This window comes from Hydra viridissima, unplaced genomic scaffold, assembly GCF_058129835.1.
Source record: "Hydra viridissima isolate aposymbiotic clone 2 unplaced genomic scaffold, HvirCarnegie_v1 scaffold_3, whole genome shotgun sequence".
In the NCBI taxonomy this organism is placed as follows: domain Eukaryota; kingdom Metazoa; phylum Cnidaria; class Hydrozoa; order Anthoathecata; family Hydridae; genus Hydra; species Hydra viridissima.
This window is the reverse complement of record NW_028324302.1, coordinates 2,737,275-2,798,222: the sequence shown is the minus strand read 5'-3', so window position 1 is coordinate 2,798,222 and position 60,948 is coordinate 2,737,275. Positions and strand designations below refer to the sequence as shown.

At 28.9% G+C, this 60,948-nt stretch overlaps 4 protein-coding genes and 1 pseudogene across 6 annotated transcripts; 4 read left to right on the top strand and 1 right to left on the bottom strand.

Annotated features, from left to right (window-relative positions):
• The first annotated feature begins 4,834 nt into the window (after nt 1-4,834).
• LOC149890596 (E2F-associated phosphoprotein-like) lies at nt 4,835-11,878 on the top strand. The gene is made up of 6 exons (XM_090082930.1): nt 4,835-5,235; nt 7,592-7,659; nt 7,835-7,963; nt 8,165-8,264; nt 8,648-9,230; nt 10,184-11,878. Exons 1-5 carry the CDS (start codon nt 5,168-5,170, stop codon nt 9,018-9,020), a joined length of 738 nt encoding a protein of 245 aa, XP_089939056.1. The 5' UTR covers nt 4,835-5,167; the 3' UTR covers nt 9,021-9,230; nt 10,184-11,878.
• Nucleotides 11,879-14,087: 2,209 nt separating this feature from the next.
• LOC145180460 (hippocalcin-like protein 1) lies at nt 14,088-17,314 on the top strand. Its single transcript, XM_080055356.2, has 2 exons — nt 14,088-14,518; nt 16,927-17,314. Exons 1-2 carry the CDS (start codon nt 14,245-14,247, stop codon nt 17,235-17,237), a joined length of 585 nt encoding a protein of 194 aa, XP_079911482.2. The 5' UTR covers nt 14,088-14,244; the 3' UTR covers nt 17,238-17,314.
• A 5,862-nt stretch (nt 17,315-23,176) lies between these two features.
• LOC149890595 (uncharacterized) lies at nt 23,177-24,514 on the bottom strand (annotated as a pseudogene).
• Nucleotides 24,515-31,065: 6,551 nt separating this feature from the next.
• Nucleotides 31,066-41,032, top strand: LOC145201958 (mitochondrial potassium channel ATP-binding subunit-like). Of its 3 annotated transcripts, none has more exons than XM_090082118.1 (15): nt 31,066-31,089; nt 31,701-31,798; nt 32,410-32,988; nt 34,954-35,256; nt 35,373-35,576; nt 36,184-36,449; nt 36,806-36,939; nt 37,055-37,126; nt 37,675-37,731; nt 38,798-38,856; nt 38,937-38,999; nt 39,135-39,193; nt 39,269-39,319; nt 39,400-39,437; nt 40,893-41,032. In XM_090082118.1, exons 2-15 carry the CDS (start codon nt 31,701-31,703, stop codon nt 40,968-40,970), a joined length of 2,061 nt encoding a protein of 686 aa, XP_089938244.1. In that variant the 5' UTR covers nt 31,066-31,089; the 3' UTR covers nt 40,971-41,032. The 3 variants fall into 3 exon arrangements, with proteins under 3 accessions (XP_089938244.1, XP_089938243.1, XP_089938246.1); XM_090082117.1 differs by lacking the exon at nt 31,066-31,089 and adding an exon at nt 31,395-31,529; XM_090082120.1 differs by lacking the exons at nt 31,066-31,089; nt 31,701-31,798 and adding an exon at nt 32,141-32,202.
• Nucleotides 41,033-46,237: 5,205 nt separating this feature from the next.
• Nucleotides 46,238-54,856, top strand: LOC145202048 (uncharacterized). The gene is made up of 4 exons (XM_090081926.1): nt 46,238-47,075; nt 48,750-48,792; nt 51,721-51,907; nt 53,981-54,856. Exons 1-4 carry the CDS (start codon nt 46,462-46,464, stop codon nt 54,355-54,357), a joined length of 1,221 nt encoding a protein of 406 aa, XP_089938052.1. The 5' UTR covers nt 46,238-46,461; the 3' UTR covers nt 54,358-54,856.
• The last annotated feature ends 6,092 nt before the right edge of the window (nt 54,857-60,948 follow it).

Sequence of the window (60,948 nt, the reverse complement as noted above, 5' to 3'; positions counted from 1 at the left end):
GCGTTATATGAACTATATATATATATATATATATATATGAACTATATATATGTATATTAATCATTTAAATATGAACAAGGTTTCTATTAAAACTTTGTTATAGATGTTTTTTTTTTATTAAGTTATTAAAAATATTTAATTATCTCTACATATAATAATATGCCTTTTTATCTCTAAAGATAGTAGATTACTGAGAATTTCAAGCACGAAAAGAAACACCATTTTGCATTTAGAATTAGATTACAAAAAATCGTGTTCCGAACGAGTTACTGTTCATCTTTTGTTTATTCTTAGGATCGGAATGTAATTTTCGTTATGTTAACTCTGTTAACTGTAAAGGTTCAACCACATTACATTAATTTTTTTTATTTTTACGATTGCCTTAATCTTTCGATTTAAATAATAAAAGAAATGAACATTATAAGCGTTATTAAAATGGCGAGCTTTTAAAGCTATAGGACTCATTGCTTTTTTCTCTTTAAAATAGTACTTATAAATAGTATAATAAGTTAAAAACACAAGAAATTAAAATAGGCAATATAAAAAAAGACGGGGTGTAAGTTTGTAAACAACACGCAACAAATTCCAACATATTGATGAAAATATTTGATGGAAATCAATAGAATGTTTTGAAGGCTTTGAACTCTCAACGGTATAGAAATTTCCTGTCTAATAAAGATTTACAACCGATGGCGATAAACTCAACGCCACGCTTTAAATTCCTCACTAATATTTATTTTTTGTTATTTTTGTTTTTCCAATTGCTATGGTTCTTAAATAAACTTCGTGTTAACTCTATTTCATACTGATCAACTCGTCGATAAACATGATCACTTTCGATCTACCCAGAAGTCAACTCGATAGTTTCATATAACAAAAGCTAAAGTTTCACATAACGTTTAAAGTTTAAAATAAAAATTTGAAGTTTAAAATGAAACGGAAGATTAAAATAAAGTTGAACATAAAGCTTGAAGTTTCATAAAAAATTGAAGCTTCAATAAGTTTAAAAAAACATTTCTTTTTATGATGTGACAGATAATTGTATAGAAAATTAATAAAGAATTATTTGAGTTGAAAAAATATTGATACCATACTGTTTGATAGGATAAAAGGTTTCCAATATTTTGATAGAGTTCGATGAATTATTTTAAGTATAGAAAGATAATAGAAATCAATAACATTATAATTGGTCCTCTGCTATCAAACTTGGAAAATACAAATGGTGTTTAGATTGGATGTTGCTGGTTCTACTCGTCCTCAATTTTGAAGCCTTTGTTTTATACGACGTTTTGCAGCACCACCGTCACTGAGCATAAAAATCTTTTTTTTAGTGTGCTGATGTACATGCATTCAAACAACATTTACGATTGTGGTCTGAATTTCCCCATTATCCACTACAGGTTTTTCACGCACTGTGATGAATTAAATTTTAAGCCGATATGCTCATCATCAGTCATCAGATTGGAATTTAGTTTCGATAAGGACGTCAAGTTTTTTATTACCATCAATAAAGTAGGTCTTATCAGGGCTTGTGTAAAAGTGTGGAACTTAGCTAGTAACTAAGTACTTTTACCGATTATATTTTCTCCAAATATTTTGTTGAAATGATGTTATTGATTACCAGTCACGGCAATATGATGAAGTCATTTAGCAATATATGATTATAAGCACCTAAAGTGATAATATATCTACATACATACATACATACATACATACATATATATATATATATATATATATATATATATATATATATATATATATATATATATATATATATATATATATATATATATATATATATATATATACAATATCAATATTTTTCTTTTTATAAAAATATTTCAAAAATAAAATTAATTGAAAATATTCACCAAAAAAAAAAAGTGCTTTTAGAATAAGAGGAAATGATGTAGATCATGTAGATCATGGGATCATGTAGATCCTATAGATCATATAGGGAATTAGCACAAATAAAGTAGATTGGTAGATTGTGTATGTGGGACGAAGGGATGGCATTTCAGTTATTTGGTTCATAGTCAGTGTGTGCAAGTACATTGCAGCAATATGTTGTACAACATAACATTTTATGACTAACGTCTTTAAGTGACGTCTTATAGTATGTTACTTCCTGGTTAAGACTGTGGAATTTCTCTAATAGAAATCTTATAAATGGTGTCCTAAGACTTTCTTATGGACAATGCGCGGCTGTTGCACAACCATTGCTACTTTTGCTTATTGGACATTAGAACAGACAGCGAATTACCAATAGTATCATGCCTAAGGGGAGTGAGCTTTGAAAAGCATAATGCTAAGTAGGAACCAATTGTGGGGCTTAATCATTTATTGATGCCTCTATTGCATATAAAATTAGGTCTTGTTTGTTATGACTCTAAAGCTTTTGCTTATTTAAAAATCAATTTCCACAAGTTACATAGACCCAAATTTCCTGTTCACTAGCTTTACTTGTATAAAATATTTAGATATTTTATTTCTTCCCTTCAAGATTTCTGGTTAAAAAATCTTGTTATCTTGTGAATTTGCATTTATTCTTGTTTGCGAAGTACTTGGTTGTATATACAGGATTTCAAAAATTAAGCATTCAACTAAATTCTTAGTAAGTTGTTTATGTAGTCAAATACACAAGAAAGAACAAATGCAGATTCTGTGATATTTAAGAATAAAGATGATGCCTTATCAATAGACGTAGAAAATATATAATCAAACTATACAAAAAGCTACGGAAACAGATTCTGAACTGGAAGAAAGTGATAAGATAGTGATACTAACAAAAAAAAAATCGTTTTCTTTATAAAATGCAACTTGGTTGATGACGAAAATTCTCTTTCAACCAGGTCGTTGAGTTAGCGACAAATGCTTGCAGTGACCTTTGTTTTGAAATATATTTATAGACACGAAATATATTGATATTGTTTGATTGACTGATATTGGAATTATCTTGATATTAATATATTAATACAATCATTTTTCTGGGTTGTTATGACAAATATTTTTTTATTATGCACCATTAATTGATGGTTTTAGCTCCACTTCCTGAGATAGCTCCTTATCGTTTTTGCACCTAGCTGTGTTAAGAGTTTTATTAAAAATTCGCTCATTAGATGATAATCTTGATAACCTAAGATCCAACGAAATAGTTATTTGCTTAATAATTCTCCGGGGGTTGTTCGACGAATTTGGTATGTAGGTTATTTGCTTAGTTGGTTTTTAGGGTTGGTATATGGAAACCATAGTCTCTAAACAAATTTTTAATTGTTTTTTAATTTCTTTCAAATCTGTAATTAAATTCTCGCGAACTATTATTTTTATTTTTCGTTGTAAATAATAAATTTTAGAAATAGGTATATTCTCTTTCGCAAATTTTATAATAAACAAAAGTTTGAAATTACAATAACAATTATTTCTATTATAAGTATTTACGAAAATTACAAAAATTTGAAAAATTTCAAAAAGTTAAACTATGTTGCAAATTTAAAAGTTAAAAAAAAAAAAATTACTTTTTACTATTTTATCGAAAAATACCCTCGCATCAAACGAACATCAAACACACCCGTTGTTACACCTAACCCTTTTTTCGTATTTGCACAGTGGGATAAAATTCACATATTTAGGAAAAATTTAGGAATCTTACCCCACTGCGCAAATACGAAAAAAGGAAAACTTTTTAAGCATTCAATAGATCATTTTCAAATTTTATCAAATAGACTTATTTTCATATTGTTAATCTAGATATTTTTCGTTTGCTAAGCCAACCTGAACTGCCTAGCAATTGTGCATTTTCTATAGTTACGACATGTGAGTACGCTTCATACCTCAGTCACTAATTTATCTTACAGCGTATCTATTAATGATTTTTTTTTTCGGCTAATAATTATCCGAACTATAACGCAACAGTTCTTTAGTAAAATTGTAAAGTTTTGTGATGCTTAATGCCTCACCAAAATTAATAAGCGAGAACAAACACATAATTTAGTTAACATATTGATAGTAAAATACTGATAATAAAACGCTGATAATAAAATATCGATAACAAAATATTGATAAGAAAATATTGATAAGAAAATATTGATGAGAAAATATTGATAAGAAAAAAAAATAATTTAAAGTTTATAATTGTGTTCATGAACTTCAACAAACCAGATAGTTCTTGGAGATTTTTATAAACTCTTTCTGGTAAATTTGCTTTGTTATTGAATATAATTGATCTCCTTAAGGTATCGACAATTGTATGAACACAATATTCCGCATTACCAGTCATAGTTGATCGTTGTACAACTGTAAAATTTACATGATAATTTTGTGAGCTTTAGAAAGCATTTTTATGGGCAGTTTCATCATGTGAACAATTTAAAGTACAGACATCATATTGTTTTCAAAAAGATTGTACGTCATATTGAAACATTACGTCAATTGTATCATCTAGATGACTGATTCACAGCTAATTATCGCCATTACAATTGACTTCCCCATCCAAAAATAATAAAAATTTTTTTTTACTTTATCAAATCTCTCTTAATACAACCAGATTAACATCCAAGATCCTTAATATGATGCAAGAGATTTAAATGTTAAATCTGCAAAATATCAAGTATCAAGAGTTGTGAGCTTTGTTAATTATTTTGATTAATAATGTTTAATTAAGAATCCACGTTGTTAAAATCAGCTAAAGTTGATAAAATGTTGCTAAAGACATGAAATGAGCTCAAGATGATAATTTAAAAAGTCAATAAACACGCCAAATGAATGTTTTTAGCAGGCGTCAAGCGTGCAAACTTTACGGCCAGTTTATCAGCTAGCTAATTTTGTTTTGTCATTTGACATAGTATGTAATGCAACGGTGCATATAATTTTAAATCAAGACTGTTAATTTTAAATCTAAGTATCGTACTATAACTTTACATGACAATTTCATAACGAAATACATAGTGGCCAGAATTCTATTTTAAAATTGGTTGTATTAAAAGAGTTTAACACATCGAAAAGATAAAATACAATCTTCTGAGGTAAATCTACTTTTTGTAAGATAATTTATTGCTTGATCGATAAATTGAAAAGCCTCACTTTTACCCCGAAAATAAATTCAGTAACCTCTATAAGTCCGGAAAATAAATGTAAACCAATGATCACTATATAAAGATTAATAATTATGAATGAAGACTACGAAGATTATGTAGATCCGGATAGCGATATCGAAGTGGAAGATTGTCTGCCAAGGTAGCTTTGTGTATATATATATATATATATATATATATATATATATATATATATATATATATATATATATATATATATATATATATATATATATATATATATATATATATATATATATATATATATATATATATATATATATATATATATATATATATATATTTATTTATTTATTTATTTATTTATGTAAATAAACATAATACAATTCGAAATAGCAGGGATCAAAAGAACAAAGATTTTTAGTGGACTCTCATTACACCTTAAGAATCAATATCCTGATCATCAAACTTAAAACAGAAAAAATAGGAAGATCAAAACCAAATGTAGAAGTGAATTTTAAACAACTAAGAAATACAAATTCAATCATCAACATGCAGTCATAAACATAAAGAACTGATATTTTACAATCATCATTCTGAATTCAATTTTCTTCAAAATTTAACTCTGACTGAAAAGTTTCACAAGTCAATCTTTGACTTATTGGTTCTTAACTTCCAACCATGGTCTATGATGTTAATTTTTTAAGGCAACATGCTATCACTGCTCCAAATTACGAAAGTAAAAGTGAAAAATACTATAGAAGCTTACTGGATCTCACATAATATATAAAAAAAAAATTGTTATCAAGGAAAAGTTACTTCAATTGAAAGCTAATATTGGTCTGTCTCATTGCCTTGTTAGAATTTCATCATGGCTATCTAGAAACAATGGTTCTCTTTATTTTAAAAGGCTGGAACCATGTCAAGTTCTTTACATTTTATTTGTATTTTAATACAAGCTATAGTAGAAAAAGTATTAAAAAAAAAAGAAACAACAGCAACATAATTGGCAATTTGGTCATAATTTCATTTTGTCTTACAATTAATTATGATTTATTTCTAAGTTAGTTGAATGTCTTAATCATTCCGTTTTATCCCTGTTATGAAAAAAAAAAAAAAAAAAAAAACTTTTTCGGATGCCATAAGAAACAAAACGGATTGTAAAGTGTCAAAAACTTTGTTCTCATGTGTTCTATTCTTCTCTTTTCTACAATCAGCTTTACAGACAACAAGAAAATCAAATGAATAGAAAAGAAAGTTTAGATTGAAAAGTAACATTGCTACAAGTTGAAATCTATTTTTTAAATACTGTAATGAATTTTAAATCTGAAGCCAGCAATTGCTTCCAGCTTACTCAAATTCCCTTCTGCGGAAGTTAAATTTTCTAAGATTAAAGTGATTGTGAAAGATGGTTAGTATCTTATGTGTTTTTGAAGAGACAATAAAAGTGTTGTCAGATACTGGATCATGCATTAGTACCTGCATACAAGTTGTCACAATAATAACTAGAGCTTTAGAAACAATCTCCCTTAGTTTTCAGGAATAGAAAATTGGCTAAAAAAAAAAAAGAATGCAACAGAACAGTATTTTCATCAATAAAAAATACATAACTTTGTTCAGTTCCCACTATACTTGATCCAAAAAGCAAATGGTATTTTTTTCAGCCTGATGCTGCTTTGAAAAATACTAAACATATTGTCATGTCCATAGTAGACAATTTTGACTACATGGCAACTGATATTCAAATTCCACTCAGTGATAATAAAAAAAATAAAATCTATTTGTAACCTTGAAAAATAATTTTGAAATCACAATCTCAAACTAAATCAAATGCACATTCAAAAGTAATAAAAGAAGTGTTAATACATACATACATACATACATACATACATACATACATACATACATACATACATACATACATACATACATACATACATACATACATACATACATACATACATACATACATACATACATACATACATACATACATACATACATGTCTCCTTAAATAACATTGTGCATATTGAAAAATTATTTATGACTGTGGACCTTGTTATACCATAAATCATTGTTGGGAATTGAAAGGCAGTAAAGTGAAAAACTAAAAAAATGCTACTTGTATTTACATGTATTTCAATAGATGATGTTTAACAGATTTATTTTAATAAAACCTCGAAAGTTCCTTGAAACAAGTTGATAATAAGTTAGCAATTCATTTGTAAAATCTAATCTTTTTTTTTTATACTTACATATCAAGTGCTGCTAAGTGTTCATTAAAATTCTAATTTGATTTTGAACACTGCAGCCAGGAAAGCCATTTCAAAATGCATGATTATATTTTTTTGAATTAACAGTTCTAAGGTGTTTGGAAAGTGGTGAATATTTGCGTTTCTGTTAGGTTTTTTTTTATCAATTTTAAATTAAAACATTCTGTGTTGGATAAAAGTTAAATGGAAATTAAATTCTTCAATTTCAAAAAAGAGAGGTTTATTAGTAATGTTTTAAAATGTTTTTTATTTTTTATTTCTTAGTTCTGATGATGAAGAAGATTTACTTTTCTTTGTAAAAGATGGCAAAGATGTATTGCGAAGTAGAATTGGTTAAAAATATTTTCTTTATATTCAAAACTTTTTTTTTAATAGTTGCATCATTTTTTAAAATGCGTCTCTTTTATATATTGTTATATAGTTTGTTTTATTTAACAATTTTACTTTAAAATTGTAAAATAAAACACACAATATTTACAATAAAGTTCTATTTTTTTTATTATGCAGACTTAGATGATGGAGAAGTTACACTTAATACAAATGTATCAAAGGAAAATCTTTTATATGACCCAAATATTGACAAAGACAATGAAAACTGGATGAAAAGAAAAAGAACTCATGGTGTTCAAGGTTGTGGTATGTTCTCATACTTCTCATATGTATATATATGATAACTAGAATTTTATGTTTAAAAAAACAACCTACAAGGAATATGAGTTGCCATAACAACCATTACAAACAACATCTTTTTACAATTTACCTGATATCAATTTATGTTGTGAAGTTATGTTATGGATTTTTGTTGCTCAAGAAGTATTTTTTTGCTTTATTTGGCAGATAAAGATAAAGCAAATTCAAATACAAATCAAGGATGTTCAAGTGATGCCATTCTCAGTTGTCCAGCTTGCCTGACAACTGTGTGTGTTGATTGTCAAAGGTACATCATATCTAAATGTTATTTGATTAAAAAAGAGAAATATTTAATGCAAAATCTGTACAACCTCCATCTATCAGTGCGAGCTAGAATAAAAACACAGTTTAATGTAAATTTTTATAAATTTGTGTATTTTTTTAAAGCTGGGTAGAATATTTATTTGCATTACATAAGGTATAAGTGTGATGGTTTTTTTAAAACAAATAGGTCAGTAACAAATTTATTATGGAAGTATTTGATTGTCAAAAAAAAAAGAAAAAAGAAAGAAAAAAAAAGAAGAATTCATTTGACATGTTTTTTGATCTTTATGTTTTTCATGTCAAGTATATTTGAAGACCATTTTGAACTACTTTACACACTCTTTTTTAACCTTCTTTTAAATTTAGGCACGAAATTTACAAGCATCAATTCCGCGCAATGTTTGTCATGAACTGTCGTATCAATCTTGACCAATTTCTTCGCTACGAAAAAAAAAACGTCTCTAAAAAACGTCGAACGAAGTACGGGCCAGGGAAACTTATTCCGTGTGAAAAAAAATCTCTCGAAAATTCATCTGAACCTGTTGATACGACATACCCTTTAACCAGAAACAGTGTTAATATTGATCAAGCATCATCAGACAGTTCGGAGATGTCTAATGAATTTAAGCGAGAAGAGATTTATAATCCAGTGAAATGTGATGTTTGTTCAACAGAGATTGCAGTTTTTGACTCTGACGAAGTGTATCATTTTTTTAACGTGATTGAAAGTATCGCGTGACATCTTATTTCATTTTCACCTAAAAAAGTAACAAATTATTGGTCATTTTTAAAAAGTTAACGTTAAAGATGTCATTTAAGCACTTACTCTCACCTGAAAAGAGTAATCAGGTGAGATAAGATTGATTGGTTGAGATTGTAATATATTGGAGGGAGATTAGGTTGATTGGGTGATTGGTTGACTGAGATTACATTGGTTGGAGGATATTAGGTGAGAACAAGTGCACTTAGTATTTTAATTTTAACAACTTTTTAGTGGTATCCATAGCAACTCTAGTGCTGATTAAAGCATCTAGTATTGGTAACGTTTCTGGTTTTTTGTAAAAGAAAATATTATATATGTTAAATATTAATATTTTACAATTTTTATTTAAAAACAAAATTATTATTTTTCCTGTGAAATCAAGATTTGTGGACTTGTTGCCTTGCTACAGTTAGTGATTCATATCACTAACTCAAAATCCCCGCATTTGATAACTAAGCGCAAGCGTTAAATGTTCCAAAAGAATCTTAAGATGCAACTAGCATTAGTAATGCGCTATTAATTGCGTCATTAAATCGCGTTGTTTTTATTCATTGGAAGAGCGAATTAAAAACGTTTGAATTAAAAAAGTTACAACACGTTTGTTACCAAGGCTGAGACGGGAGAACGCTTTTCCTGCACGATGGTTGCTTGGATCCAAAAACTTAAGTCGGATAAAACGTTCGTCCAACCATACTTTTATTACTAGATACTTTGTTGCTATCTTGTCCAGCGAATTTAACGTTAATTTATCGTTTTTAACGTTTTAAAGCAAAAAAGCCTCTCTTTTTATTGAGAGGCTTTTTTGCGTCTGCTTTGATTGTTATGCTTTTCTGGATGCGTAACTTTTGCTTAACTCTTTGCCTCTAAAGCGCTTTCTGTTGGTACTTCTGGCACGATCTTTCGGCTTTGAAAGCTTGTTCCTCCCCATGAACTGTTCTTTTTTAATATTTAGTTGGTATATCAATTCTGCATTCAACATATTTTTTCTAGCTTTGTGTTTTTCTTTTTTTTTTTTTTTTTTGGTTTAGTTCTAAGTTCTACCTTTTACAGCCTGAAAGTTTTTTTTTTCAATGCTTTTATATTTACAACCTGAGCCAAATTTAAATCTGATAGCTTGACTGTCTGTTTTCTTGTTTTAGCCGTTTACTAATTCGATGAACCGTTTATGATGTTCATTCGGTAATCAACGTTTTCAGAAAGAGCTTCTTTATTGTCAGGCAAACACCTGAAAGCAGCTAACATGCGCGCATCTTTTAGAGTCTCAGAAAGGTTTTGAAGAAGAAAGATTTAGAAGCAGAGAATCTGATATTAAAACACCTGGCACGAGCAGCAGTTTGCGGATTTGTCTTATAGAGATATTCAGAACAGACTTGTTCGTATTAAAGTTGTCTGTCAGTGACGCTGATTCATAAGTTTGATTTGCTGATACTTTCTTTTTAATTAAGTTTTCAATGTCATCTTTGTAAGCTTTTACTTTTTTCCCAACTGCTCAAGTCCTTTTTTCTTCAATTCTTCTTGCAGTTCGGCTTCGTTCATATTAGGTCGTGGTGGAACAAAAATAAGGCTAGCATTTTTCTTTTCAGCCTCGAGCATTTTTTTTATTTTCGTTCTTCAGTAGCTCTAGCGTTGTTAACTTGGCTTCAGCCGAGTTAACAGCGCTGGAGCCCTTTTTTTTAGGCATTTTGTTAACCACTTCAAGTTATCCAACTCGCCGATTCCAGCTTTTAATTTTAGGATTTCTCCATCAATCCCAGTGTCTCTAGGAGGAAACGAAGAACTACATCATTTTTATGGCAACAGCTTCAGCTTTCAGATCATTATCGAGTTGAATTAACATTTATTGTTTGTATATCAATAAATTCTTCTCAAAATTCATCGAAGAGACAAAATAATTTTTTACGCGAATAGAATTTTTCGTTTTTTCTTAACGTATCTGCAAACATTTACGAAAAAGTCGAAGTGCCAAGAAAGCGTTTTATGTTAAACTAAATCTAATTTATTGTTTCTATTGATAAAGTTTAACCGAATTGAAAAAAAATTAAAACCATCCAAGAAAAAAAAAAAGAGCCTTACTTCTTCCTTAAAAATCATCGGCGTAACCACCTTTTTCAGTTTTTGCTCGACTTGCAGAACTACACGGAAGATCAGAAACTGCCTGATCATCGGACGATTGCAGGAGTGGAGAATCTGATTCTGAAAACATCTGTCAAGCATATCAATTTACGGACTCGTCAGTGAGATCATTATTTAAGCGCTAAATCTTAGTCCATAACTGCTTAATACCAGCCCTCATCCGCTTAGTGTCGATGATCAACTGTCAGATTTTGAATCTTGTTTTCAACATTTGGAGTAAGCTTCCTTTGTTGTTGTGCAAAATGTTAGGATGTTCTTATTCACAACTTAATTTTTCTTATTTCTTATTCACATCTTATTTTTCTTTTTTCTTATTCACATCTTATTTTTCTTTTTTCTTATTCACACCTTATTATTTCTTGTTTACTAATTTTAACTCTGATCTTTTTTTAAAAAGGAGATGTTTTTCGAAAATTCGACGTCCTTCGGGTTTCTGTCGAACAGAATTTTACTTTCCATGCGCGTTGTTAAAACCGCAGGTGCAGCATTAACTTTTTTTTTTAAAGTTAAATATACCATTTTTGATGACTTTTTTTTCCAACTTCCGTTTAAGCATCTCGTTTATTGTTAACCATTTCGTTTTACCATCATGCTTTTATGATGTTTGAGAGTATTAAACATAAAAATGAGAAATTAACAAAATATAAAAAGATCAAGATGAGAAATTCAATATTTACGCAATACAAACGCTATTTTTTATTACGTACCTTTTCGTTTTTCTTTTTTTAATAATAATAATGATAATAATAATAATAATAGTAATAATAATAACAATGATAATAATAATAATAATAATAGTAATAATAATAACAATGATAATAATAATAATAGCAATAATAATAATAATAACAATGATAATAATAATAATAGCAATAATAATAATAATAATAATAATAATAATAATAATAATAATAATAATAATAATAATAATAATAATAATAATAATAATAATAATAATGATAATAATAATAATAATAATAATAATAATAATAATAATAATAATAATAGTAATAATAATAATGATAGTAATAATAATAATAATAATAATAATAATAATAATAATAATAATAATAATAATAATAGTAATAATAATAATGATAGTAATAATAATAATAATAATAATATTAATAATAATAATAACAATAATAATAATAATAATAATAATAATAATAATAATAATAATAATAATAATAGTAATAATAACAATAATAAAAATAATAATAATAATAATAATAATAATAATAAGATGAAGAAGGAGAAGAATAAGAACAAGAAGAAGAAGAAAAAGAAATCATCATAATGATGATGATGATTATGATGATTATGATGATGATGATGATGATGATGATGATGATGATGATGATGATGATGATGATGATGATGATGATGATGATGATGATGATGATGATGATGATGATGATGATGATGATGATGATGATGAGTTCATAGCACCTAGTGCATACTACAGCGTCATCTTTGAGGCTGCAGGAATTCATTCAAAACATATTTTAAACGGTTTTTTTGTATTTTTCTTTATACAAAGGTAGAAATTTTTTTGTAACATATATCGAACTGCTACAGAAACATTGTCATATAAATTTTTAAAATGTGAAAAAAATACATCTTTTGCGTTTTGATAGTAAGAAAAAGGGGCAAATAGTAGAACTGAGTGTAGAAACGCGAACAGCCATTACACGAAGGTTATTCAACGCAAAAAAATTGTAAAAAATCCAGCTTCACAGTAACAAGACCCGCCTAACAATATATTTATTAGTGTCAAATACAATATCTTTTTTGGTTTTTAAACGGATTGAAGCAATTTCCATGCATCCTTAGCATTTGTTTCATGTTAGCTGAGTTCCGGATAAATGAGCTGTAGTATTTGCACTCTCAAAGTTGACGGTAATATTTGAAATATTTGTTGTATTATTTATTTTACAATTACAATTTATAATGTCATAACCACTGAGGAACATTTTTATACTAGCCTTGTAAAGGTTATCAAGCCTTTTAATTAGAATTGCGCCAACTAGTGATTAGGAATCCGATGTAACTCTCGCAATACTCTTCTTATATTGTTGATAGAGTTTTAACTGATTTTTGAATCATTTGATGATATACTTTGAATCATTTGAAGCATATCTGCTAAAGAAATAATGCTGTTTCCTAGTATTTCTGTTGGTCATAATTTTACGTTTTACAAGCTGTTGTTAAAAAAGAAGTATATCTTAGCACAAGAAAGATTTTTTTAGGTTTAAGATACCTAAATGTACTTAATCAAGGCCCTAACAAATTGTGGCCATTAATAATGTAAGTATGCCGACAACTGGGCCATGTATTGGGTTCTAATTTATCTCTTTATAATCTTGAAACTAAACTCTTAACAATTGTTCATATTTTATGTTAGAAAATATTTATCAATATTATTTATCAATATTATTATTCATATTTATCAATTTTGTAAAAAATATTTCCCTAGCCGAACTTCCGCCATCAGTGTGCTCTGTAAACGTCTCAACGTAGCAACTTTTTTCACCGATCAACTCGATTCATTTTTTTATTTGAAAATAAAACTAACCAGTATGTCATAAATTAAAAATGATGTGAAAAGCATCTTTCAAAAATTAATAACGAAAACATCGGCGATGGCCGTTGACCTTAAAGACGACTTAAAAGATTCAACATTAAATTTGAAGGTGCGCTTTATAAACGGAGAAGCGTATGCAAAAAAGACGTTTTTTTTTTTTTTTTTTTTTCTGCACATTTCCCAGTTTTGATGACATCTAGAAAAGAATCGCTTCGACCCACATCTCAAGAATTTGCAATAGATGCGGATGAATCGATTTATCAAAAATTAATAGTTTATTTTACTGTTTTCTACTGACTCATCGTTAATTATTAATTCTAATGTTTTGATATTTCAGCGTTATAGAGAATACTTTTAAAGGAAAATAGAAGAAGAAGAAGAAAAAAGACAAACGGGTCAATGTAAAAAAGTTTACAGTGAAAAAGAGTTCCTCAATTTCCAAGATTTTTTCAACTTTGTTTTCTTACGGACGCGTAAAGAATGGGCCAAGTGGAATCCGCGCTTTCGACATTGTTTAAACAAGAAGCGACCATTGAAAAACTCACTGAAGAAACTAAATTTACCAAAGATGAAATACGAGAAATGAACGAAAAGTTCAAAAAAGATTATCCCAAAGGATATTTGACAGAGGATGAATTTATCAAAGTATATTGCGAACAAGCAAAAGTCAGCTCAAATCGAACTTCTGTTAGCGCAAAGCTGGTTGCAAAGCAGATGTTTCAGTCTCTTGATAATAGTAAAGATGGAAAAGTTGGTAGGACTCATCTGTTGTTTCTTTTATTATTATTTTAACCAATATATGAAATATTTAAATCTTCAATTATTACAGGATCTGTACCGAATAAATTAAAAATAGCTAAGGTAATACCAATATTAAAAACCGGAGATTCATTTACACTAAATAACTACAGACCAATCTCAGTTCTACCTGTATTTTCAAAACTTTTGGAGAGAGTAATATACAATAAACTGTATAAATATCTAACAAATAACAAAATCCTAAATGAAAAACAGTTTGGCTTCCAAAAGCAACATTCAACCGAACACGCAATTCTAGATCTTATTAATAATATAAATAACTCCTTTGAAAACAAAAAATACGTCCTTGGAGTCTTTGTTGATTTATCTAAGGCGTTTGACACAGTAGATCACGCTATTTTAATTAGGAAAATGGAAAAATATGGGATAAAAGGTGTTGCACTAAACTGGTTCAAAAATTTTTTACTAGACAGAAAACAATGCGTTATTGCTCATAAAAAAAAAGCTTCAAAATTACTCAAAATAAAATACGGTGTCCCCCAAGGTTCCATTCTTGCACCTCTTTTGTTTTTAATATACATAAACGATCTTCCTAAAGCCTCGAGTAAATTGGATGTCATAATGTTCGCAGACGACACTAATTTATTTTATGCATCCTCATCTATTACAGAACTTTATGAAACTACAAATACTGAACTTGAAAAAATAAACAGTTGGTTAAAATCTAACAAATTATCGCTTAACACAGAAAAAACCAAATACATTCTTTTTCATCCTAACTTTATAAAAATACCTTCCGATTTACCTTCGTTAAATATAGATAATAAAGAAATAGAGAGAACCCGAGCAACTAAATTTCTAGGGATACTTATTGATGAGAACATCTCTTGGAAATCACATATAGATATTTTAAATACTAAAATATCAAAAAACATTGGTATCCTTTACAAAGCAAGTTCTATACTGTCTCCTGATAATTTAAAGTTCTTATACTTCTCGTTCATACAAAGCTACTACATATACGCTAATGTTGCATGGGCGAGTACACATAGATCCAAACTAACCACACTATATCGAAAACAAAAACATGCTGCAAGAATAGTTTTTAATAAGGATAGACTCTCGCATGCTGAGCCACTATTAAAAAATTTGAAAGCATTAAATGTATATCAAATCAATATATTCCAAAATTTGTTATTTATGCTCAAATATAAACTTGGACTTGTTCCTTCTCACTTTTCAAAGAATTTCTTTCAAAATAGCAACAATAGATACCATACCAGAGGAACGGGAAACTTCAAAGTACCTTTCCAAAAAACTACTCTCTCGCGCTTTTCTATTTCGTCCTTGTCTATATAACAAATTAGTATCCAAAAATACCCAACTGGAAAAATCGAATAACTTAAATACTCTGAAAACATTATTAAAAGATCTTATTTTAAACACTAACAACTTTATGAACTTTTATTAAGCCTAAAACATTCAAAACTATATATAAAACTAACTTTGTTCCGAAACCAATATCAACTCTAATAACTCTAAAAACTGTAAATAACTCAAAAACAAACAACAACAACAACAGTAATAAATTATATTATTTATCAACACTAATAAATAAATAAATTTTTATTTATCAACACTATATATTAAAAAACGACTTTATATTACCTATTTAGCAAATCGTGTACCTACTTATATTTATGTGTATTGTAATAAAATTAAAAAAATTAAAAAAAAAAAAAAAAAAAAAAAAAATTTTTTTTTTTTCTTTTTTTTTTTTTTTTTGTTTTGTCTGCATTCTTTGTTTTTTGCATTTTTACTTTCATTCTGTCGAAACTGATGACATAATTTTTTAAATATAAATTTATTTTAAATTGAAGTATCCAAAAATATTAATAACGCAAAGCGGTTTCTTGATGACAAGACCATCGGTCTTCTGCAAGTTTCCCGCGTTCTTTGAAGTAATCTAACACTTTACAGTTTTATTTCATATAATATTTGTTATAACGTAATCTTGTGATTTTTAACTATACTTAAACTGTAAAGATTGTATTATATATTACGAGTTTATAAAGATTAAAGAACAAAAAAATAAAAAATAAAAAAATAAAAAAAAAAATTTTTTTTTTGTAATGCTTTTTGGTCATCAATCAAAATTACTGATATTTTGTTTATTTGGGTACATTTGGGTACATATTACAAAACAAACAAACAAAAAAAAACTTTATCACAAAAACAGTGAGTCGTTAAAAACATCTATTGTTCATATTTGAACAGCAATAAATTATAAGAAAAAAAATGATGTTTCAATCGTTTGTAACTATAAACTTTAGGCTGCATAAATTACACGCTAAATATTTTTAATCAAAACTCAGCAAACGCTTTTCTTTGGTTTAATTTTAGATTTTAAAGAACTCGTTTGCCTTCTGTCGATTTCAACCCACGGCACAATTGAAGAAAAGCTGCGATGGGTTTTCACTGTCTATGACATAAACAACGACGGTAAACTTTCACTGGATGAAATCGGGAGCATCGTGCGAAGCATGCAATCCTTAACTCCAAACGAAAAGCGCCTAAATGATAAGCAAATCAGAGAAATGTTTTCTCGATATGATAAAAACGGCGATGGTACTATTACAGTTGACGAGTTTGTTCATGCCTCCAAATCAACGCCAGCATTCTTGAAATTGATTACAGACCATATACAGACATAAATTGTATAAAATTTCCCATTATGACGTCATTCATTTTTCGAAGAAGTTCGTTCAAAATAAAGTTTTATTTAAAGTGAGTTTTTGTTATTTCATTAGATCTACTTTCATACATAACATAGATGTAGTTTTGAAGTAAATTCTTTGTAAACTAAAAATTTAATTAACTCGTTTTCTAAAGCACATGAATGCTTAGAAGTAGCATTCCGAACTATTTAGGTGAGCTACCTATCAACTTGTTGAATATCAAGCATCTACTGTAATGTAAGACTGAAAAATCAGTTTATTAACAATAATAAAAAAAAAGCAGTAACAGCTTTGCAATCACGATTCTATCGTGTTCAACGTATGTTTAGTTACGACGCAATTTTCGTGTTAAATTTACATGAAAAAAACAAATAACAGCCACACAGACGAAAACGAAAACCGCTCATTTTAGCTGAAAGTTGCTTCCAGTGATTAGATTTATAGCGATTTATTTTTAAACAATCATTTTTTTGAGAGCTTTGCAGTCAAATTCTTCATATTTTATTTAACAAACCTCAGGTTTTTTTTGTGTTTTAATTTTAGATAAGTTTAATATAAGTAAAGACGCTCTTGAAATTTTGCTGCTGTCTATAAACCATAGCGTTTCACAACTTGCATGTTGTTTATTCTGCTTTTTGTGACCCAAAAATTACGCGAGTGATTAAGTAGCGACAAAATAGCATCGTTAAATGGTTAGCGATTCATTATCTCATTACTTCACTTACAGTTTTGACGCAAGTAAACAAAAACAAAAAAGGTTTCCTCTAAAAGAGAAAAATTTTGGGTGAAATTTTATTTTTGTTATGAAAGGATGTGCAAGAATGAGGAGGGGCGACAAACTAATGTTTATATTTTTGCAACAACAAGAACAACTCAGTACAGTCAATTCAATAGCAAATCCAAATTAGTATTGCTATGTTACTGATGATACAGGAAAATAAAAAATAAATGGTGGCATGGAAAATGTTACATATATAATTCAAGAGCTGCATAGACTCACTCGGAGCATTCATATTTTTTTTATATCTAAATAGTCATTCTTTTTAAAAAAACCTTCCAGTTAAGTCTGTTATTTTCTAAAATGTCCTTTTCAAGCGTGAACTAAATCTTGTTTTAAAGGCTATGGTTTGAAGCAAAGTATTATTTCCAAAAGTGAAACGAATTTATCTGTCGCTATTCGCAAAGTCTGAGGTTGAAAACTTTTGCGGTATTTTTTTTATAGGAAATATTCTCATAAAACTTATTTTTATATAAGCGGAAATAAAAACTTACAATGAATACAAAGTTTTAATTTCAAAATTTTAAAGTTCAGCAGTCTTATATTTTTTTTGTATGTATTTCCTCGTTTAAATACACACTTACAAAAAAAACTGCTTTTTTTTTTTTAATTTCCTTAGAGAGTTACATTGCTTCATATGAAGTGAAACCGTCATTTTTTTTTAGAAAATCTTTTAACTAATAATTGCAAGAAATATTTGAATAGAAAACAGCTGACAAATAAAAATCTCTGAGGCCACTGAATCATTAGAGCTTGATCTTCCAATTTTCATGGAGGACCCATATTTAACCTTAAATACGTGGTTTAACCTTAAATATGTGCTTAACAGAGTTTTTACCTTCGTGAAAATCCATAAAACTAAAGTTATTTAAAATGTCTCTGAACGCCCATTTACTGAAATCCTTACGGAAGACTCAACTTTCAAACTCATTCAATTGGGATTACAAAAATTGTAAAACCGGTGAATTTTTTCTGCTCCGATAAAATTGGCGTAAACCCGATGATCCCCAAATAGCTCTGCTATCATGATTTTTTTCGAATCGTGAATACTTACCGACAAAAATATTAGCGGGTTCTTTCAAAACCAAAAGAGATTATCCAGTTAATCTATTGTTTTAGATTATGAACAGTTGTGTAAACTTTCTACTTATTGTCAAATGAAGAACAAACTTTCGAAAAAGAAATGTAATTAAACCCAATATCCTTATTTTAGATATACACTGTAGTTATTTCCAATTTATTTGTGCAGTCAACACAGTCCTACATTCAAAAAATATCTTTTACAAATTTTAAGACGTTCTTTATCAATTTACAAGGCCAGCTAATGTTTTGCCAGCCATTAAAAAGTTATAAGTAATTTTTTCACTGCATTTTTCCTATGTTATAGGCATATCACAAAGGCAAAAATTATATATCAAAATTTCGAATAAAAGAATTATTTTAAAAACTTATCCTAGAAAGATATAGACTTAATAAGTTCAATAGAACGTAGTACAATTTTTCTAGAATCAAATCCTAAGTTTTTATAGTCAAATTCAGTATGTTGTACTGCAATATAAAGAAATACAAATAAAAATCATTGTAATTGGTAAATAAAAATCATTATAACTGGCAAAGCAGTTTCTTTCATTATTAGTGACACCAACCTTAATTGTCTCTTTTTTTGTAAATAACATTTAATGATTAACTTGGTGTTTGATATTTGTGGAGAAATTGATGTGAAATTACAGTTAGGTCTGAAAAATTATAAACTTGTGAGCATATTCATATTTTAAATTTCTTACCAACTGTTGATTATCAGTTGTTGAGGCAGACGGTGAAAATTGAAGAAATGTGGAACTTTTTATTTTAAATTTGTCAATGAGAAATGTTAGAGATTGGGATTGATTTCTATTTTTATTTTCAAAACAATAAAGCTTATCCTGTTAGTAGAAGGGATAAGGTAGCTCATATTTTCGAACTTATAAATTCCACTACACTAGGGTCGCGTAAGTTTTTATCGGGTTTATACGTGTAAATTGGCGGAAATTACGAAATAATATATTTGTATTAGCAATACGCACACTTCAGCGGGTTTCAGTTGAAATTGTCGTAAATTCCGATCGGAATGAGTTTGATAGTAAAATCCCGGGAACTCATTGCTAGTTAAAGAAAAACGTCTTTCTGAAATGGAAATGACGTGTGTCATATTAAGATAAAAACTATTAACTTAAGCATCGAAAACTATTATTAAGTTTTGAGTCAACAGGGGGCTAAGTCAATCAATATCAATATATTTCTTGTATAAAAGAATATTACAAAACAAAGACCATTACAAATAGTGATTCACAAATAAAACGCAATCACCTAATTACGATTTTAAAGAAATAATAACATTAGAAGTAAGTTAATTTCACAAAATGTATAATATAATAACACCCACGAAAGTGATATAGTAATCACATTTTTTAAAGGAAATAAAACAAAGTTAAAGGGAAGTGACTTGATATAAAGAGATTTAATTATTTTTTAACATAGTTGAACTCTCTTAATTTAGGATTCTTAAATAGTTTTTATAGAGAGGAGAGTTGCATTATTAGACTGCAAGATTAAGTTTTTTTACAAATATGATTAATATTTATATTGTGAATAACTATTGCGGATATATTATTTCAGAAACAATTTAGATTTCTCTGACTACAAAAACAAAGTAAATTCAAATAACACCCTATAAATAAAATTTCGGACAAATTTTAATTGCATTTATTATGTAATTTATTTCATGCACGCAAAAAACCTTCCCAGTAGGAATTGGACGTCCATGGACGTTCACTGGACGTCTAAGGACGTCCAGTGCCTAGGGGAAAACCTCAATGAATGGGACAGTTTTTGCAAAATGCTTTTTAAACGAAGATAAAATTGTTCAATATAAATATTTAAATATGTTTGATAACCACCGACTCTTGCTCAATGTTATGTTAAAACAAAAAAATTGGATTTGCATTTGGCTATTGGAAAAAAGAGAGTTTTATTGGAGCATGACATTTGTCCCATTCATTAAGTATGTCTCATTGAATGGGACAAACATAAAAGAATTAAAAATAAACGTATTTAATTCAATCATTTTTCAAATTAGTTTATTAGCTGTAAATGTAGTTAAATATATAGATATATACATAAAAACCACACAAAAAATATTTTTAACTTTAAACATTTTAACTCTAATTAAATTTCAATCAAAGCAGAACTTTCTCATTTTAGAATATTATATTTAGTTATTTTTATTTAAGTAAAATATTGCAGTATAAAAGTGTGTAAATAATACCCATTACCCATGGGGGTGAAAGTAAGGGACTGCAGCATCCCTCTAGTGAGCTGTAAATAATACTTTGTTAAATTCATTCAATAGGTAGTATTTTGTCCCATTCAATATGCGCATCACTTTATCCAAAAATGATTAGTCACACCAAAAACACCATTAGTTAAGCTTGAATGTTTTACTCACTGTAGTACTAGAGACTGCTATCTATTTAAGCATGGAACTTTATTTTCCATAACTTCAAAAATTGCTGCAAAATCAGAAAAAAAAAAACATTTTTAAAAATTACTTTTTACATTCGAAAACACAATAACATCCATTGTCATTACGGTCATAGAGCAATAGGATGGATGAGTCGGTCAGTTGAGTTCTTGTTTCTATCACTCTTTGTTACAGGAATTTGAACATCCTTACATCGATGCTTGTATAAGAATCTGAGTTTGTCCCATTCAATAATCGTCCCATTCATTAAGGCTCTCCCCTACTGGGTTTATACTTATTGGAAAGAGGATTTTATTATCTATTTAAATTTAATTTAACTAAGTTAAAAATATTATTTAAATGTTGAAAATAAAAATGGTCAAAGTAAAGGACCTCGAAAAAATTATGGAGATTTTTTTCCAAAAAAATCGAGAAAAAGGTAAAGCGTTTGTTGCTAAGCAGTTTATGGAATGGGGTTTACCCAGATCAACTGCTTACGATAAAATCGTAAGCAGTTGATCTGGGTAAACCCCATTCCATAAACTGCTTAGCTACTAAACTACTTTGACCATTTTTATTTTCCCAAGTATCCCATTCCATAAACCCCATTCCATAAACTGCTTAGCTACTAAACTACTTTGACCATTTTTATTTTCCCAAGTATCAAAAACAATTACTAACATTCGAACTTTCAAAAAAACAAATCGTCCAGATCGTAGTCATCAGCAGAAGAAAGCTATGCGTACTAAATGTCGTAAATTGTACGAAAAATATAAAAACTTGGATTTTGTTATGGATGATGAAAGCTATTTTACCTTAAACAATAGCACATTAGCTGGTAATGATAGGTTTTATGCCGCTGATCCTTCTCAATGTTCTGACCAAGTAAGATACAATTTGTGTAAAAAGTACGAGTACAAGCTCTTAGTTTCTTGTTGCCCCCGTGGAATAAGCCCTCTTTATATTCATCACAGTAAGCAGGCAATCAACCAGTACACTTATAAAGACATACTAGAAAAAACTTTACTACCTCTAGTATCAGAATATTATAAAAAAGATAATAAGTTTATCTTATGGCCTGATCTAGCTCGATCACATTATGCAAAGTCGGTCATCGACTTTTTAAAATTGAAAAAAATCAAAGTTGTTCCCAAAGATATAACTAACGTTCCAGAAGCAAGACCAATTGAAAACTTTTGGGGTGATTTAAAACGGCTAGTGTATGAGAATAATTGGAGAGCTGAGAATTTGGAAGGGCTTGAAGCAAGAATTAGATATTGTTATTCAAAGATGAATAAAGAAATTTTCCTTACTCAAATAAAACATCTTTCAAAAAAACTTTATAATATTGCTAAATATGGTATTTGAAATAATTATTTTAATATATTTATAAACAACGTATATTAACATATTAACAGTTGAAATATTAAATAATAAAACTTATTAGTTCTTAAAATATTAGTTTTTAAATTTTGTCCGAAATTTTATTTATGAGGTGTTAATTATTACAACCTTAGATGAAAGTCTCGATCAGCCGAATTACAATAATTATAAACGTTTTGGTTTGTATTATCTGCACTTGTGCATGTTTTATGCACCCAGCTGGCATTTATTTTTAGAAAAGCTATGCTTTTTTTTTTAACTTTCGCTAAAGTTGTTGACTGCAATGCCAGTTAAAATGGAAGATGATAGCTTTTTGCAAGTACCTTTGTGTGTTTCTAAACAAGGTTTTTTAATAAGATAGAGGCGTACACTTTCTACTTCCAGGGAAATAATTGAATTTTTGTTAACTTCACAATTTCTACTGATTTGGATTGATTTTGAGTACTACAGGGTTGGGTCTCTTTATTTATGCAGAAACTGAATTGACGTGGAGTGCCTCAGGATTGCATCCGTTTGTAACCTGCGATGCAATAAAGTTTTCATCCTTCCATCAATTTGGTTGAAATGGATGTAGACCAGATGTTGAAAAACCACTAATGGTATTAACTGGCATTGGTACTTTTTTCCAAGTCTTTTGGAAATTTCAACAATGTCATAGATTAAGAGAGCTTTTCCTGTATATGGTACCAACCAGCTGCCAATTTCACGGTTATAATGATGTTTAAAAGGTCAATAAACTGTTACATTCAGTGGTTTTATAGTTTATGCTATGTATGGGGTGGGGTTGTTAAAACAATGACATAATTCTGTGAAATCAATTGACATGCGTGCCTCGTGATAATCTAAAATTACCAGCACAGGGCTTGCCTTAAATGGTCTAACATTTTTTATAAAATGATTGAATCACTATATAAAAGTTGGTTCCACCCCAGTCAAAATTAGGCGTCCTTTGATGTCCAATGTTTTCTGAAACCATTCATCCAAAAAATATGTAGAATAGTGTTAACAATAAACCACTTGCATTAACTTACTGTTTTAAATATTGTTACCAAGATACCTCGTTAAGTACTTGTAACAGAACCAAGAACCTTTACTTTTTTCCCAAAGCTTTGTACAACCTTTAACATAAATTCGGAACTTTCTTCTCAAGTTACAGAGCGTATTTTAATGTTAATACTCTTAGTTAATAAGACTTAACCCATTTTGAGAAAACTGAGTAACTTTCATTTTACTGCTTTCCGAAGTACAAAATACCATTTAAACATCAATGAAACTTAATTTAATGAAGGAAATTTAACAGTTACGTTGTTAAAGTAAACAAAACGGTACTTTCAAAATATCAAACTTGCGAACAGATCACGTGAGAAATTGGATTTCTATACGCTGTTGTTGGAATGAATGAAACCTAGAAGAACAAAACCAGTTGTTTAAACAATGAATACTATCCATCTGTCATTTGTGCTAGCTGCCAACTTATGTTCTTCCTGAAGCCAACTTATGCTCTTCCTGCACCTGATCAGCCTCACAGCTGTAGCTTTACAAGTGCTGTTGCCAATCCCATAATACCAGCATTAATATATCTTTTATATACATTACATTTTTTTTGGATACTTCTGGTGTAATTAAAAGAAAAATTACTGCACTAAGTTTGAATGATGGATTTCGCCTTTCTGAATTAAAGGATTCCGTCGTTAATTCCTAAAATGTTTTGAAGGGTGAATTCGTAGACAGCAAAAACAAGACAACAAGGCGAGAAATCATTGAGACATCATCAAGACTGTTCAGAAAGCACTTTTGCGTTAGGTTTGGTAAAGTCGCGTAGGCTTGATGAAGTCAAGAAGCTTTCTTGTAAGGAGATACCAGGGAAAATTTCGTAACAGAAATAATTTAAACAAATCAAAGTGGGGTTCTCTTGAAAAAAATAATTTTAGAAGTGGCGGGACGTTGAATTCTTCTTGTTCAGCGAGATTTTCGTGTTGTTGAATTGCGCTTTCAGCAAAACATAGCTGTTAATAAATTACAGGAGCTAATTTTGTTATTTTGTTATTTTATATTTAACTCAGTCCCCCAACTTAATGAGGGTCAATATTTATCATTTAATAAAACTGTTTTGATTTTAAATTTCATATACTAAAAAGTTTGAAGAGAGAAAAGCACAATTTAATGCTCCAGGGCCTTATAAAGCTTACCACTTTGCCCCACTGTTTACCCCTAGCACTTTATCAAGATTTAAGAAACCGTTTTTTTTCAAACTACAGAACTAATATTCTTATATAACAAAGGTTTCATAATTTATAAACATCATCATAATTTATAAACATCATCATAATTTATAAACATCATCATAATTTATAAACATCATCATAATTTATAAACATCATCATAATTTATAAACATCATCATAATTTATAAACATCATCATAATTTATAAACATCATCATAATTTATAAACATCATCATAATTTATAAACATCATCATAATTTATAAACATCATCATAATTTATAAACATCATCATAATTTATAAACATCATCATAAAGCAAAATATGTAATGGGAACTGGAGAACTGGAGAACTCAGGTGTAGCACAAAACATCCTCAATAAGATCAATTATTAACCAAAACCACACCATGAAATATGCATGGCTCTTATTACTAATTAATCTGGATTCCACCAACCTTAATGAATAGCTATGATAAATACAACATCATCCATAAGACCAAATAATTGCAAACAGCGGATTCAAAGTACAAGAAATTGTTGCCATTGGATGCATTGGCTTTCCTTTCTACTAAATATAAAAGTTTGCAAATGACGATGGCAGATAAAAAACATTCAAGATACCAAGTGTTCAAATGAACGTTTAGCACGCAGTCTGGGAAAAAAAAATTCATATCTTAAAAAATGAGGTCACCCATACCATTCTTCCGCTTGAGGATGATACTGCAATAATATGTAATGGTTAAATTCATAGAACCTCCCTACAAATGAAAATTACATAGCAAATATACTTTTTTTTTTATAAAAAAATATTTTCTATGTAATTTTATCCTTTTTTTTTTATTTCTTCTTTAAAACATGTACGCACATTCATCTGTGACGTACGTATAATTTATTACATCTTAAAACTATCAAATTTTCTCCTTAATATTTGAGTTCTTTGAATGGTTTTTAGATTAAATTCTCCCTATGTTCATGACCAGACACCAGATTAACATTTGCTTCTCCAGAATAGAATTATATACAGTGAGATCTCCAGAATAGGATTATAGTAGAAATAGAATAGGGGAGAACCTTAATGAATGGGACGATTATTGAATGGGACAAACTCAGATTCTTATACAAGCATCGATGTAAGGATATTCAAATTCCTGTAACAAAGAGTGATAGAAACAAGAACTCAACTGACCGACTCATCCATCCTATTGCTCTATGACCGAATGACAATGGATGTTATTGTGTTTTCGAATGTAAAAAGTAATTTTTAAAAATGTTTTTTTTTTCTGATTTTGCAGCAATTTTTGAAGTTATGGAAAATAAAATTCCATGCTTAAATAGATAACAGTCTCTAGTACTACAGTGAGTAAAACATTCAAGCTTAATTAATGGTGTTTTTGGTGTGACTAATCATTTTTGGATAAAGTGATGCGCATATTGAATGGGACAAAATACTACCTATTGAATGAATTTAACAAAGTATTATTTACAGCTCACTAGAGGGATGCTGCAGTCCCTTACTTTCACCCCCATGGGTAATGGGTATTATTTACACACTTTTATACTGCAATATTTTACTTAAATAAAAATAACTAAATATAATATTCTAAAATGAGAAAGTTCTGCTTTGATTGAAATTTAATTAGAGTTAAAATGTTTAAAGTTAAAAATATTTTTTGTGTGGTTTTTATGTATGTATCTATATATTTAACTACATTTACAGTTAATAAACTAATTTGAAAAATGATTGAATTAAATACGTTTATTTTTAATTCTTTTATGTTTGTCCCATTCAATGAGACATACTAATGAATGGGACAAATGTCATGCTCCAATAAAACTCTCTTTTTTCCAATAGCCAAATGCAAATCCAATTTTTTTGTTTTAATATAACATTGAGCAAGAGTCGGTGGTTATCAAACATATTTAAATATTTATATTGAACAATTTTATCTCCGTTTAAAAAGCATTTTGCAAAAACTGTCCCATTCATTTAGGTTTTTTCCCTACCCCATAATACACTTTTTTTTGTTTGTTTATAAGAAACTTGTTTTACAAGAAACTAATACTAGAAACCCCAAAATCTTAAGAGACTTTTTTGTAAAACTTACTATTCGATAAGAAACTTATTTTACATAGAGTTCGAGAAACTTTTGTGTTCTGTTCAGGGGCCTGAGGATTAGATGACGTTGAATGATGTCGATAAAACTCAAATAATTTTAGTTGACAGTAAAACATTTCATCTTACTTGTTGACATGTTTTCAAATTGCATTTTATGTACTTTTTCTCTCTTTTGATACTTAAAAAACTCTTAAGAAGCTTTTGTAAAAAAGCACCCTTAAAATAAGAAAATAGTACTAGACATTTACTTGGTTCCTTAAAAAAAAAAAATGTCTTTTTTCTTTTAATTCATTTTACAGTGTGTTTTTACGAATTTAATTTTAGTGACGTTTCTTAAGATAACTTACGAGTTGGAACTTGCATTATTGTTTAGACGTAAATGCAATGTGACAAAAACTTTGGTTGTAATATTTCCTTGGGCGGACCTGCTCGATGATATAGCACATGCTAGTAGAGAATCTCAGTTGTAATTGAAAATTGGAGTTTTTCAGTAAAACTCTTGAGTAAGTACTAAAAAAGAAAGCATCATAAATATCATTTATTTTTCTTGTAGTAAATGAACATGGGGCAAAATAAAATCTACTTTAATGAAAAAAAGAAAGATGATTTTAAATGCCATTGAATGGACTTAACATTTCTCAAATTTCGCAAGAAGAAACACTTTTTTTCAAAACAAAGTTTACTAAAGCGATAAAAAGTTTGCAAAAATATTCCTAAATAAAAATGTGTACTTTTGGAGAAATATTTTATGGACTGATGAGTCCCAGTTTGTTCACTTCCAGTCGTGTGGGAAAGTGTATGTAAGGCGTCTTATGAAGCGAGAAAAAAACAACTGTATACTCAAGACGGTGAAGCACGATGGGAGCAATGTTAAAATTTGAGGAACTATGTCCTGACATGGAATCGGTCCGCTGGTCAAAATTGAGAAAAATTTGGATTAATAAAAATACAATAATATATTACAAAACGTAATGGAGCCATATACTGATGATAACCTGCCAGTTACTCGGGTTTTAATGTAAGACAACGATCCAAAGGAAATTCATAGGTTTAATACTAATACTAATACTTTTAGGCTTTAATACTGCGAGATCGTAAAATCACAGCTTGAGGAAAATAATGTTAATGTTTTAGAATGGCCACTTCAAGTCCTGATCTAAATCCGAGCGAGATCCAAGTCCTGATCTAAATCCGAGACTTCAAGTCCTGATCTAAATCCGAGAAAAAGAAACCTTTAATTTTAATGAGTTTCGAGAAGATATTCAAAAAGTCTGGAATGCCACTACATGAGCAATGCCAAAGGTTTGTTAACAGTATGTCATCAAGATGTGCTGATGTGATAAAGAATAAGGGCTACGCAACATACGTTAGTGTTAGCTTCGATATTTTGATGTAGACTTTTATTCAGCACTACTTTTTTGAATGATATGCTATTTCTATGATCATAATTTTTCGTTTTATTTTGTAAACTTTTCAATAGTTATAATTATACTTCAGTTAAAAAATACTTCAGGAAACATGGAAATAAGTAAGGTGTGCAATATTTGTTATCACCAGTGTATTTGTCAATTACACCTTTCAATTCGATAGATTTGGAATTCCTGAAAAGCACCCCCAAACTATCAACCCTTCGCCACTCCTATGTTTCTCGGTTCCAATAGTGCACTCTTGTTTTAATCGTATTTCTGGTACTAGCAAGTGCGTTTTTTTTCACGAGCCCAACAATTTTTCGATCAGTATGAATTACTTTTCTTCAGTTATCCACTAAATGCTTAGCAGATCCTTTAACTTTATGTTTACTAATTGAGTTATGATCATTTTTCGCATTTTATACTTTTTCCATAATTCATTTTGTGTTGTTTTAGCATTATAGCCATTAATGGTTTTTTGATTTGAAAACACTATAACATTTATGTGCAGTTTTGTCTTCTTTCGGCTGTAGTTTTACTGCAGTGTTTTGTAAAACATATTTATTGTGTTATAGTGTAAATCTCACAACGAGCAATATGAAATAAGTATCAGCTGGCTTGAAATGATATTTTCAAAAATGTTAATCATATATCGTTTACCCTGAACTTAACCGTGAACGCGTCTAAAGAGATTTCTGATACGGAGCGTTCAAATCCGTTACTTATTCGATTAAAAAATTGTTAAAATGGCAGCTAAATTATTCGATCTTAACAAACTTTACTTAAGCTCGATAATATTTTCGACGAAATCAAAGATCTCTTTGCTAGAAATTTCCCGAAATATGCTACTAGGATTGGACGTCTGCTTTGATCCAGTTAAAGTCGAAAAACAGACATGATTAGACCTATAAATGAGTTACCATAAATTTCCCTAATTCCGAACAGTCCCTAATTACCAACAGCTTTAGTTCATTTGTTTTTACATCTTTTATTTTTGTTGCATTTTTAAAAGGAAAACTGATTAATAAATTGGAAGACTAGGGTAATGAGAATATGAAAAAATATTTTCAAAATATATATTGATACCATTAAATTTTTTAATTGCAAGCAAAACACTTTTTAAAACCCTGAAAAACCAACAATATAAAACCGACTTAAAAAAAAGACAGTTTAAATTGAGTTCTGTTAGATGTAGAATTTGATGGTGATTATTTATCTGAAAAAAAAGTCAAAAACCAGCAATAGTTCGTAAGATTCTTAAAAACAGTACTTTTCTGCATAATAAAAACGTTTCCCAAATTTTAAAAATAGTATTTTAAAAACATTAACTTAGAAACTACCGTCAACCGGGTAACGTTATTACTACAAGAGAAAACTGTAAAACTGATTTGGCTATAACGTTATCCCAAAACCTGGGGTAACATTAGTCACTTTACGGCGTTTAAAAATAAATATTTGTAATAAAAAAATGAAAAAAATAGATATAGAGGCCTATAGCCAAGACCTATAACAATATTACCACAAGAGAAAACTGTAAAAAAATTAATAAGGTTCAGAGATGTTTAAGAAAAACTGCCGAAACTGACCAAAGTTACCTCGGTTGACGGTAATAAACGCTTTTAACCTTTTTATTGAATTTCTAAACGTCTTGTTTATCTTAACTTTTGTTAATTAAAAAAAAAATGTCAAAGTTTAATAAAAACTAACTGCGATACTATTTGATGGCGAAGAATAATGGCGTGGTTATAATAATGAAAGGTTATAAAATAATAATTTTCAGTGAGCAAAATTACAACGAACAATGTTTCAGTCTTTGAATTACTGCCATTTCAAAATGCAACTGCGTAAAGGATAAAACTGCATTGCCATATGATAAAAAAGCACAACAATCTTCCTATTTGATTAATGGGGAAGCATTCGCTAAGGCTGCAACCAACCTGATACTAATAACTGAGATTTCTTCTTGTTAACTGAGAGAAACAGGCAGTAACTGTGAAGGTTTTTTTTTAAACTGATTACAAAAAAATAATGGAAGACAGGATCTAATAACTTGGTAATGCAAACTCTGCACTAACACAAAGTGATACCCTTACATTAAAATAAAAGCAATTTTAAATTTTAAAAATCTTTTTACCTAACTCAAAGCTAGAGGTCTACGCTGGTATAAATTATTTACTTTTTAAAATTGAATGCCGTTTTTTTAGATTCGATATGTACGTTCGGAATTAGGAACACGTGTTTCAAGTTTTTAAATTTGAAAATTAACAATATTTTTGTAATAAATATACTTGTTGCTTAATATGGTTTGATTCAGTTTAGGTTCCAGTTTATTTATTTAAAAAAGTTAATATGAAATTCAAAAAGCAAGCGGAGTTTTTCAAATTTAAATTCGATTTTGTTCGGAATTAGGGAAATCAACGGTAATGTTCCAAAAATTTTGGTAATGTGTAAATATAATGATTTTGACGGGTTTAAGCCGGCTAAAGAGTTTTTTTTGTTATTTATTACTGAAATAAGTTACAAAAAGCAACCCTACAGACAAGTATTTTCATCTTTTTAATGCCGATTCTTACTCTGCCGAATAAAAACAAACAAACAAACAAAAAAATATATAAACTTGCTTTCTAGGTTAATTAGGTTGTGATGTAAATTATAACTCATGGATAAATTATTTCAGTTAGACCTAATGTACTGTAATGACCTTTTGAAACATTTTAAGATATCAATTAATTTAAGATGATTAATTCATAATGAATTAAAGATTTTTTTCTTTAAACCTTTGCTTTGTTAAAGATATTTCTTAGAAAATTTTTATTTAAGATTAAGTTTTATTAAAAAATGAGGTGACTGTCCAAAAGAGGTAACTTTGTTTATGGACAGTATATTTTGAGTTCTAACCAAAGCTTTTAATTTTTTGTTGTTGTTGTACAGTATAAATTTACCTCCCTGCTTTTTAATGCCCTTAAATACTGCTGTATTTTTATATTTATGTAAGTCTATGGTTTTTTTTTTTTTTTTGCTTTTTCAATAGATGAACTCAATACTCATGCAACAAAGATGTTCTTTAACTAAATATGTAGCACGCTTCACTGTCAAACAATATTCAAAACCTCAAGCTAATTTTTCAAGGTTTGTATTTGTGCATATCCTTTGTTTTAAGTTTACACAGCTTTAAAAATAAAATTTTCAATGCTGGTGTTTTACAGAATTAATGACCTCCCTTTCAGTCTCATTTTTTGTCATTTTTATCTTCTAGATAAAAAAGATAATATTTAAAATATTTCTAGTTTTTAAGTCATTTACTTAATTCATACTTGATAAACTTCCAATATTTTTTTAAACAAATTTTCAAATAAACATTTTGATTTGATTTTGTAAGATTTTGCATGATCAAATCGAAATATTGATTTGAAATCAAATCAAATTTTCAAATAAATATTTTGATTTGATCTTGTTATAATATTTCACAAGATGCTGATTATAAACAAAGATGTCAACAGAATGGAAGTCATGCAACATCATAAGTTATAATTGTAAGTTTTGTAAAAAAAATATTTTAAAATGAGCAAAGTTGCTTTCAAATTAAAGATACAACATTTTACAAACTTTTTTGAAACATTTTAAAATTGGAGCAACAAGAAGTTGGTTAAAAACTTATGTTTAAAATTATATCCTTACATTTTGCAGATATTTATGAAAATCTACTTGTATTTACTTTCTTATCTACTTTTTCTTTACAGGTTCAATTATTGTTCCAACCTTGCTACCCACTTGAGAAGCAATCAAACAGCTAAAATACGTTATGGAAGTTTATTTCTAATTTATCCTGCCCTAAAAGGTTTTTTATTTAATTCAGCTAATTGTGAGAAATTTTATGTCCCACATAAAAAGAATCGTGTGTCCCCTGGTATGAATCATAAAGAAGTCACTTCGTTAAAACCAAACTTTAATTGGAAACTTTTTTGGGAATTTGTTAAACCAGATTGGCTCTTATTTGTGTTTTCTGCACTTGGTGCATTTGCAGTTGCACTGGTTAATATAAAAACTCCGATTTTACTTGGAGAATTAGTCAACTCAATCTCAGAGATTTTGAAAAATAATTCAAGTTCAAGAGACATTTTTACTGAGCTCTATATCCCTTGTAAAATGTTAGTTTTAAACTATGTAATGCAATCAGTTTTAACTTTTACATATATAACTCTTTTGTCTTCGTTTGGAGAGCGGTTGGCTTCACGTATGCGAATATGTTTGTTTACCAGATTGATGGAACAAGACACAAGTTTTTTTGACAAACACAAAACAGGTGAAATAATTAACAGGTGATGATTTTGTCAAACAATCATTATTACAGTTCATTCTGCGATACTTTTTATTCATTTATTTTATATTTTTTATTCATTTATTTCATTTGTTCAACTAAAAATAAAATTGACAAGTAAATTTTATGAATTTATTTGCAAGTTTCATACTTAAGATAGGTTTGCAAAATAAAATACAACTTAACCATAAAAAAAAAATAAATTTGATAAAAATAGATGTTTCTTTTATAACATTTTATTGATTATGAAGTTAATCTCTATCAAAAATAAGTTTAAATTCTTTTACATTTGTAACTACTTAAAGTTTGCTTTATAGTCGACACTGTGACCATTTCCTATAGACGCATGTAGAATTTAGCAGATTTACAGTGTTACAGCACTGTAATTACCACTTGGTAATAAAATTGTTCTAACGGTACTTTTGAATAAGTATATGTAAGAAAACAATGATCCATTATGCATCTGATTATTAATTGTCTTGATTGTATTAAAATAGTTAAATTTTTAATATTCATGCGGCAATTTTCTATAGGCGCAATAAAGTTTTTACGAGTTTTGTCGCAAGTTTCTTATATTCTGTAGTATTTTTTTTTTTGTGAGTTGAAATTAAGTTGAACTTAACCAAATGTCAGAAGGAAAGGTCCTTACCAATATTGAAAAAGGTCAAATATTGGCTTATCATAGAGAAAAAGTTCAAAATTGAGAAATTGCTAGAAGGTCGAAGAGATCAGATCACGTTATCCGTAATTTCTTGAAAAATCCAACAGATTATGCAACAATCAAGAGGAAACCAAAAAAATCTAAGGTTTCAGGCCGTGAAAAACGCAGAATTGTTTGACTCGCATCAAATTCATCAACAAGTTTGAAAACAATTTAGTCAGATTTGGGTTTAAATATTTGCAAGGAGACAATTAGGAAAGTTCTTAAAGACAGCCCACACATTATAGGATCAAAAATGAAGCCCATTCTCAAACAGAAACAATTTAATGTCCCCCTTCAGCTTCCATTTTAACTGGGTAGAATTTATTTTAAAATTTCACCCACTTCTTTGTATATCTGTACACAAAGAGACTGCTAAGACCAATTGAGATAAATAAACTCTGTAAATGATGAATAATTTAATTGAAAATTTGACAAGAATCTGATAAAAAGCTTATTTTACTTAAGACTAAAAAATAAATTAAAAATATGTAATGATATTAGGTAATGAATAGGATTTTAAGCTACATAGCTTACAGTTAAATTTCAGTCCTAGCACAGTTATGTTCTTGTTCCACTTAAGAAACTCTTAATAAATTAGAGTACACCAAAAATTATCACTTAACACCATGAGTAGTTATAATTGCATAACAATATACATCGTAAAGTTTAAATAGTTATGATTATTTATTCATCATGGAATAGAACTTTGCAACCTGGATTCTGATCCCTGAATTCAGATGATGGTTCCTTTTGCAGCATTCTATCCTAAATATATATATATAGACAAGGAGGTAAAATTTACTGGTATTCATCAAAAAAAGTAATAAAAGGAACTAAAGAATCAAACTCTTGTTGCAATGAAAGGTAATGTAACTATGAATAAAACTCTTGTAACAATGCACTTGTAAACTAAACAATTGATTTTATGCAAAGAAGTTAATTAGGTTTACAGTCAAGGCCAAGAGCTGTGATCTCAGATGCCTATATCAGCAAAAGTTAGTTTAAAGACTATGAATGTTGTCTCAATGACTACACCTCTGTTTACCATTATAGTTAGAGTAGCCTTATAAATGTTAAGCAGGTGAAAAAACTTACAGCAGATGAAGTTGGCATAATTATGTTATTATTTCGTTAAATCATTTATTATATCATTATCTGTAAGTTTATCATATTTTTTAATGTTAAAAGAACTGCAAAGAAAATTCTATTTTATTTATAAGTTTTATTTCAAACTAAAATTGTCATAAATTACTTAATTTTCAGGCTAACTACAGACATCCAAGATTTCAAAAGTTCTTTTAAGCAAGTTGTTTCACAAGGCTTGCGAAGTGTGACACAAATCCTTGGTTGCAGTATCACTTTGTACACAATCTCACCTAAACTAACATCTTTCATGTTATTATTACTTCCTGGTATCATATTAATTGGTACAGGAATGGGATCCTTACTTCGTCAAGTTTCACATCATGCACAAGAACAAGTTTCGCGTGCCATTGCTGTAGCTAATGAAGCAATAAGCAATCTTAGAACTGTGCGGGCTTTTGCTATGGAATACAAAGAGATTGGGTTGATATTCTTTATTTCAAGTTGTTTGAAATAATTGTTTGACTATTTTTTTTCAGATTTCCTTTTACTCAGAGAAAAGTTTCAATATTTAAAGTACAATAATATTTTCTTGCCAGGTGGTATTCCGATGAAGTTCGCAAATCACAACGACTTAATGAAATACTTGGAGCTGGAATAGGAGCTTTCCAAGGACTTTCTAATTTTGCAATCAATGGAATTGTTTTGGCTGTATTATACACAGGGGCCATACTTGTAAATAACAAAGAATTACTAGCAGGTGACTTGATGAGCTACTTGATCGCCACACAAACTGTTCAAAAGTAAATTAATTGTATTGTTTATATATCATCTAACAGATTTTTAATGTTTTGATTATAAGATTGTTCATAGCTTTTCACTTTTTCAAATAAAAGTAATTTTTTTAAAGCACTTATTCACGAAAAACAATCCTTTGTCAGCACTCTCATTGTATTGGTTATCTAACAATTAAGATAACATGTTAAAGATAGTGTTGAGTTTCTCTACTGAGATTAAGAAATTGTTTTAGCAATTCATTTCATGAACAAAAAATTATGATATTAGCCAATCAGCATTTAAGTCCTATAACTGCTCACAAGTTTTTGTTGAGCAGAGTGATGTGCTTTTCAATGTACTGTGCCAATAAAGTACTCTTTTTCAGTGTACTGTGCCAATAAAGTACTTTTTTTCAGTGTACTGTACTAATAAAGTACTCTTTTTCAGTGTACTGTGCTAATAAAGTACTCTTTTTTTCTTTGTGCAGTGATACAGATGGAAGTTTCATGTTTTACACATTTTTTGATTTTTTCTGAAAATGTGTCAAATGCTGTTTTAATGAAATAGTTTCTTATTTTCTTACCCTGTTTTTTTTTTTGTTGTGATTTCCTGCTTGTTTAAACATTCAAATAGATCATTGGCATCCATGTCAATATTATTTGGTCAATTTGTAAAAGGGATGAGCGCTGGAGCTCGTGTTTTTGAATATATGGAGGTTGTGCCAACAATGAAGTTATCTGGTGGTAAAGTGATATCTTCTGACAAACTTAAAGGAAATATTTCTATTGAACGCATTAAGTTTTCATATCCAAGTCGACCAGAACAGTTAGTTTTTGAAGATTTTTCTTTAAATATTGAAGCTGGAAAAATGATAGCACTTTGTGGTTCTAGTGGTTCAGGTAAGAGAAAGTTGATAAAGTAATTGGTAAAGCAATTGCAAAGTTCTTGACAAATAACTATTTTTTTAAGTCTCTTTTGCAAACTGCTAATTTATGCAATAAAAATCAAAGTCTCAATACTTTGAATGTATCAATTTAAAAATTCTCCCATTTTTATAATCAGAGTTTTAATTGTAGGTTTAAACTTTTTAAAATTGTGTTCATAAAAATTTCATTTGCATCAAAAGGTTTTTTTTTTTTTTTTTTAACCAAACAGAATCGGTATTGGAATTTAATTGTTAATCTATACAACAAATTTACTTTTTTTTTATCTTTTACTGAAGTCTTTAACATTGTGGCTGATATATTTTATTTAGGAAAGTCTACATTAGCAGCTTTGATTGAACATTTCTATGATGTTGATGGTGGATGTATAAAGATTGATGGGGTAAATATTGCAGATTTGGATCCATCATGGTTGAGAGGGGAACTCATTGGGTATATTAACCAGGTTAGCTTAATTTACACACATGTGTAAGTCAAACTTTATATGTTTGTAATAATATAAAAACAGCATAAACAGTAAATTGTAATAATATTATTTAAGGACTGCTTTTTTAAAAAAGGAACCAACTTTGTTTGCAACAACTGTTATGGAAAATATACGCTATGGTTCACCTCAAGCTACTGATAAACAGGTATTCCTTTAAGTAGTTTTAAGGTGAAGGCAAGTACCAAAAGCAAAAATGAAACAAGATGTTTATGTGATAGCTTTTCTCTTCTTTTTTTTTCCTTTACCAAAAAGTGAAGACTTAAATACATGCTTATAGATTATATAAAATTTTAAAGATAATAAATTTTGAAATTGGTCGAAAAAATATTTGTGACTATAAGTAACAAGAGTAAATTTTTAATGGCATTAAAAAAATTTTTTTCAGAGTTTGGTTTTTGAAACTGTTATTAAACGAACTTTGAAAACAGAATAGTTTTCAAATAAGGAATAGACAGTTAAAATAAGATTAATTTCAAAGTCTTATAAACAAAATGGCCGATAAAATATGTTACATTTATTTTTCAGAAGTAACAAATAAAAGTTTTTGTTTATTCAAGTTAACAATAATAATATTACGGTGTAAAAAATACAAACTTTTAGTCGTTGATATTTGAATTTTAACTTAAACAATACGCCTGTAGAAAAATGGATAGAAAACCAACTGTTTTTTATAAATTATTTTTTAATTTACAGGTTTATGAAGCAGCAAAAAAAGCCAATGCAGATGAATTTATTAGAAATTTTCCACAGGTACTTTTTGATTGTGAGAGTCAATGGTCTCTGATAATTTTGTACTTGATGAATGTTTAATTTTCTATTTCAAAGCAAATTGTTTGGCTTGATCATGTTCTTCTTAACATTCATGTTTGTGTAGTTGTGATATTTTTTTGATATGAGTACACATAATTTGACCTTAGTCAGATCAAATATTCTGTAAAAGTGTAAAAAAATGAATTTTTCATAAAATTCAGCGTAATAACAACAAAGCGTTGCATCTTAGTTATGTTGTACTCAGCTGCCTTAAAAAAAGGGATTCTGCTTGGTAGCCAAGATGTTTTTCAAAGTGTTTCAAAGTTTAACAAATATTAAATTATTTTTTAAGAAAGTTGTATTTTTTTTATAAAATTGTTAAAATTGTTGATCGAATTGTAAGGCGAGTTTTTATAGGAAAAGTTTGTTTTTCCAATTATGATATTTCTGTTTGTTACTTTTTCCAATTATTTTCCTGTTTCTTACTTTGATGTTTGTTATCAGATTCTAAAAAATGAGAGACTTTTTAAACTCAGTGTCAGTTTTTGTGATTTCAAAAATAAAATTTAGTTAGGACAATAATGTTACAGAATTGATTTTGAAATATTCGGCAAATATTTCAAAAGTAATGATAATTCTCAACATCGGTGTTCTTAACATCGGTAAATCTTTTGAGTCAATTAAACATTTTTTTTTTTTCGCTTAAATTATTTAAAAGGTATCCAAGTCATTGAAATTCACTGGATAAAAAAAAAATTTAGAGGAATTTATGTTTAAAAGAATTTGCTATTCTTTTACGCATTTTTACCTTTTAACTAATGAAGATGTTCGATCTGTGAATTGTTCCATTCAACTTCAATATTTGATGGTGAACTTACCTGATCTACAAATCGTACTACCAAAATGATCCAAAGGTGAAACCTTTTGTCAAAATTCATACATTGTATCGACAAGGTAAACACCTGACAAATATGGCAACCATCTCATAATCATGGCAACCACCTCCTTAACATTAGTAAAGCAAATAAAAGTAACAAGATATTATAATTGATAAAATTCCTTTCAGGGATATGACACAATGATTGGTGAGCGTGGAGCTACAGTATCTGGTGGTCAAAAACAAAGGTAAGTTTATCTTTTTATCTTAAGTTTGCATTTTGACAACTATATTTTTTACTGATACCGTAATTTTTCATTTCTCTTAGGATAGCGATTGCTCGTGCTCTATTAAAAGATCCTAAAATTCTTATATTAGATGAAGCCACCAGGTCTGTTCAATCTTTCTTTTTTTTTTCTCCTTCTATTTTAAACTAAAATTTCTTGTTTTAAATTGATTGTAATTTTGTATGAAAAACTGGCTAAAATATATAAAGTATATTCATAAGTTTTTTGTAAATTTACAGCGCACTTGATGCAGAATCAGAGAGATTAGTACAAAATGCGCTCGACAGGTTAATACAAGGTAAAGTTAAAAAGGAATGTTAGGTACAACATAGTTAGAAGTGAAGCTGAGCTGAAAAGTCTGTTTACGTTATAGGACGCACTGTGATTGTTATTGCTCATCGTTTAAGCACTGTGCAGAATGCTGGTGAGTATTACCTCTGGTAGGCCATTTTTAAAGAGGCTTCAGTTACAAAAAATAATTTGTATTTTATAATATAATTTTAGATTTGATTGCTGCTATGGCTAATGGAAAGATTCGTGAAGTAATATGACCTTTGTTTACTTTAAATTCTTCTTTTTCTTTCTCATTATTTTCTATAATCATAGCAGACGGGGAGTAAAGCATTTTATGAATCAATAACATCGATAAAAACTTAAAAAAAAAAAATGTTCTTTAAAAATCTACGAAATTAAAAAACTTAATCTCGTATTAAGTTGTCAGGGTTGTCTTGTCAGTTATAATAGGTAAACTTTATCATTGAATAACTTTAGTAATAGTTTAATATAAATATCGTTAATATGTATATCGTTACTTTTTATAAAGTAAAAATCTTTAATAAAAATACAATAAGTAATAGTTACTCAAATCAGTCGACGTAAGAACCATTTGAATAAGCAGACTTTTGCCAACAAGAAACAAGTCGGCTTATTCCGTCAGCAAAAAAAATTTGCTACTCGAGATTCGATGAAGTCGATGAAGGCCGTTTTTGCCTGGTCCTGATTGGCAATTGTTCTACCAGTAAGAAAGTTATCAAAGTGCTTGAAAAGGTGGTAATCGGTTGGTGCAAAGTCTGGGGAGTGTGGTGGGTGGCTTCGACACTTAACTCGTTTAATTTTTGAGCGGTGATTTGTGAAACGTGTGGCCGACCATTATCATGTAGAAGGATCAATCCCGGTTGCTGTTGGCGTAATTTCGCATATATTTCGTTGATTTCAGCATAATATGGCTCTGCAGTAGTGCTTAGGCCTGGTTCTAAGAAGTTTTGGAACCAGGCAAAACCATTACTGCAGAGTCCTATTTGCAACTGTCCAATCTGAACTCATACAAGAAAATTGACCAAAAATTGCTCACTGACATTGCATAATAATTGGCTAAAAAAACAGAAAATTAAAACGCTTATAAAAATGAATAGTATCGTCAGAAAGAGCGTTCAAATCTACATCGAACACTATACAATAAGTGACAGTTGAAAAATTATTCAGAAAATTAAATGACGAAAGTAGCATACATCAAACCGACAAAACTTTCCTGACAACCTAATAAAATTTATTTGGAGAAATGGGCTGCTAAGTTTCAGTCTGATTCTGCAATTTCGCAACTTATATCAAACGTTTAAATATAAATTCTTGACAAATGGAGAAGGTCGAAATTTGCCTACAATGTGCTAACAATTGGAGGCCATCGCCAGGTGTCGCATCATTGTAAGGAACGAGTTCGACACTAATTCAGCAGGTCCCAAATAAATTTTATCACGCATTTTTTAAAATAAATTATATAATCTCTATAGTACTTGTGGAATGTAATGATTAAGTCCCCAATTAACTTAGCAAGCTTTTCAAAACTAAAGGGATTTCGCTGATAGTCTTGCTGAAAGCGATTCATGTCGGAATACAGATATTCTGAGCCCTGGAGTTGATTGGCAGAATACTCCAAAATTTTTGAGCTCATTTGAAAGATTTTCAATTCTATCTATTCTATTATTTATTCTATTACTTAGATCGGAACTCACGAAGAACTGTTGCAGAAAAACGGTTTGTATGCGGAGTTAGTTCGAACTCAGGTTGCGTCAGACTGATCTCTCTTTTTTGAGTGACAAGTTCAGTTTGAAGTTTTATTCAAAAAATATTTTATATTTTTTATATTTTTTCATTTTTTTCCCCCTGTAAATTTCTGAAATACTTTTCTGAACCAGTGTCACTACAAAAAAAAACTCTGTTAACTGGAAACAAAGTTGTGACGGTGTCAGCGCTTAAAAACAGCTGGAAACATGATGAAATGAAATTTAGCAAATATAAGATGTATAGAAGTTTTTAAGTATGAAAATAATTTTCGAAACGGTATAAATAACAAATACAAAATTTGTATTATACCTATATTAACACCCTCCTCTAAACTCTCGTTATCAACATTCGTATTGCTGGCCTAAAGTTTTTTTTTTTTTTTACTGCTTAAACAGACATTAGAAAAACGAATCTAATTTCACAGTTTCTTCGAATTATGTAACACATCAGGGAGTTTATTCACTAAACTTTTTTTTTTGCGTGAGTTTGGCGAAGGTTCAAAACTGTGAAAGTCGTATTCACGAAATTTGCGCAGTTGCGTTTCAAAATAACTGTCGTAAGTTTTTGCGTAAGTTCAGCGCAACTCGGTGCGCAACCCTAACTTTACAGAAATGCTGAGAAATACTGGTGAATACCAAACAATTACATGAACGTTCGGTTTCCGTAACCTTAGTTGAGCTGCGCAAGAGTTACGAAAGTTTGGTGAATACGCACCTAGAACTTTCCGTATAATATTCAAGCTTAATTTGTAAAATTTCGATCTTTTAGTACCTCTTTTCCTCAACATTTTATCTAATGAAGGTTTTGCAGCTTCGCTAAGTAAAGCAGTATATTTATTTAAAGTTCAGACAAAATATGTAAAAAAATAGAAAGTACAAAAAACTCCTTTTTGCTAAAAACATAAAAATTTGTTGCTGTGTTGTAAAAGTTTCTATAAATTAAGAAAATATTTCTCAAAAAAAAAAAACATTTTTCTGTAAAACGAGTTTTAGAAAAATTTTGCAGGCAAAAAATAATTTTGTAATAAATTATAAAAAGTAAGAAGCATTCAAGAATCACATTTTTTAGTTCAAAGGAACACTTGATAGAGGAGACGAAAGTAAATTTAGCGTTTTTTATCTAAGGAGGAAAATGCTGTTTGAAAATTCTTACTTAAATTGTTTGTAGCGTGAGCTAACTAAATAAGTTTTTACATCCATATATTTTTAAAATTTTATTATCTCATTCAAGACTTTCCATACTTCCGATGGATCTTCTTTCAAAAATAATATTGACAAAAATCGACCATCTCTAATGATAGCAACTACACTTTTTATCATTACAATAAGTTTCTAAGATTTTTCTTTGCTATTCGCTTCTTCTGCAAACTCCCTTTAGTGAAATTTGTTGGTTAATTGCAGATCGTACATCCAGTTTTGCAAAAGCAATCAATAATTAGTAGTATTAGCTGGCAGTTGTAATTCTCATTACTTGAAAACATTCGAACATGAATAACTCTTATCTCACGTATCAGCATTGCGTATTTTTTTCTCCAGCTTGTCAGCAAGTCGGCATGTCGTAAAGACCAGATAAAAGATAACAAATAACAAAATACGATAACAGGAGATGATATGAAAGAAGAGATTTTAGTAAAGTGTTATACAACGAGTAACAAATTTAATGTTGATAATTGTGAACGTAACTATAGTTACGATATATATATCGAATGGAGGACACCGATCAACTGTTTTAACCGCTATTTGTAAAGGTGCCAACTTTGTTGCTTTGTTTAACATGCTGGCACATCTGTCATGTTATAAAGTAACATTAGGCATTCTCCATTTTCTCACTAATACTTGATACAACTTGCACGACGTTGCAATTTTTATCAAGTATAAGTGAAAAAATGGAGATATAGCTATATCATTCGTATAGATCAGTTAAATATTGTCATCTTCATTATTTTCATTTCAATGTTTCAAACTTAAAAGAAAATGTTTTTAATTTCGTCTACGTCATTGCTGCTTCCGTTTAAGGGTTGAAAATAATGCTAAAGATTTTTTGATTAGTTCTAGAATTAACCAATTAAAGTCAAGGATATAAAGTCAACGACGCCCCTTCTATTTTTACTTTCTTGTTACGCAAAAAAACAATGAAAAAGGTAAAGTTAGAAAAGTTTTCGTTCCCTCCCCCCCCCCCCCCCCTAAAAAAAATATGGACACTACAATTAGTGGGTTGCAACTAAGTAATTTCAGTTTTTTAGTCATAAAAACCATGTTTGTTCTTTTTTAACGACCCAGTTAGTTTTAATGTACTTTGGTTTTTTACATTTGATACAAGGCAAATTGAGGTACTTTCCCAGCAAGCACACAACGTTGAAACAACGTTGAAATAACGTTGATCGACGTTGATCAACGTTATTTCAACGTTATTTCAACGTTGTGTGCTTGCTGGGTTAGAAGCAGGTGGCGCATGAGTACTTATGTACATGTCAGCTGTGCATCAATTTAAAAATGTAGTGCAAAAATGAACATTTTCGGCACATTTTGCTTTTTTTTTCCGCAAAGGAAAGAAAACGGCTGAAGCTCACAAAGAAATATGTAAAGTGTATGGTGTTGATTATATAACAGAGCGCACGCGTCAGAATTGCTTTCAAAAATATCGTTTAGGAGATTTTTCTCTCAAAGATGATGAAATCAAAGTTATGATTCAAGATGATCACCGTATAACTGTTCGAGAGATTGCAGAGAGGTTAAATGTATCTCACACAACTAATGAAAAGCACTTGAAAAGCCTTGGACTTGTTAAGAAGCTCGATGCTTGGTTGCCTCATAATTTAAAAGAGATTCACTTGACACAACGAATCAACATTTGTAATATGCACCTTAAGCGCAATGAAACTGATCCTTTCTTGAAGCGAAGCATTACTGGTGATGAAAAATAGGCTTTCTAAAGCAACATTATTCGAAAAAGATTATGGTGCAAGCAAGATGAACCAAAAAGATCATGTTGTAAATATGGTGGGATTATAAAGGTGTTGTGTATATTGAGCTGCTTCTGAGGGATCAAACAATCAATTCTGAGGTTTACTGTCAACAACTAATGAATCTGGATGTATCAATCAAGGAAAAACGGCCGAAATTTGAAAATTGGAAAGGATCAGTGTTCCACCATGATAATGCAAGACCTCTTACATCTTTAGCAACCCTTGGAAGATTATTGGAGCTTGGTTGAAAAAAAACAACACAAAAAAAATTGCCCAATTGTTTTTAAAATTCCAAAAAATTGTTGGCAACTTTCATAAAAATTTCTTCACAAAAAAAAAAAACATTTGAATTGTAGATTTTGAAAGAAAACGGCATGTTAAATATAATTTTAATAAAAGTTAAAAAAATTCACAATTTTCCAACGAAAGCTCACATTTTTCAGAAACACTATAAATATTTATTTTTAGAAATTTTATAAATATTTATGATATTTTTTTCTCTATTTAAAACTATTATACTTGTATAACTATTTGAGTGTAATTATATATTAAATTTTTTATATAAGTGTAAAAACTAAGGACTGAGATTCTTAGAGATCATGACCAATTTGTGTATATGGAGATTTATAAAACAAACCAAATTAAAAAGAAAGTCAGAAAGAAAATGGCGATTTTATCACAAAGAAAAATTATAAGGATGATTTGAAACGATTATTAGTAGTTTTTATTTCTTTTATAATTATTCAAGTTTATTGAATAAAAGCCGCAAACAAATTTACGAATTTATATAAACAACCGTCATTTTTTATAAACAACACTCAAAGGTTGCAATCGCTTATTTATGAAGGTTGCTGTAAACAGTTTTTTTTTTATTAAGATGCATTATTTAAAAAAAGACTTCCACCTTATTTTCTTTCAAACCACCTCGATCATCAATTTTTAAAACAGATTAAAAATACGCCACTTTTTAAAATTCACTTGTTGAATTATAATTAAAATAGTTTATGATCATGATGATTCTCGAAAAAAAAACCCTTTTTTTTCTTAGTATTATGTGATGGTCGCATTCATTTTTATCCCTAAAATTTCTGTTAAATGTTTTAAAAATTGTGAACCACAAACAAAAAATAGCAACTACCATAAAAACTTCATTAACTTCTGTAAATTTCAAAGACACGAAGCAAAAAAAGTGATAATAAAAAAAAGTGGCCATTTCATCCTTTTGGATTATTATTTTTTTGTCTTCATTTAGAAAGGACTTGTTCTTTGATATTCGCATCTTCCTGTTTGAATAGTTACTGGTAAATGTAACTCCGTCCTTACGGTTTGTAGTTTTGAGTGGAATTTGTTTTTTTGCTCTGCTCCACACACAATCCAAATCCGAAAGATCAATTGGAATGTATTATAAATTTATTAGAGATCAAAGGTGATCTTATATTAATCTGTGAGCAAAATTCTGTGATTGGAAATTTTACCAATCATACAATATATCATTACCAAAATCATCATGACAACCAACTTTTCTCCTTTACGAATTACTAGTTTGCACTTTGTCTATTCGAGAAAGTAAAAGTTCAAAGGATTTGAGCAATTTCAACAATTTCTACAATTTCAACAATTTCTACAATTTCTACAATTTCTACAATTTCTACAATTTCTACAATTTCTACAATTTCTACAATTTCAACAATTTCTACAATTTCTACAATTTCTACAATTTCAAGAACTTCAACAAAAAAAACAAAACATAAAAACGACAACAGAAAAACGACAAAAAACGACGAAGAAAAACGACGAAGCTCATTATTTTAAATAAAATTTTGCGTTATTTCAATGGACTCGTGTAATAGATTTGTTTTACTTTTTTTTTTGTCAATAAACCAAGTAAGCACATGTTCTCAAATAGCAATACTCTTAGGTTTGCGGTATGAGTAAGTTCAAGAGATTCATTTTAAACTTTCACTTATGATGAGTTTTTCAAGCAACTTTTAACATGGTTTTTGTTTTAAAAAATTTGATTGATGATTCATGAAATTTTGTTACGGGTATTCGAATCTTAGTGAAAGGCAACTTCTAAATTAAGGTCACGTTGGTATTTTTTGAAATAGAACTTGTTAATGCAACTAAATGGGGCTGTGGGCTGAGATAATTTGAAACCAATAGAAGAAGCACTTTGAATTGCACAAAGATAACATTGTTTCCTTTTTAAGAACTTCACTATCACCTGTCGTTGAACAACTTAAACAATCCAATCAAAAGCGTTTTAAAAACCAGCCCACCTATCAAAATGAACCGATTTTACATTGAGCGCAGCGAAGCGCAACGAAACGAAATGTAAACGTCCATTTAAGTAACCTTGCGAATACCTAACTGAATGCGGCAAAGGGGTGCTGGAATTATTCGTATTGTAAATGTAAACAAAACTCAGCAATTAAAGATGACAAGTCTAAAAACTAAGAAGGGATAGAAGAATAAGTTCAAGAAAAAAAAAATCTGTACATATTAGTAAGTTAAAGTAGGTTTTTAGACTAGTCATTAAAATGTTTAACCAATTTCAAAACAGTAGCTTGAGCGATCTAGACTCTATTAGTGTGCATGACATCGATTTTGATCTCGGATCAACAAACGCATGCTACGGTCAGTTTACATACGGAGATTATTTGCAAGAGTTGCAGGAATTAGAGCAAGGTCGAACCCCAATGAAAATGGATCGCCATTCGTTGCCGAGAAATTTGACAAATTTACACTGGCTTCACAACGTAGGAATGCAAGCTGACCAACAGCAACAAATCAGACAAGAACCCATTTCGCTCATGGTTGACCCTAACACGAACATGCCTGTTCAATTCTCTGCAAATCGTACAGCTATACACGCCATGCAGCCTCAAAGCATTACTTTTATGAGTATGGCGCAAAATCACTCGATGTCCCAACAGCAACAGCAGCAACAAAGTTTATATCAGCGTCATGATTTGCACCAACAAAATATTTTGCAACACCAAAAATATGCACACGATAAAAATAAAGAAAACGGTACCCCGGGAGCAAAAATTTTCCCCAAACCAGTTTTTTCTTATTCGTGTTTAATTGCCATGGCGTTGCGAAATAGTGACCAAGGTAGCTTACCCGTCAGTGAAATATACAAGTACATGCAGTGAGTGAATTTTACTTTTAATACATTTGTGCGCAATTTTTTCCTTAATTGTCATAAAAGTTGTTTATCATAGTGACAAACAACTTTTTTCTGAAATAAATTCATGATCAAAGTAGATTTTTTTTTTATCTGCTTTTCATTTTTCCGTTTGAGTAAAATAAAAATTGGAAATTAATTGGAAGAAATTTTTTCAGTTGCTAAATGTTTTTTTTTTTTTTTTCTTTCTATAAACTGCTCATTTGGGATTTCAAAAGAGCTTCTCATTCACTGCAATTGAATCGTATATTAATTATTTCGCGGTTTTAAAAGACAGTTAAATAATATTTTTGAATGTAATTGCGGTAACCAAAATCGCAAAACAGTTTGTTGGTATTTTTAAAAGGGAAGTTAAGTTTGTATGGGTGTCTTTAAAAAACTTAATCTTCTCAAAATGATATATATTTTTTAAACTTTCACAGTTTTTTGCTCATTTGAATACGTAATTTTGTTAGAAAGTTGTTAGTAACAGTAGAAAAATTTTAAAAACTCTGTCGCTTTTACATTTTATTTGAAACGGCACCAACTGCTCTAATGATTTTATCAGAAATTACTTTTATGATCCAATGATATCACCACTGGTTTAAGTTTTTTTTGGAAGGATTTCTCGATTGTTGGCAGCCTCTTTTTAACTGAATCAAGGATTTGGGAAGTTTTCAGGGAAAAAAACAACTATTTCTTAAGAACCAAAACTGTTATTGTGTTTTTATAAAATTTATGAACAATAGGTAGTAAAAATGTCCATCTTATTTTTTTATTCGGATAAAAATTGCGATGATATTTAATTAATTTTATTTAGCGGTAGATAAAAAAAAATAGTGCACACTTTTGAAAAATGTCTTGCTTTCAAAAAATGTCTAAGTGTGCAACGGCAATGCTAAACTTAGAGCTAATAAAGTATTGATTATATTTTGATGTTTTGTGCATTTTATAATCAATCACATTTTCAAAAACATGTCTTAAATAACGGAAGTTCAATTTGTGAAAACTGGAGCTTTTATTATTAATACTAAAATCTTTGAAACACAATTTTAAATCGAAGTTGTTAAAAATCCCGCACGGTATAATTGTAGTGTTTTAAATACTTTTGGTATTTTACAATTTACATCAAACCTAAGGCTAGCTTAATTTTTAAAAATAACAAAATAGCTTAAATAAAACAACATTGTTTTATCCTTGTTTTTTTTTTTTAAAAAAAAAAACAAGGATAAAACAATGTTAAAAATAATGTTTCTTTTCTTGTTTTTTTTTAAAAAAAAAAAACAAGAAAAGAAACATTAATCTGAGAAATCAATGTTTGGCTAAAAATAAAAAGATATTCAGACATAGGAAAACCAATAAACCAAAACATTTTTTGTGGGAATTCCTTTAGTGTGAATTTTAGTCCCCATACACACTACTATGATTACTACGATTGAACAGTCGTTTTCGTATAAACAGTTTTAGTTTTAACCTAACCTCTGAGAAGAAAGTTATAATTGAATAAATGATATCTTTCTATAATTGCAGTAAATGGCTTTAGTCATCAGTAATTTCTTTTAAATGTTGAGATGCAATAAATTTCCTATAGGAGTTTTGTTTTGAAAATCAAACTTGCGTTCAAATTAAATATTCGTTGTTTTTAACTTAAAATTTTAGGTCGCGATTTCCTTATTTTAAAACAGCACCTGATGGCTGGAAGGTAAGAAACTTTTGTTTACTTGTTTTTTTATGTATTTATTTAATGACCTTAAACACAATTTTTTTGTGCGTGTTTGCCTTTACTCTAGCAGTCATTTTGGTGCTACTACACTTTTTCCCTCCTCTAATTTTATAATTGACAATGATAGAAAACTTTGTGCTGATTAAGAATCGTATAAATATATAGGTCTCAAAATTAATGTAAAGTGCTCTAATCTGATTTTGAAAGAAAAAAAATATACAACAAATCGCTAATATTTGCCATCTTTAAAAATGATTTTTTTTTTTTTGTCTAAAAGTATCGTTTAAAAGTATTAAGAGCCTGGTTTTCATTTTTTGTAATAAAGATTTCGAACAATCGAACTTTACGGGAATTCATCGCATTTTAAAAGTTATCGCGCCAGTTTGTTTTATGGATTTCTTGCTTAAAATATCTTTAATAGAATAAGTTGAAAAAATCTTTTATTGATTACAAATTGCAATAAACTTTAAAACAACTAAAACTGTTTACATTAAAAAATTTACATTTTAAACTATTGACTTTCTTTTAATCAAGTTAACCCCCTTCAAGTCAACCCCCCGTGAAAATTTATTTTTACTGTATCGTATGAAAATCATGTTTTAAAAAAGTTTCAACAACATTAAATAATTCCATTTTTACTATTCGATTAAAGTTCTTCTTTTCACATTCTTTTTTTCTTTATTAATAAATTTTAGTAAAAAACATAGTCGAAATTTCTGTTATAAACTAAAATTCAGATAAAATCACACGTTTCACAAGAATAGCATGTTTATAGCACTGATCTCTATAATAACTGGATAGCGCATCTCTAATATCAAAATTCACGCCAAAATCGCCATATTGGAAAGCCCCAGAACAATGAAATCTTAAATGTGCGATAAAGCGATAAAGCGATAAGCCGAAAAACAGAACTTAAAGCTTACGGGATTAAAATTTTTGGGGCTTTCCAATATGGCGATTTTGGCGTCAAAAAATAAGAAGTTTTACTCGGAGTTGCGCTATCCAGTTATTATAGAGATCAGTGGTTTATAGCTAGTTTGTCTGATTATCTTCGAATTAACTTTTGCGTAAAGGTCTGCGTCTTGGAATCGTTTTCTCGAAATGAACCGGGAAAAGCATAACGAGACAAGAAACATCCCGGAAAAAAATAACGAGACAAAGGAAAAAACTGTCCCGGAATAAAGCTATAAATCGGGACAACAATTTTGTCTCGGAATTTAAAAATTGTGTCCCGGATATTATCGTCTTGTCTCGTCTCGTCTCTAATAAAAATTAACGAGACGCAGAGGCTTACTTTTGCGCGTTTAATAAACCAAAAAACATTTTTTAAAATGGCAATTACAATAGAAAGCTTAAAATTCTCACCGATAAAGATTTTAGTAAAGAAAATTAATGAAACTTCTCAAATCATGTAGTATAGTAACCAGGCTAGTAAGGTTTTGCGGTTGAAAACAAAATCTGCTCTAAGTCAGTTAAGTCAAGACTTTCAACTTCAGATTAGAGCACTTTACATTGATTTTAAGACGTATGTTTATTTTTTGTATGTTATTAAGACGTATATTTATTATTCTTAATCAGCATAAAGTTCTCTATCATTATCAATCATAATATCAGAAGAGGGAGATAATGTGATTGATTTAAATTTACTCTGTTTCATGCATAAATTATGGGTATTAAACTAAACCTTTAAATATGTTTAGATATTTTGTTGTTGTAGAGGTGTTGCACAAACTCATTTATGATTGCTTTTTTTAACTAGTTAAATATTAGTAATTTTCATGGAAAAAAATTTTTAAGATGATTTTTTATTTTTTGCTTATTAAAACTAATATATTTGCAGTAAATTTCTGTAATAAAATCAGTATTTCTATTGTGAAATAATAATAATAATAAAAATAGTGATAATAATAATAATAATAATAATAATAATAATAATAATAATAATAATAATAATAATAATAATAATAATAATAATAATAATAATAATAATAATAATAATAATAATAATAATAATAAAATAAATAAAAAAATAAAAAACTAATAATGATAATATAATAATGATAATAATAATAATAATAATAATAATAATAATAATAATAATAATAATAATAATAATAATAATAATAATAATAATAATAATAATAATAATAATAATAAAATAAATAAAAAAATAAAAAACTAATAATGATAATATAATAATGATAATAATAATAATAATAATAATAATAATAATAATAATAATAATAATAATAATAATAATAATAATAATAATAATAATAATAATAATAATAATAATAATAATAATAATAATAATAAAATAAATAAAAAAATAAAAAACTAATAATGATAATATAATAATGATAATAATAATAATAATAATAATAATAATAATAATAATAATAATAATAATAATAATAATAATAATAATAATAATAATAATAATAATAATAATAATAATAATAATAATAATAATAATAATAATAATAATAATAATAATAATAATAAAATAAATAAAAAAATAAAAAACTAATAATGATAATATAATAATGATAATAATAATAATAATAATAATAATAATAATAATAATAATAATAATAATAATAATAATAATAATAATAATAATAATAATAATAATAATAATAATAATAATAATAATAATAATGATAAAATAATAATAATAAAAAAATAATAATGATAATAAAATAATATGATAATAATGTAAATGAAAATAATAAATTATAATAATAATGATTATAATATAATAACTAAATAAATAAAAAATAAATAAATGTCTCATTATTTTGTCTTGAGTTGTAAGTATATATGATTTGTATATGATTTTTTATATATGATTTTTTATAATTGAATTTATGGCATGGACTATTTTTATAAATATTTTTTTTTTAGAATTCTGTCCGTCATAATCTGTCCTTGAATAAAGCTTTTTGCAAACTTGAAAGACCAGATGGCACATCACAAAGGAAAGGTTGTTTGTGGTCACTTAAACCAGAAAAAAAAGACCAGCTTCGAAGAGAAATTAGAAAGTGGAAGAAAAAACATCCTGATGCTATTAAGGCCAGCATGGCTAATCCAGGTTAGTAGGATCATTGTCAAAAAAACTAAGTTTCTGTAATACACATCTTTTAATTTTTTTAAATTACTATAAAAGATTTGGGTAACTCCATGTGAAAGTATCCGATTTTTTGAAAAAATGCAACCCAAAATCTCAAATTTATGTAGATTTTTGCACCACTGGAAGACTCCTATGAAAATGAATATCTGAAACACTAACACTCCAAAACAAATCACAGCTACATTCAACAAAATCATTTAGATTTGGCTACAACATCAAATGGTGGTACTGATACTACTTAAGACACTATGAACCTGTCATATAAAGTGATCACTTGTTTGTTTAAGCATATTTCAAAAGTAGAAATGGGTTTGTGATGGTGATAATTTCTTTTGCCTGGAACCCTTACAACTTTTTTTGTTCTTTAACATAAATAAAGGTCTAAACACATGCTTGTGGTAATAACATATAGTCTTAATGTTTTCATTTAATGTCATCTCAAGCAAGCTAGATCTCCAAGTATATATCCTATAAATCTTTTTCCAATATGCTAAAATCTTTTAAACTTTGTTTTTGTGCAAAAGTTGTTTTATGACACTATAGCATTTCCAAATCCACAAGATTCCATTTTATTAAGTTGATATCTTATTCCTATTTTATTGGTTACATGAAAATAATAAAAAAGAAGCATCAAAGTATGTGTTTTTGATAAATAAGAAACTAATTTTTACAATTATGTCTATAATTTTTATAACAGCATAAACAATTTTCACAATTTCTTTACAAAAACAATGTAATCATAGCAATAAACTGTTATTTCTAACTACTCTTTTCTAAGATAAAAACTGTTCAAATCTCAGAATTCATTCAGTGTTACCACTTATTCTGAGTTGTACTCCATTTTGTACCCTTCTAAGATTGACTGTAAAGGTTATTCACTTTAGAGTTATTTACATCATTAAGCGATTTATTAGCATCAAAAATTTATAAAAATAAGTCCTTGCAGTTAGTTAAATATCTTTCTTCAGTAACTCATTAGCCTACAACACTGTTAATAAGTTTTTTATTTCAAGTAAAATCTTGCAGTCTTAATTAAATTATATAAATATCTTCTTATTCATGTGATTATCTAAATATTAAATAAGACTTCAAAAAAAAATTACTAAAAAAAATTGGGTTACATTACCATTTTTCTATATAGCTTAGTGCAGTAAATTTATAATTTTTTAATTCAATCATAAAAGTTTTGTTTACTTTGAAATGATTTGAGAAGTTTCATTAATTTTCCTTACCCAAAATCTTTATTTGTGCCAATTTTAAGCTTTCTATTGTAATGATGGGTTAAACAATCATTAATCATGGTGGAAATGTTTTCACAAAATACAAACTCAGGATAAAATAAAAGTATTCATACCTTTGAAACTACTTTTGTTATTGGCTCAAATTTTGAGTAGACTCATATTTTATTAAAATCTTTCAGTGGTGCAAATACTAGCAATGTTTCAGACAATGTATGGGCTGCATGCTTTTTTCATTTGCTTTACTTTCAAGTTAAAATTTTTCAATATGAAAAGTTTCTTTAAAAAAGGCTTGAATTCTGCTCAAACAAAATAAAATGTCTAAAGAAGTTCTGTAATTTAAAAGTATCTTCTATTTGAATGTTTTTATGAAGATTTTATTTGAAGCAACACTTACGGAAGCATTTTAAGAACAGAAATACTTTGAAGACTAAAAATATACAGTTGAACTGTTTGTGTTTCAAATGAATTTGTAGAGAAAAACCTGGTCTCAGATAAGTTTTAATGTTTATTTTACACTTTATGTGTTAACATTTTGATTTTTTTAATAATCAGTATTGATATATAAAAATTTCTAAATTAAAATTTTTTAAAAATCTGCTGTTGTACCAAGTGTAAGCTTTTATTTCTAGTTATTTAATTCACTTTACTGGCTTAAAATAAAATTGTTATGAGGCTTTACAATTACCTTTGATTGGTCAAAATTATTTTTTGCTTGGAAGAATTTTTTAAGTACATTTTAATTTTTTTAAAACAACTGCAAATGTTAAAGTAAACTAAGACTGATTTATTGTAGATGACTTAAGCATTTCAAGTGACTCTTGTGATGATGATTCAATGGAAGATTCAAAAATCCCATCTCCTGAACACACTGTTCCTGAGAGCGCCTTAGACATGCCACCATCAACACCTCTGCTGAACGATGCAGTCAAAGATGAACCAGTAGATGAAGTAGCAGTAGAAGACGTTGCAAAAGAACTTTTTGGTAGTGATCTTTTATTTAATCAAGACGATCTCCAGGCAGATGAATTCTGGAATGAACTCATGGATACTAATATGCTTAGTTCACAAGATCGAAAATATTTGAGCGAAGACATTGTTGAACTTGAGAGTTCAGTAAAGATTGAACCTCTATCACCTTCCACAAATTTTTTCAGTTCAGCGATACATTAACCAACCTCAGCCAGTTTTTAAGAAAAGATGCTGAGGATTTGATGCTTTACTTCTAGCGTTAACAACAGCATGTTCAGATGTTGCGGGATTGCTCTTTTGTTGCTCTTTTCAGTAATTGTTAAGCATTTTAAAGGTCACTTTCAAATTAGCGTTCTCATTCTTTTTTAAGTTTGTGCATGTTACAAGCATGCTTTTGTAAATTATAATATAATGCTGTTTTATAATGCATAAGTGTATGTTTGTACTTAATGTTTAATGCTTTTTAATATGTATGATTTTTTGTCTCATGTTTGTATGTATTTTCTGGTACATTAACCTTTAAATGTTTGTTATAAACTTTATGCATATGACATGTTGCGATGGCAGTTGCTCTTGATTCAACATTTATAGTTTTTTAATCACTCCATGAAGCTTTGTTTTGTGGTTTGTTAAGTTTTTTATTATTTCTTTTAAATTTTTGTAATCAGACTTTTATTTTATGAAGAAATATTTCCATTCATTTGTAAGGAGTTTTTTTTGTTTTTTGTTTGCTATTTTTTTTCTGTTTCCATTTTTCTGTATCAATATTTTAATCAAGAAGTTTTACCATAAGAATGAACATTATGAACTTTCCGTCAGCGATATTTTTGTTGCTTTATAACTTTTTAGACAAGATTTTTTAATAAAATCATCCACAAAAGTTTTCGAGAAAAATTTAAAATTTGCTTTTATCATTGAACATGGTCACATGTAAATTTGTACATATTTATAGCTTTATAAAGAAACAATTTTTGAATCAAAATTTATATGGTGCTGTTCTTTGTCGGTGTTGTTGTTCAATTTTATCCTGGTTCTTATTTGCAGAATCGAGTTTGCTCTTGCTTGTAGAATCAATTCAGAGCTCTGCTTACTCTAACAATTTATGTGAAAAGTTTTCACATTCAGTGTCTTTCTTTTTATTTCTGGTGTTTTTTTTAGAGAAATTTTATTACTAGAATTTATCACTAGTTGTGTTTTGTTGTGTTTGTTTGCTTTTACAAATTTAATGATGTGAATGTACTACGTTATTCTTCTTTGAATATATATTAGTTTTTATTTGCTGGCTGTTATTGTCACGCTTTTTACTTCTTGTTTTGAGTTTAAATTAAACGCTTAATGGTTTCATCCCCTTCACCTCTGTCGGTTCGTCACCATGTGTTCTTTTTTATTATAAGATTGTTATTTAAATAGCTTTTTTATAACGTTTTTTGTAAATATTAAATTTAAAGAGAAAATTTAAGTTGTAAATTACTATGTTTTCGATTTTACTTTAGGTGTTTACTATTAGTTTACATCAAGGTGATTTTTCGGTGTAATCTAATAGCCATAAACAAGGTAGGTTTTTCATTTCTCTTTTTTTGCAAACTGAAAAGCTAATGGGGGCTGGTCAAGATATTTAAAATAAATACCACTGATCTAAGCCCAAGATAGCGCTATAGGGTTTATCCATTCAAAAGAATGACTTCAATAATTAAAATGAACTTAAAAATTAAGACTTGTTAATTTTGTTATTTTAGGTAAAAATCGTTTTGTTTACCCACCACCAAGTCATGAAAGTAAATCCATACAAAGTCTACTAAACGACTAGAAAGTAGCATTTATTTCTACCTTTTGGAAAAAAAATCGATTGTTCACGAAAGAATTTTGTCGTATAGAAAAACTCTTCATCTCGTTGAATTTGATGTGATTACGATACACCTTTTGTTATTTCTTTGATGAAAAAAGGGTCATTCAAAAAGCTGATTGGCTTGGCTTGTTAGTAAACTTCTTTTTGTTTTATTTCTTCAGGGTCCATGTCAAAAAAAACAACGGGGCTGCACTCTACCTCACTAAAATCGCTGAAATTTGGCATAAAATGTTTTTTAATTAAGTCAGGAAACTCTGTAACCTTTTTATCTTAAAGTTCCTCGCTTAGGATTTTGTTTTGGATTTACAGCTACCTAAAATTCTCAATTGAGGCGCCCACCATTTAGATAAGAGTTATGTCAAAATACATGGTTCACTGGGTTTTATAACTTAACTCTTGGTAGTTTACATTTTAGGTCGAAAGGAAGAGAAAAACGTTTTCAATAAAAACAACAAAAAAACTTTAATGGTCCTGATATGGACTACCAATGTTCCTAACATGGATTTGTTATAAATAGTTAAGTTTTTGTTATATTAACTCACAAATGCACCCAGAAGATTGGTGTAAAACAAAACTCTACGCATCAGCTGCTATTTTAGTGAGGATTTCAAATGGAGATTTTATCATTTTATCATTGACAAAAAATGTTATGGTAACTAAAAATACTACAACTTATTCACAGCATCATAAAAATACTCCCCATGTAGTGCAAACAAATCTGTTTTTTCTCATTATATACGCACGCAGTGTTTATAACAGAAACATTATTCAAAAACTATTTTTGTAAAATGTTTTTAGCGAGTATTTTTATTGAGAAAATGTTACATGGAAAAAGGATGTTTAAAATAAAAAGTAAAAGGCCATTAGTTTATGTACAAAGATCGTAAATAAAATTATCACTATCTGTTCCTATATATGCTTTGGAGCTGTTTTTGTAGCTGCTCCAACATCTTTTACAGGAGTGAGTACAGATCATGCTTTCTATGCTATATTCGTCGCAGATGAAACAATATCATGCACTAAGATTTAGAGTATGTCGTGCTTCCTTAACCGCTTTTTTAAATTTCTATTAGTAGCACTCAAGCAGTAATTTCTTGTAGGTAATTGAGGTGAAAACTTCTGGCTGTTCCCAATTATTTCTACACTTGCTTTCATCTTTTAGCTATTGAGGGTAGAAAAGTGGTTTTTATACTTTATACACGAAAAAATGAGAAAGTGAAGTATGCGTTCTTCTAGAGTATTCAAATGTAAGTGCTGTGTAGTTGATCTGCATTAATTCAATATATATCACCAGGCGCTTAAGCAAATCATCGGCCATAACTGGTTTTTTCAGATGTGCTGTTATAATTCAGTTTTCATGCACACAACAACGGCTCTAAAAAAACATTTTCCATCACAAAAGATGCTGATAAGCTGATGTGGTGGGAGGCTTACTAGTTATGCCTAAAGATGTGGTTGACATCAGAATAATGTTTGCTGCTGCTGGTGGACCATCCTGACGAAACGTTTTGGATTCCGTTGCAGACCTTTTTCGACTTCGTGATCCTAACTTAAAGTGGCTTGAGAAAAGATCTGTCCAGCGTCTGTAATTTATGAGTTTTGTTTGGTAATTTATGTAACTTAATAGTTTTGTTTGGTGGGAGAGAAAGCATACTGATATTGTTGTCACTGGCTTAGTGTTGTATGTAATTTGTGTCCATCTAATACCAGCAACACTTTTTTTTCTTTAGAGGGCTTTACAAAGTTAACAAAGTGTTCTAGCCATTTGACAAAACGAAATGAATTTATCGAGCAGCAAGATACGATGCGGCCTTTTAATGCACCATCTTCCAGCTGGCACCCTTTGTCGTTTAAATATGATCATAGGTGAGACGTACTGAGTTCCATAAACACAGCATTCACCTGTTGTGTTAACTCTTCTTTATGCACTGACCAAATTTATTATCCGCTTCTGTCCTTTCAACTCAAGCACTCGATGGTACTTTATTTTAACTGTTAAAATCCTTGATTCATCAAAGTTAAATATACTGTTAGCATCAAGGCCATAAGATTTCAACAATAGAAATGCAATACTACTTTAGAAGTTTTTTATTTTAAATGATAAAGTTCAGAAGTATGCTATTTTTTTTAAACAAATCTTTCACTGCCTGAATATGACTTTTTGTATTTTAGGTATACCCCTCACCCCCTTCCTTTAAATGTTTAGATTGTGCTTCTTAATTTTCCTTTCTTTTGGCCAAAGAAATTAATTATTGCATAGCAAACAATTTGTAATTGAATAGCGCGGAAGCAATCATGCAAAATGATAGAAAACACTGACGTTACGTAGTCTCCCTGTAAAACACAATGAACTTTGAATTCTTTACAAATACAACCTGGATGGTTTTTTTTACCTTGGTATCTGAGGGATTTTTATGGATTATGAGCGAGTATAGATTGAGCGCAAAAATTTTATAGAAGAGAGTTTTATTTACGGAAGAGAAGACATAGAACTGCAGCATGTTCGCTGCGAAAAAACAACACAATTATAGATTTTGTTGAAAACAATTAAATACTCAAGTTAAAATCTGATTCAAAATATTGACAGGATTGATCACGAGTTACTTATAAAATGGAGAAGTTGAAATAAAATTAAATACCATCATGATTTGTAAGATATGATAGTAATCAGTAAAGCTGATGTAATCCATTAGGTGTATCAAATGTTGTGATACAACAATTTTTAGATTTATGAGGTATCGATTAAAGCTATTTGAAAAAAAAATTCAACCATTGTTAAAAAAAAAAAATCAAACTATTTATAAGTATGTAGTCCCAGAAAAATCCCAATGACAACAGCTGGTACGCACATTATGTCCAAATAAGTATTTTCTAAAAATTGTAAAGTCAGAAAATTGGAGATGCTGTAAACGGTAGAGAATTCTACTCTACCCCCAAACATGTCGTTTTCTACCAACATTTATCTCTCTCTCATTGCCGGAAAAAAGAATTTATGCTCCAAACGAATTGGATAGTTATAAAATGTTAGATGGTAATATTTCATAACTGAAAGTGGTGAATGAAAGTGGTGTATGAAAGTGGTGTATGAAAGTGGTGTATGAAAGTGGTGCATGAAAGTGGTGTATGAGGTCCTAATCTAAGATCTATTACGACCATCTGTCCAATCTTCTTCCGCAGCTATGCGGAAGAAGTTTGGACAGATTAAATTTTATAGTGAAGGTTCATTTTTTAAAGTTATCATCAATGTTTTTGATTGCGAAGAGACAAATGTTTGAGATTTATTCCTAAACAGTGGTGTACAACGATCGCAATTTCTAGCTAATGCTGAAGCTATTTCTGAATCAAACTAAAATTTCAGGCAGTCTACTTTGCTATTTCTGAATCAAATTACTTTGAAGTCTACTTTGCAGAAATGTTTTTTATTATGTTGCTTTCGGTTTAAAAGGTCGGAATGTGCGATATTCGGCTCATCTGGGACATCCGGGATAAGAGCTTATTTATGGTGTGAAGAAGTTTCTACCTTGAAGTCAGGGAAGAAACGATCTCTTGCCAGTATTAAATATTGGTACTGTAAATATGTAGAGAAACAAATCAGTAAAATCATCGATAAAGGGTTTTATGAAGTGTATCTATCCGCGATTTTTTATCTTGTGAGGGGGGAAAACGAGAAAAGTTAAAACATCATCTTTAAGTTTTTACCCAACTCCAGCATATAACATTCGATCGAAGAAAAGAGCGAGTCAACGAAAACACCAAGTAGACACATGTTCAATTACATAAAAAAAAAATAATTCCTACCATTAATCGTAGGATGTGAGTTTAATTAGTAAAGTTCTCGAAAGTTCTGTAGCAATTCTGAGACAAAGACTAGTAAAAAACTAGTAAAAAACTTGTAAAGGCTAGTACAAAACTAGTAAAACCTATTTTAGAGTACCATGACTCAGAAGTTGAAACAAAAGTACAAAACGAACTTGAAGATAAAGAAATCTGTACGAGAATTCAAAAAACATCTGCGGACCGATAGAAAACAGAACGTTTGAGAAAATAAAAGGCAGATTTTACGGGGAGATTTTATGAAGATTTTACGGAAAGTTTTTTTTTTTTGAGAGATGGCTTTCTTGGAGAGTGTTTTTGAGAATGCATTAAGAAAGAGTTTTTGAAGAAGCTTTTATTTTTGGATTTTCGAAAAGAGTTTTAAGAGATTTTGAGAAATTCTCCCTATGAGAGAATCTTATAAGAAAATAGTTTTTGGAGATTTTAAAGAAAGTCTTATGAGAAAAGACTTTGTGGAGATTTTAAAGATAATCTTTTGAGAAGAGTTGGTAAGAAAAATATATTTTAGTGACTTTAAATGTGTCATTATCTGCATTAATGCATTGGTGTTTGAATAAGTTAATATCATCAGAATGTATATTGGTGAGAAATAGTTAAGAATATTTTTTAAGGAAAATAAGTAAGAGAAGAAAAACCAGTGGCAAGTATTACTTTATTTGTATGCATTTCAATTAAGGCAATATTATTATTATCATTACAATATGCGTTAATAATTGTTATTGAAAAGTTTCACGCTCCTACCACGTTCCTATAAAACATCTGCACTACCAAACATCTGCACTACACGTCGACAGCCCTGACTCACCGTATCGCATTCTATATTTGCGCTACTTTCACACTCATAACGCAATTGTCACACTATCTGCGTCACGGTATCCACGTAATTATATTCTATTTCCGCGCCATTACACTTATAGAACCAACGAAACACGGCATAGAAAAGAAAAATAATAAAAGCCCGCTCTCACAATATTTCCGCGCCATTAAACTAACATCACATAAAAACACAAAAAAAATCCCGTCCTCACACTAAATCAAATAAAAAAATCACAGAAAATAAAAAGAATCCTCACAATCTTGATTTGGATCCCAATACTTTAATTAGTATCTGG

What these genes read in the sequence shown, in the direction of transcription:
- LOC145202048 (XM_090081926.1), top strand. Translation starts at nt 46,462, where the DNA reads ATGTTTAACCAATTTCAAAACAGTAGCTTGAGCGATCTAGACTCTATT. An exon ending in GAAATATACAAGTACATGCA is followed by an intron (nt 47,076 to 48,749) that starts GTGAGTGAATTT and finishes TTAAAATTTTAG; the next exon opens with GTCGCGATTTCCTTATTTTA. An exon ending in CAGCACCTGATGGCTGGAAG is followed by an intron (nt 48,793 to 51,720) that starts GTAAGAAACTTT and finishes TTTTTTTTTTAG; the next exon opens with AATTCTGTCCGTCATAATCT.
- LOC145201958 (XM_090082118.1), top strand. Translation starts at nt 31,701, where the DNA reads ATGAACTCAATACTCATGCAACAAAGATGTTCTTTAACTAAATATGTA. An exon ending in GCTCGACAGGTTAATACAAG is followed by an intron (nt 39,194 to 39,268) that starts GTAAAGTTAAAA and finishes TTTACGTTATAG; the next exon opens with GACGCACTGTGATTGTTATT. An exon ending in AAGCACTGTGCAGAATGCTG is followed by an intron (nt 39,320 to 39,399) that starts GTGAGTATTACC and finishes ATATAATTTTAG; the next exon opens with ATTTGATTGCTGCTATGGCT.
- LOC145180460 (XM_080055356.2), top strand. Translation starts at nt 14,245, where the DNA reads ATGGGCCAAGTGGAATCCGCGCTTTCGACATTGTTTAAACAAGAAGCG. An exon ending in TAGTAAAGATGGAAAAGTTG is followed by an intron (nt 14,519 to 16,926) that starts GTAGGACTCATC and finishes GTTTAATTTTAG; the next exon opens with ATTTTAAAGAACTCGTTTGC.
- LOC149890596 (XM_090082930.1), top strand. Translation starts at nt 5,168, where the DNA reads ATGAATGAAGACTACGAAGATTATGTAGATCCGGATAGCGATATCGAA. An exon ending in GTGGAAGATTGTCTGCCAAG is followed by an intron (nt 5,236 to 7,591) that starts GTAGCTTTGTGT and finishes TTTATTTCTTAG; the next exon opens with TTCTGATGATGAAGAAGATT. An exon ending in GTGTGTGTTGATTGTCAAAG is followed by an intron (nt 8,265 to 8,647) that starts GTACATCATATC and finishes TTTTAAATTTAG; the next exon opens with GCACGAAATTTACAAGCATC.